The following is a 72089-nucleotide window of genomic DNA, read 5'->3' on the forward strand; positions in this document are numbered from 1 at the left end:
TGGAGATTATCATGCTAAGTGAAGTAGGTCAGACAGGGAAAGGCAAATATCATATACCACTTATATGTGGAATCTAAAAAAAATGATACCAACAACATTATTTACAAAACAGAAACAGACTCACAGACTTAAGAGATCAGGAGGGCTGAGGCTCGGGCTTCGGTCGGATCACAGGGAGAGGACTGGGGCTGGCGGCGTGAACACAGCCTGAAGGGGTTAGCGCACCACAGCTGGCTGGGAGGGAGACAGGGAAAAAGTCTGCAGCTGCCGAAGAGGCAAGAGACTTTTTCTTGCCTCTTTGTTTCGCGGCGCGCAAGGAGAGGGGATTCAGAGCGCCGCCTAAACGAACTCCAGAGAAGGGCGCGAGCCGCGGTGATCAGCGCGGACTCCAGAGACGGGCGTGAGACACTGGGGCTGCTGCTGCCACCTCCAAAAAACCTGTGTGCGAGCAAAGGTCACTCTCCACACCGCCCCTCCCGGTACCCGGTGCAGCCCGCCACTGCCAGGGTCCCGTGATCCAGGGACATCTTCCCCAGGAGAACGCACTGTGCACCTCAGGCTGGTGCAACGTCACGCCGGCCTCGGCCGCCGCAGGCTCGCCCCGCCTCCTCAGTACCCCTCCCTCCCCGCGGCCTGGGTGAGCCAGAGACCCTGAAGCAGCTGCTCCTTTAACCCCGTCCTGTCTGGGCAGGGAATAGACGCCCTAAGGCGACCTACACGCAGAGGCGGGTCCAAATCCAAAGCTGAACCCCAGGAGCTGTGCGAACAGGGAAGAGAAGGGGAAATCTCTCCCAGCAACCTCAGAAGCAGCGGATTAAAACTCCACAAACAACTTGATGTGCCTGCATCTGTTGAATACCTGAATAGACAACGAATCATCCCAAATTCAGGAGGTGGACTTTGGGAGCAGTATATATTAATTTTTCCCCTTTTCCTTTTTTTTGTGAGTGTATATGTATATGCTTATGGGTGAGATTTTGTCTGTATAGCTTTGCTTTATAATAGCTTTATTTTACTTCACTATATTATAGCCTCTTTCTTTCTTTCTTTCTATTTTTTCTCCCTTTTACTCTGAGCCGTGTGGACGAAAGGCTCTTGGTACTCCAGCCAGGCATCAGGGCCGTGCCTCTGAGGTGGGAGAGCCAACTTCAGGACACTGGTCCACAAGAGACCTCCCAGCTCCACGTAACACCAAACGGCAAATATCTCTCAGAGATCTCCATCTCAACATAAAGACCCAGCTTCACTCAATGACCAGCAAGCAACAGTGCTGGACACCCTATGCCAAACAACTAGCAAGACAGGAACACAGCCCCATCCATTAGCAGAGAGGCTGCCTAAAATCATAATAAGGCCACAGACACCCCAAAATACACCACCAGACGTGGACGTGCCCACCAGAAAGACAAGATCCAGCCTCATCCACCAGAGCTCAGGCACTAGTTCCCTCCATCAGGAAGCCTACACAACCCACTGAACCAACCTTAGCCACTGGGGAGAGATACCAAAAACAACGGGAACTACAAACCTGCAGCCTGTGAAAAGGAGACCCCAAACACAGTAAGATAAGCAAAATGAGACAACAGAAAACCACACAGCAGATGAAGGAGCAGGGTCAAAACACACCAGGCTTAACAAATGAAGAGGAAATAGGTAGTCTACCTGAAAAAGAATTCAGAATAAGGATAGTAAGGATGATCCAAAATCTTGGAAATAGAATAGACAAAATGTAAGAAACATTTAACAAGGACGTAGAAGAACTAAAGAGGAACCAAGCAATGATGAAAAACACAATAAATGAAATTAAAAATACTCTAGATGGGATCAATAGCAGAATAACTGAGGCAGAAGAAAGGATAAGTGACCTGGAAGATAAAATGGTGGAAATAACTACTGCAGAGCAGGATAAAGAAAAAAGAATGAAAAGAACTGAGGACAGTCTCAGAGACCTCTGGGACAACATTAAATGCACCAACATTCGAATTATAGGGGTCCCAGAAGAAGAAGAGAAAAAGAAAGGGACTGAGAAAATATTTGAAGAGATTATAGTTGAAAACTTCCCTAATATGGGAAAGGAAATAGTTAATCAAGTCCTGGAAGCACAGAGAGTCCCATACAGGATAAACCCAAGGAGAAACACGCCAAGACACATATTAATCAAACTATCAAAAATTAAATATAAGGAAAACATATTAAAGGCAGCAAGGGAAAAACAACAAATAACACACAAGGGGATCCCCATAAGGTTAACAGCTGATCTTTCAGCAGAAACTCTGCAAGCCAGAAGGGAGTGGCAGGAGATACTTAAAGTGGTGAAGGAGAAAAACCTACAACCAAGATTACTCTACCCAGCAAGGATCTCATTCAGATTTGATGGAGAAATTAAAACCTTTACAGACAAGCAAAAGCTGAGAGAGTTCAGCACCACCAAACCAACTTTACAACAAATGCTAAAGGAACTTCTCTAGGCAAGAAACACAAGAGAAGGAAAACACCTACAATAACAAACCCAAAACATTTAAGAAAATGGGAATAGGAACATACATATCGATAATTACCTTGAATGTAAATGGTTTAAATGCTCCCACCAAAAGACACAGGCTGGCTGAATGGATACAAAAACAAGACCCATATATATGCTGTCTACAAGAGACCCACTTCAGACCTAGAGACACATACAGACTGAAAGTGAGGGGATGGAAAAAGATATTCCATGCAAATGGAAATCAAAAGAAAGCTGGAGTAGCAATTCTCATATCAGACAAAATAGACTTTAAAATAAAGACTATTACAAGAGACAAAGAAGGACACTATATAATGATCAAGGGATCGATCCAAGAGGAAGGTATAACAATTGTAAATATTTATGCACCCAACATAGGAGCACCTCAATACATAAGGCAAATACTAACAGCCATAAAAGGGGAAATCGACAGCAACACAATCATAGTAGGGGACTTTAACACCCCACTTTCACCAATGGACAGATCATCCAAAATGAAAATAAATAAGGAAACACAAGCTTTAAATGATACATTAAACAAGATGGACTTAATTGATATTTATAGGACATTCCACCCAAAAACAAGAGAATACACATTTTTCTCAAGTGCTCATGGAACATTCTCCAGGATAGATCATATCTTGGGTCACAAATCAAGCCTTGGTAAATTTAAGAAAATTGAAATCGTATCAAGTATCTTTTCCGACCACAATGCTATGAGACTAGATATCAATTACAGGAAAAGATCTGTAAAAAATACAAACACATGGAGGCTACACAATACATTACTTAATAACGAAGTGATTATTGAAGAAATCAAAGGGGAAATCAAAAAATACCTAGAAACAAATGACAATGTAGATACGACGACCCAAACCCTATGGGACGCAGCAAAAGCAGTGCTACGAGGGAAGTTTATAGCAATACAAGCCTACCTCAAGAAACAGGAAACATCTCGAATAAACAACCTAACCTTGCACCTAAAGCAATTAGAGAAAGAAGAACAAAGAAACCCCAAAGCCAGCAGAAGGAAAGAAATTATAAAGATCAGGTCAGAAATAAATGAAAAAGAAATGAAGGAAACAATGGCAATAATCAATGAAACTAAAACCTGGTTCTTTGAGAAGATAAACAAAATTGATAAACCATTAGCCAGAATCATCAAGGAAAAAAGGGAGAAGATTCAAATCAACAGAATTAGGAAAAGTAACAACTGACACTGCAGAAATACAAAAGATCATGAGAGATTACTACAAGCAACTCTATGCCAATAAAATGGACAACCTGGAAGAAATGGACAGATTCTTAGAAATGCACAACCTGCCGAGACTGAACCAGGAAGAAAGAGAAAATATGAACAGACCAATCACAAGCACTGAAATTGAAACTGTGATTAAAAACCTTCCAACAAACAAAAGCCCAGGACCAGATGGCTTCACAGGTGAATTCTATCAAACATTTAGAGAAGAGCTAACACCTATCCTTCTCAAACTCTTCCAAAATATTGCAGAGGGAGGAACACTCCCAAACTCATTCTACGAGGCCACCATCACCCTGATACCAAAACCAGACAAAGATGTCACAAAGAAAGAAAACTACAGGCCAAAATCACTGATGAACATAGATGCAAAAATCCTCAACAAAATACTAGCAAATAGAATCCAACAGCACATTAAAAGGATCATACACCATGATCAAGTGGGGTTTATCCCAGGAATGCAAGGATTCTTCAATATACGCAAATCAATCAATGTGATACACCATATTAACAAATTGAAGGAGAAAAACCATATGATCATCTCAACAGATGCAGAGAAAGCTTTCGACAAAATTCAACACCCATTTATGATAAAAGCCCTGCAGAAAGTAGGCATAGAGGGAACTTTCCTCAACATAATAAAGGCCATATATGACAAACCCACAGCCAACATTGTCCTCAATGGTGAAAAACTGAAACCATTTCCACTAAGATCAGGAACAAGACAAGGTTGCCCACTCTCACCACTATTATTCAACATAGTTTTGGAAGTGTTAGCCACAGCAATCAGAGAAGACAAAGAAATAAAAGGAATCCAAATCGGAAAAGAAGAAGTAAAGCTGTCACTGTTTGCAGATGACATGATACTATACATAGAGAATCCTAAAGATGCTACCAGAAAACACCTAGAGCTAATCAATGAATTTGGTAAAGTAGCAGGATACAAAATTAATACACAGAAATCTCTTGCATTTCTATACACTAATGATGAAAAATCTGAAAGTGAAATTAAGAAAACACTCCCATTTACCATTGCAACAAAAAGAATAAAATATCTAGGAATAAACCTACCTAAGGAGACAAAAGGCCTGTATGCAGAAAATTATAAGACACTGATGAAAGAAATTAAAGATGATACAAATAGATGGAGAGATATACCATGTTCCTGGATTGGAAGAATCAACATTGTGAAAATGACTCTACTACCCAAAACAATCTACAGATTCAATGCAATCCCTATCAAACTACCACTGGCATTTTTCACAGAACTAGAACAAAAAATTTCACAATTTGTATGGAAACACAAAAGACCCCAAATAGCCAAAGCAATCTTGAGAACGAAAAATGGAGCTGGGGGAATCAGGCTCCCTGACTTCAGACTATATTACAAAGCTTCAGTAATTAAGACAGTTTGGTACTGGCACAAAAACAGAAATATAGATCAATGGAACAGGATAGAAAGCCCAGAGTTAAACCCACACACATATGGTCACCTTATCTTTGATAAAGGAGGCAAGCATATACAGTGGAGAAAAGACAGCCTCTTCAATAAGTGGTGCTGGGAAAATTGGACAGGTACATGTAAAAGTATGAAATTAGAACACTCCCTGACACCATGCACAAAAATAAACTCAAAATGGATTAAAGACCTAAGTGTAAGGGCAGACACTATCAAACTCTTAGAGGAAAACATAGGCAGAACACTCTATGACATACATCACAGCAAGATTCTTTTTGACCCAGCTCCTAGAGAAATGGAAATAAGAACACAAATAAACAAATGGGACCTAATGAAACTTAAAAGCTTTTGCACAGCAAAGGAAACCATAAACAAGACCAAAAGACAACCCTCAGAATGGGAGAAAATATTTGCAAATGAAGCAACTGACAAAGGATTAATCTCCAAGATTTACAAGCAGCTCATGCAGCTCAATAACAAAAAAACGAACAACCCAACCCAAAAATGGGCAGAAGACCTAAATAGACATTTCTCCAAAGAAGATATACAGATGGCCTACAGACTCATGAAAGAATGCTCAACATCATTAATCATTAGAGAAAGGCAAATCAAAACTACAATGAGATATCATCTCACACCGGTCAGAATGGCCATCATCAAAAAATCTAGAAACAATAAATGCTGGAGAGGGTGTGGAGGAAAGGGAACACTCTTGCACTGTTGGTGGGAATGTAAATTGATACAGCCACTATGAAGAACAGTATGGAGGTTCCTTAAAAAACTACAAATAGAACTACCATACGACCCAGCAATCCCAATACTGGGCATATACCCTGAGAAAACCATAGGTCAAATAGAGTCATGTACCAAAATGTTCATTGCAGCTCTATTTACAATAGCCAGGACATGGAAGCAACCTAAATGTCCATCGACAGTTGAATGGATAAAGAAGATGTGGCACATATATACAATGGAATATTACTCAGCCATAAAAAGAAATGAAATGGAGGTATTTGTAATGAGGTGGATGGAGTTAGAGTGTGTCATACAGAGTGAAGTAAGTCAGAAAGAGAAAAACAAATACAGTATGCTAACACATATATACGGAATCTAAGGAAAAAAAAAAAAAGGCCATGAAGAACCTAGTGGCAAGACGGGAATAAAGACACAGACCTACTAGAGAATGGACTTGAAGATATGGGGAGGGGGAGGGGTGAGATGTGACAGGGTAAGAGAGTGTCATGGACATATATACACTACCAAATGTAAAATAGTTAGCTAGTGGGAAGCAGCCGCATAGCACAGGGAGATCAGCTCGGTGCTTTGTGACCACCTAGAGGGGTGGGATGGGGAGGGTGGGAGGGAGGGAGATGCAAGAGGGAAGAGAAATGGGAACATATTGTATGTGTATAACTGATTCACTTTGTTATAAAGCAGAAGCTAACACACCATTGTAAGGCAATTATACTTCAATAAAGATGTTTAAAAAAAAAAAAAAAAGAGATCAAACTTATGGTTACCAGGGGGAAGAGTTGGGGGAAGGGACAGATTGCGAGTATGGGATTGACATGTACACACTGCCATATTTAAAGTAGATAACCAACAAGGACCTACTGTATAGCACAGGGAACTCTGCTTAATGTTCTGTAATAACCTAAATGGGAAAAGTATTTGAAAAAGTGTAGATACATATATATGTAAAAAATAAATAAAAATTTAAAAACAAAATATTGTTAACTGTAGCTTTTCCTTACAAAGACAAAATTAGCATCTTCTCTTACCCCTTGGTCTCTCTCTTCCCTTTCAGCCCTTATACTCTTCAATGACATGGTCTTGAGCTCCCATGACAGCACATTAAATTTGTCTAGATTTTTCAGTTCTGAGTTGTTTAAATATATATATATATTTAGATATATACTTGTTTTTTTCTTTGATCTGGTAATTTTTTTAAAACACTAAACTTTACTAAGTTATTTGTTCAGCTTTCACAAATCTCTAGTATTATCTGTGGAATTTGTTTCCATTACTGAGCTAGTTATTTCAATAATTGTTTTTCGGGGGAGGACTGTCTTTTTGTTTAAACCTGAGCCATTGAATGCTCTGACTTTTTTTAGCCTTTAACATTTGAATGGATGTTTAGCTGGATATAAAATTCTCACTTCAAATTCTTTTCCTTTGTTGTTTTGGTCAATTCATTTTGAAACTTATTCCTTTGTAAGTGATCTCTTTTTCTCTAGAATTTTAGAATGTTTTGTCTTCTGATACTCACTCTAATATTTCTAAGTGTGCATTTTTCGTTACTCGTCCTGTTTGGTGTATTTGGCACTCTTTGAAACTGAGATCTTTCATCTTTCTTCAGTTCCAAGGTTATCTTCATTATTTCTTCAAATATCTCCTCCCTTGATTTATTTTCCTCTCCTAAGGGTCCTAATATCTAGATGTTGGCACTTATATTTCCATCTCGTTTTTGGTTGATGTATAATTTCATTCAATAAAATGCACAGATGTTAATTGTTCAATTCAATGTGTTTTGACCAATTAAATTACTTTGTAACCATAACCCCAAAATAAGATTTAAAAAGTTTTCTAACTCTCTAGCAAGTTCCCTCGGACCCCTTTCAGGTCTACTTTTCCTCCCAAATTGCAATCATTACTCTGATTTCTTTTACAATAGATTAGATTGGTCTCTTTTAGAGTTTGATATACATGGAATAATACAGCAGATACTCTCCTATATCTAGCTTCTTTCACTTAGCATGATATTTTTGAGATTCATCCATGTTTGTTGCCTGAGCAGTTCTGTCTTTTTTTGCCAAGTGGTTTTCCATTGTATTGTTATACCACCATTGTTTGTTCATTCATCTGTTAGTGAATATTTAAACTGTTTCCAGTTTGGGTCTATTATAAATAAAGTTCCTGTGAACACTTATATATGAAAAAAATACCCTGAGCTATCTTGAGAAGGTAAGAAAAAAACTGGAGGCATTTTTTTTTTATTTTAAACTATATTACAAATCTATAATAATCAAAACAGTATATTACTTGCATGAAAACAGGCACATAGACCAAATGGAACAGAATAGAGAAACCAGAAATAAATCCACCCTTATATGGTCAATTGATTTATAGCAAAGTAGCCTATTATAATCTATGGGGAAAGGACAGTCTCTTCAATAAATTATATTAGAAAATTTGGATATGAAAAGAATGAAACTGGACCACTAACCTACAGCATACACAAAACTTAACTCATAATGGAATTAGGACTTGAACATAAGACCTGAAAACATAATATCCTAAAAGAAAACATAGGCAATAAGCTCCTTCACATAAGTTTGGCAATGATTATTTTTGATCTGACTACAAAAGCAAGGGCAATGAAACTAAAAATATTCTTATGGTACTTTGGCCATGTGATGTGATTTTTGGACATGTGTCAATCATTTTAGTGATCTAACATAATGGATTTTTAATGAAAGTGTCTAGTTTAATCCCAGAGAAAAGCTTAAAGATTGTTCTCTATTTTTCCAAGTAGCAGATGAACAGTTTTATCTGCACGTGAACCTTAATTTACTAAGGATAAATGTTATATCTCTGTGCAAGTACAGCCTGAAAGACCTGCCTCTGAACAATAGTTCTTTTGATGCTTTCAAAAGGTTCATAAGTTTCTGTGTGTTTATTCACATACATATGTAGAGGATTGTGTGTCTGTGTGTATAAATAATTGTTTTCACCATGTTTCCAATTTATATGTGTGTATGTCATATCAACTAAGTAAATCTTCAATATTTTCTGTTTTTGATAAGAGCATGCATACAATTATTACACTCTATAATTGCTAGAAACAATATTTTCTGGGAGATATATTAGACCCAGAAGTAATCTGATTATATATAAAATATTTTATTTTATAAGTTTAGGAGAAGTATAAATTTTTTCAATCCTTAAGGCAATATATATTTTTACTTTGACAGATTTTTTATATAGATTTCATAGATTATTTTCTAAATATACCCAACCTTACCTCAGCATTTTCAAGTCCCAGTAGAGATTTGGAATGTGATTTAAATATTTAATGAATGTTTTAGCAGTATTTTAGTATTTTACTCTCCAACAGATCAACTTTTTGTATTACCTTTTGCTATTTGTTAATCCTGACTGCCTATTCTCCAATGTTGTTTATTTCCATAATTTATTATTTATATTCTTAGTGGACAGTCATTCCAAAAGTGCTCGATGAGTGCCTTCTATGTGCCAGGCTTGGTGATAAGGAACATGAACATTGGAGTCAGATCAACCTGTGTTTGAATTCTGACTCTACCACTTTCTAGGAGAGTGTCTGTAGGGAAATTCCTTATTGACTCTAAGCTTCAATTTCATCATCTGTAGAATGTGAATAATAATGGTACTTACCCTTCACGTTGTAAGGGATTTAACACATACTAATCCCCTTCTGCTTCTTCACATCTTTGCTGGAATATTGTTTAGAATATCATCCTAAAAGTGGACAAATGTAGTATAGTCCAAGATTTTGTGTTTGAGCTAAATCTTAGCTATGACCATAGTTTAGCAATCCTATTTTACATGCCTCATCTTCTCATTGGCTTATGTTTCACAATGACAATAATATCGTTTCCCCCTTAAATCCCATTTCCTTGCCCTGTCCTTCAAGCTGATGACCTCAAATCTTTCTTTATTAAGTATATAGAAAATTTATTTTCATCTACCCCATCTTCATCTAAAAAAATTATTTGTGTTTATCATTTTTTACATCCTTCCTTTTGTACCTCTCTTTAATCTGTGTACTTTATCCTTTCTCAAGCCCAAATAGACCATCGTCCTACATTTATTCCCTGACTCTTCATCTAGATCAATATTTCCTTTCCCCTTAACTCCTTCTTTACATTCTGCTTTATATAAGCACATATTTTCCTATTTCAAAGAATCTATGTTTGATTTTTGCCACTCTTGTTAATTACTGTTCTACTATTTGTCATATTTTAACTGCCATGCATCTTTGATTGAGCTATCTGTACACAACACCTTTCTTTCATTGCTATTGACTACATTTTAATCAACCTACTTTCCTTTTCCTGTTTTTCACATAAGTGGCCCTCCCTCTAGCCAAAGCTAAAGGTTAGGTCTTTCATAGTTTTTCTTTATTGTTTTCTTAATTTAATGTTTGAATAATGGACATATTCCAAAATTCAAAACATTACAAAAATAAATATGTAGAGAGTTCTGGTTCCCCACCGCTGTTCACATCCACCATGTTTTATCACCCTCGCATCAAACATAGGACATTATTTTCTTTCAGCTTTTTTGAGGTATAATTAACTATTAAAAATTGTATATATTTAAAGTGTATAGTATGATAATTTGATATACATTATGAAATATTAACCACAATCAACCTAATTAACATATTAATCACCTCATATAGTCACCTTTCATGTGTATGTATTCATGTAATAACATTTAAGATCTATTCTCTAGCAGATTTCAAGTGTACAATACAATATTAACTATTGTCACATTGTTGGACATTAGATATCCAGAACTTATTCATCTTGCAAAACTGAAACTTTGTACAGCATGAACAACATCACCCCACTTCTCCCTCCTTTGGTGAACATTATTCTACTCTCTGTTTCAATGAGTTTGACTAATTTAGATACCACATATAAGTGAGATCATGTAGTATTTGTATTTCTGTGTTTGGCTTATTTCACTTAGCAAAATGTTCTCCAGATTTACCCATGCTGTTGCAAACGGCAGAATTTCCTTCTTTCTAAAGCTGAATAATATTCCCTTGTATATATTCATCCATTCACTGACATTTAGATTGGTTTCCTACGTTGGATATTTTGAAAATGCTGAAATTAACATGGGAGTGCAGGTGCAAGAATATCTTCAAGATTCTGATATCATGTCCTTTGGTCATATACACAGATTGCTGGATTATAAGGTAGTTCTATTTTTAATGTTTTGAGGAACTTTCTTTTTCTTGCCTAATTGTTCTGACTAGTACTTCTAGTACTATGTGGAATAGGAGTGGTAAGAGTGGGCACCTTCACCTTAGAAGCAAAATGTTTAACCTTTCACCACTAAGTATGATGTTATCTGGGGCTTGTCTTACATGGCATTTGTTATGTTGGGGTATGTTCCTTCTTTACCCAAATTTTTGAGAGCTTGTGTCATAAACACATCTTGAATTTTGTCAAATGCTTTTTCTGCATCTATTGAGATGCTCATATGGTTTTTTTCCTGTCGTTTTTTAAAAAATGATGTATCACATTGATTGATTTGTGTGGTCGAACCATCCTTACATCTCACTTAATTATGACACAAAAATCTTTTAATATGCTTTTGAATTTGGATTACTAGTATTTTATTGAGAACTTTTGCATCTATGTTCATCAGCAATATTGGCCTGTAGTTTTCTTTTCTTCTATTTTCTTTGTCTGGTTTTCATATCAAGGTGATGATGGCCTCATAAAATTAGTTTGGAAGTGTTCTTTCTTCTGTTGTTTGAAGCAGTTTGAGAAGTATCAGTATTCATTCTTCTTTGAATGTTTGGTGTAACTCAGCTGTGAAGCCATCTGGTCCTGGACTTTTCTTCATCAGGAGGCTTTTAGTTGCTGATTGAATCTCCTTATTTGTTTATTAGTCTGTTCAGGATTTCTATTTCTTCTTGATTCAATTTTGGCAGATTGTATGTTTCTAGGAATTTATCAGTTTCTTCTCAGTTATCCAACTTGTTGGTATTTAATTGTTCATGATAAACCATTATGATCCTTTTTATTTCTGAGGTATCCATTATTATATCTCCTCTTTCATTTCTGATTTTATTTATTTGAGTCATCTCTCTTTTACTCTTAGTTAACTTAGCTAAGGGATTCTATATTTTGTTTATCTTTACAAAAAGCCAACTCTTAGTTTTGTTATTTTTTTTCTATCCTTTTAATCTCTATTTGATTTATCTTTGCTCTAATCTTTATTATTTCCTTCCTTCTGCTAATTCTGCATTCAGTTTATTCTTTTTTAGGTTCTTAAGGTGTAAAATTACTTTGTTTATTTGAGATCTTTCTTCTTTCTCAATGTAGGCATTCATTGCTACAAACATTCCTCTCAGTACTTCTTTTGCTGCATCCCATAAATTTCAGTATGTTGTGTTTTTGTTTTCATTTGTCTCAAAATAGTACTTAAATTCACTTTTGATTTCCTCTTTGATGCAATGGTTGTTCACGAGTGTGTTGATTTACTTCTATGTATCTGTGCATTTTCCAGTATTTTGCTGTTATTGATTTCTGGTTTATTCCAATATGGTCAGAAAAGATACTTGGAATTATTTTGGTGTTGTTAAATTTGCTAAGACTGTTCTGTGGCCTAACATTTGATCTATCCTGAAGAATGTTCGGTGTGTGCTTGAGAAGAATGAGTATTTTGCTGTTGGTTGTAAGTTCTGTCTCTTAGGTATATTTGGTCTATAGTGTTATTCAAGCCAGCTAGGTTTTAAAAATTGATTTTCTGTCTGGATATTCTATCTATTATTGTAAGTGGGATATTTGAGGTCCCTTACCCTTACTGTATTGTTGTGAAATTCTACCTTCAAATCTGTCAATATTTGCTTTATATATTTAGATGTTCTGACATAAGGTACATATATATTTATAACTGTTACATCTTCTTGTTGAATTGACCCTTTTATCTTTATATAATGAATTTCTTTGTCTCTAGAGACAGTTTTAGACTTCAAGTCTGTTTTTTTCCCCTATATCCATATCTGCTTTCTTCTGATTACCCTCTGCATGAAATATCTATTTCCATCCCTTAACTTTCAGCCTATCTGTGTTTTTAAAGCTAAAGTGAGTCTCTTGTAGACAGCATACTGCTGGAACTTGCTTTTTTAAATCCATTCAGTCACTCTGTGCCTTCTGATTAGTGAGTTTAGTTCATTTATATTTAAGAAAATTATGTAAAGACTTACTATTGCCATTTTGTTAATTATTTTCTGTCTATTTTGTCCCTCTCTTCCTCTCTTGCTGTTTTCCTTTGTTCTTTGATGATTTTATTTGGTGATTTGCTTTGAATCTTTTCTCTTTACCTTCCTGGTATCTATTGTAGTTTTTTTCCTTTAAGGTTAGCACAAGGCTTGCATATTTATCTTTATAGTTGTAACTTCTATTTTAAGTTGATAATAGTTTAACTTCAATCCCATACTGAAATAGTACACTTCTATTCCACCCCACAGACTTTGTGTTCTTATAGTCAGAGTTTGCTTATATTTGTATTTTGTATCCATTAACAAATTTTTTAACTTTTATATTAGGGTAAAAAGTAATTTACACATCATCATTACAGTCTTAATTTAATCTGTGTATGTCTATATATTTAGCTTCACCAATGAGATTCACACTTTCAAATGCTTTCATGTTACTCTTTAGCATGTTTTTCTTTCCACTTGAAGAACTCTCTAAAGCATTTCTTGTAAGGTAGGTCTAGTGGTGCAAAACTCCCTCAGTTTTTGTTTGTCTAGGAATGATTTTTAATCTCTTCTACATTTTAACAGGTAATATTGCTGAGTATAGAATTCTTGGTTAGCAGTATTTTTCTTTCAGTACTTTGAATATATCATCTCATTATCTCATGACCTGCAAATTTCCTGCTGAGAAATCTACTGATAGTCTTATGAGTGCTCCCTTATATGTGAAGAGTCGATTTTCTCTCACTGCTTTCAAAATTCTCTCTTTGTCTTTGACTTGTGGCAATTTGATTATAATATGTCTCATTATAATCTTTCGGTTGATTCAGTTTGGGGACCTTTTAGCTTTATGAATTTCTGTGGCATACTTTTGCAGGGGTTATGCTAATCTTCTCTATATAGTTCCAATTTCAATACTGAAAATATATGTGCTGCTGAAGTGAGAACATATTTTTACCAGTATTATTTTATACATTCTTCTGTTTTTCTTTATGCAAGTACAAATGCATTTGAATGTTCTTATTTTCCTCCCATTTTGCACAAAAGGTAACATACTATACATTGCTCTGTAGTTTGCTTTTTTTCCACTTGATATATCCTGGAGGTCTTTGCAGTGCATGACATTCCTATCAGTTATTAATAACTATACTATCAATATATTCCATTCTGTGAATGAAACATGAGTAATTTCACTAGTCCACCATCGTTGTCCACTGAGTTGTTTTCAGACTTTGTCTATTACAAACAATCTTGCAATCAATAACTTTGCACATATATTGTTTGATGTGTGTGTGTGTGTGTGTGTGTGTGTTGTGCAGGATTGTTTCCAGAAGTGGTAATGCTGAGTCAAAGGACATATACATTTGAAATTTTGCTTTTCCTGTAAGTTATAATTCTTCACCATAAAGTGGAAAGAGTGTGATATAATCTAAAAGGAAGTGGTATTTCAGTGTAGTTTCAATTTGCTATTCTCTTATTATGTGTGAGATTGAGCATCTTTTCATGTTTTAAGGATAATTTCTATTTCTTATTCTCTGAATTGTCTGTCCATGTTTTTTTCCCCTATTCCATATTAAGCTATTTTTCTTTTTTTCTGACTTCTATGAGAATTTTTTATGTTGGAAATATTAGATCCCTTTCTGTCACATGAATTGTGTACCTTCAATTTGTCATTTGTCCTTGACCTTGCATAGGGTAATTTTTTTTTAGTATCTTTATTGGAGTATAATTGCTTTACAATGGTGTGTTAGTTTCTGCTTTATAACAAAGTGAATCAGCTATTCATATACATATATCCCTATCTCCTCCCTCTTGCATCTTGCATCGCGTATTTTTTAATGAAGGTTTAAAATTTTTTCATGTAGTCAATTTTATCATTTTTTGTAATATGTAATGGTATATGGTTTGAGGTAGGGATATAGCTTTATTTGTTTTCCAGATCACTACCAGTTGCCCCAAACCATGTATTACAAAGTTTGTTTTTACTCACATTGTTTCCATGTATAAGCTTATATATGGAATATGTATTTTAATCAAATGGTTAGTCTATCTCTTTTAGTATCACACTGATTTAATTATCCAACATTTATACTATGTTTTGTAATCTGATTGGGCTGTATTTTGTGTTATTTTATGAAATGCTCATTCATGTGAGGCCACAAGAAAAGACAGAGGAGAGGCTCAGGAAAACATCTATTATACTCACAGATTATAGAAAGAGAAGGCATGGCATGCCATGCATTACCACATGGGAAAAACTCCAGGGTGTCCAGGATGCAGAAGACAGGAACAAAGGGAATGTTTAGGCCACTGCCTCTATTGGTTTTTCTGCAGGAAAGGCAAATCAGGGAAAACTAAGCAGCTTAGGATTGGCTAGTTTGAGTAATTTCAATAGGCTTTTGTCTATAGGGGGCTATGCCTAGCTGTCTGGCACCTGGCACTTAGATGATTAAGGGAGAATAATATCTCCTGGCATGTGTGGGTCAAATAGAGGAGGTATAGCTCTGGACTGGTTAGTTTGTATATCAAAACCAAATTCCAGATGAGCCTTTTGCTAACTCTAAGAATTGGCTCACCCTGGGAGGGGTAGTCTCTCCCCAGCCAAAAAGAAGGTCAAAACATCATAATGAGAATTTTTTTTTAAGTAAAATACAGGCTAATGCTCCTCATAGTTCTTCCTTTTCTTTTTTTTTTTTTTGATTATTTCTTTTAAAAAAAGTAATTTACATGAAGCAAAACATTCAGATTTCAAAGTGTAGAATACAATGAGGTTTGAAAAATATATAAACCTTTGTAATAACTAACCCAATTAAGGTATATAATGATTTTATCACCTCATTAACTTTCCTCATGGTTTTTTACAGTCAATCCCCAGATACTGACAGGCAATCATCATTTCACCTTTTTCACCCTAGATTAGTTTTGCTTTTTCTAGAACTTCTTAGAAACGGACGTATATAGTATGTTCTCTTTTGTATTTGGCTTTTTTGAGTCAAAAAAGCCAAATACAAAAGATATTTTTGAGATTAAGTCATATTTTTGTTACTGTATGTGTTGGTAGTGCATTGTTTTTTACTGCTGAGTAGTATTCCATTTCATGGCCATATCAGAATTTATTTGTCTGTCTACCTAAGGAGATACTGGTTGTTTACAGCTTTTAGGTACTGTGAATAAAACTGTCTTCAACATTATTATACAACTATTTTTGTGGGTTTCTATTTCTATTTTTCTAGGGTGAATTTCTGGGATATTATGTATATAGTAGATATAACACACAATAGATTATGTAAAAATACATAATATGATACAAGTAATAAAAATTATATTTATAATTTTTCTGTTTTCAGAAGTGGTTGTAGCATTTTACACTCACACAAGCAATGTGTGGGTGTTCCATTTGCTCCACATCCTTACCAACATTTCATATATCAGTCTTTTTACCTCTAGCCATTCAAGCTTGTGTAAAGTGATATTTTTTTCTTTTTTTCCTGATGACTGGATGTTGAGCATTTTCTCATTTGCTAATTAGCCATTCATATATTTCCTTTGTGAAGTGTCTATTCAAGTATTTCAAACTGGTTTTCCTTTTTAAAAATCATCAAATTGTAGACGTTCTTTATTTATTCTGGTTAAAATACCTTTGTTGGATTATGTGCATTGCAAATATCCTCTCCCAGTCTGGGTTAGTTTTTTTCATTTAGGCAATGGCATTCATTGATGTGCAGATGTTTTTAATTTTGATGAAATACTATTTACCATTTTTCATTCTATGCTTAGTGCTTTTGCTAAGTTCTCTAAAAAATATTTGCCTGAATTGTGAAAATGTCTTCTAAGTCTTCTCTAGAATGTTGAAACTCTTAGAATTTATGTTTAGGTTGGTGATTCATCTTGGATCAACTTTTCTTTATGGTATGAGGTAGGAGCTGATGTAATTTTTTAATGTAAAGGTACACAGTTATTCCAACAGCTTGAAGAGTCTCTTCTTTCCTCACTGAATTACCTTGGTGCTTCTGTTGAAAATCAATTGACTGATTATTTATAAGCCTACTTTTGGACTTTATTTTGTTACATTGATTATTTATACTGATTCCAATACAATGCAGTCTTTTTCTTAATGGAACTATAGTTAATTTACAATGTTGTGTTAGTTTCAAGTGTACAGCAAAGTGATTCAGTTACATATATATATATATATATATATATATATATATATATATATATATATATATATATATATATATCTTCTGTTTCAGAATCTTTTCCATTATTACAAGATAGTGAATATAGTTCCCTGTGCTATACAGTAGGTCCTTCTTATTTACCTATTTTATATATAGTAGTGTGTATATGTTAATCCCAAACTCCTAATTTATCTCTCCCCCCGTCCCCACCACAATCCCCTTTAGAAACCATGTTTTATTTTTATGTCTGTGACTGTATTTCTGTTTTGTAAATAAGTTCATTTGTGTCATCTTTTTAGATTCCACATATAAGTGATATCATATGCTATTTGTCTTTGTCTGACTTACTTCACTTAATATAATAATCTCTAGGTCCATCCATGTTGCTGCAAATGGCATTATCTCATTATTTTTTATGGTAAAATAAAAGATATACCACATCTTCTTTATCCATTCATCTGTCAATGGACATTTAGTTTGCTTCCATGTCTTAGCTACCGTAAATAGTGCTGCAGTGAACACTGGGGTGTGTGTATCTTTTGAATTAGAGTTTTCTCTGGATACATGCCCAGGAGTGGGGTTGTAGGATCATACAGTAACTCTAGATTTATTTTTTTTAACAAACCTCCAGATTTTCTCCATTGTGGCTGCACCAATTTATATTCTCACCCAGAGAGTAGGAGGGGTTCCTTTTTCCCCGTAATGTCTCCAGCATTTGTTATTTGTAGACTTTTTAATGATGGGCATTCTGACTGGTGTGAGGTGTTAACTCATTATAGTTTTGATTTGCATTTCTCTAATAATTAGCAATATTGAGCATCTTTTCATGTGTCTGTTGGCCATCCATATATCTTCTTTGGAGAAACGTCTACTTAGGTCTTCTGCCTATTTTTTGATTGAGCTGGTTTTTTGATACTGTACTGGTAAATGGTCTGTTTGTATTTTCTATTTCTTCCTGGTTCAGTCTTGGGAGATTTTACATTTCTAAGAATTTGTCCGTTTCTTCTAGTTTGTTCGTTTTCTTGATGTATAGTTGTTTGTAGTAGTCTCTTCTGATCTTTTGTATTTCAGTGGTGGTGGTTATAATGTCTCCTTTTTCATTTCTGAATTTATTAATTTGAGCCCTTTCAATTTTTTTCTCGATGAGTCCAGCTAAAGGTTTATCAATTTTGTTTATCTTTTCAAAGAACCAACTTTTAGTTTCACTGATCTTTTCTCTTTTTTTAGCCTCTATTTCATTTATTTCTGCTCTGATCTTTTTATTTCTTTCCTTCTTCTACCTTTGGGTTTTGTTTCTTCTTCTTTCTCTGGTTGCTTTAGGTGTAAGGTTAGGTTGTCTATTTGAGATTTTTCTTGTTTCCTGAGGTAAGATTGTATTGCTATAAACTTCCCTCTTAGAACTGCTTTTGCTGTGTCCCATTGGTTTTGGATCATTATTTTTCATTTTCATTTGTCTCTAGGTAATTTTTGATCTCCTCTTTGATTTCTTCAGTGAGCCATTTGTTGTTTAGTAACATATTGGTTAGCCCCCTTGTGTTTTTGTTTTTTTGCATTTTTTTTTTATCTTGTAGTTGATTTCTACCCTCATAGTGTTGTGGTCAGATAAGTTGCTTGATATGATTTCAGCTTTCATAAATTTACTGAGGCTTGCTTTGTGGCCCAGCATGTGATCAATCCTGGAAAATATTTCATGTGCACTTGAAAAGAATGTGTATTCTACTGCTTTTGGATGAATGCCATATAAAAATTAAGACCATATGGTCTAATGTGTCATTTAAGGCCCGTGTTTCCTTATTGACTTTCTTTCTCAATGATCTTTTCATTGGTGTAAGTGGGGTATTAAAGTCCCCTACTATTATTGTGTTACTGTCAAATTCTCCTTTTAGTCTGTTAACATTTGCCTTATATATTGAGGTGCTCTTGTGTTGTGTGCATATATATTTACAATTGTTATATCTTCTTGGATTGATCCTTTGATAATTATGTAGTGTCCTTCTTTGTCTCTTGTGACAGTTTTTATTTTAAAGTCTATTTTGTCAGATATAAGTATTGCTACTCCAGCTTTCTTTTGGTTTCCATTTGCATAGAATATCTTTTTCCCTCCCCTCACTTTCAGTCTGTACATGTCTCTAGATCTGAAATGAGTTTCTTGTAGGCAACAAATATATGGGTCTTGTTGTTGTATCCATTCAGCCAGTCTGTGTCTTTTGGTTGTAGCATTTAGTCTGTTTATACTTAAGGTAATTATTGATATGTATGTTTCTATTGCCATTTTATTCATTGTTTTGGATTTGTTTTTATAGGTCTTTTGTTCCCTTTTCTTCTTTTGCTCTCTTCTCTTGAGATTTGATTACTATCTTTAGTGTCATGTTTGGATTCCTTTTTCTTTTTTTGTGTGTGTATATCTATTACAGATGGTTTTTTTTGCAGTAACTGTGAGGTTTTTGTATAGGAGTCTATATATGTGCTTGTTTTAAGTTGCTGATCTCTTAATTTCAAATACATTTTACATACCCTGCATTTGTATTCTCCTTCCCTCATGATTATGGTTTTTGATGTTATATTTTACATCTAATTATTTTGTGTATCCCTTAACTGCTTTTTGTGAATACAAATTATTTTACTGCTTTTGTCTTTAACCTCCCTACCAGCTCTGTGAGTGGATGATTTTCTACCTTTATTGTATTTTTGCCTTTACCAGTGAGATTTTCCATTTTGTAGTTTTCTTGTTTCTAGTTGTGGCCTTTTCTTTTCTCCCTACAGATGTTCCTTTAGCATTTTCTGTAAAGCTAGTTGGGTGGTGCTGAATTCTTTTAGCTTTATCTTGTCTGTAAAGCTTTTGTTTTCTCCATCAAATGTGAATGAGTGTCTTGCTGGGTCGAATATTCTTGGTTGTAGGTTTTTCTCTTTCATCACTTTAAGTATATTGTGCCACTCCATTCTGGACTATGGACAAATCAGCTGATAGCCTTATGGGGATTCCCTTGTATGCTATTTTTTTCCTTTGTTGCTTTTAAAATTCTCTCTTTATCTTTACTTTTGTCATTTTGATTGCATTGTGTCATGGTGCATTCCTCTGTGGGTTAATCCTGTATGGGACTTTCTGCACTTTCTGGAATTGGGTGACTGTTTCCTTCACCAGGGTAAGGGAGTTTTCAGCTATTATCTCTTCAAATATTTTCTCAGGCCCTTTCTCTGTCTCTTCTCCTTATGGGACCTCTATAATGCAAGTATTAGCATGTTTGATGTTTTCCCAGAGGTCTCTTAAACTTCCCTTGTTTCTTTTTATTCTTTTTTTTTTTCTTTTTTCTGTTTGGTCACAGTGATTTCCAGCAATCTGTGATTTCTGTTTTCCAGTCGCTGATCTATTCTTCTGCCTCATTTAGTCTACTATTGATTCCTTCCAGTGTATTTTTCATTTCAGTTATTGTATTCTTTAATTCTGTTTGTTTGTTCTTTATATTTTCTAATTCTCTGTTAAAAAACTTATAATTTCTCATCTGTACATTCATTCTGTTCCCAAGTTCTTTGATCATCTTTACAATCATTACTCTGAACTCTTTCTCGGGTAGGTTGCTATCTCCACATCACTTAATTCTTCTTGGGTTTTATTTTGCTCTTTCATGAAACATATTCCAAAGGACCATAAAAATAAGGAATACCTACAGAAAAGTCCCACAATTCCTAACATTAACTTCTAAGAGTTATCCTCCACACATTTTGAATATTCTACTCTCTGATTACAAGGTTAGAGAATATTTTTGTTTTAGTTTTGTTTGATTTTTGCTGATAAGAAAAGCGATATAGTTCCTCTCCGTTTACATCTTACATTGTGAATAAATTTGGTTAGTAGAGGTATGTGCCAAAGCATATATTACTCCAAAGCTTGAAGGATGGTTCAGCTACATAAAAAGACCAAAATGAGAGGCCAATCTCTTAAAATAATTAATCAAACTACATATTGATTCTAAATAGTAAACTGCAGCAAATAAGCAAAGAAAAACTTCCTGCTCAAACAATTATCATTCACTAAACCAAAGGAATATAAACCACTACTTGGAAATAATAACAGAAATATAAAGCAAAATCCTCAGTTAACCCTTGTGGAATAGGATGGAAAGGTAGGAAGAATTAGTATTTACTGAAAGAATTTCCCCCACAATATGGTAAAATGAGAAGAGTAAACCAAAACATAAAGGAAAAATTAGAAATGTTCAGGATCCTGTTTTTATTTTATGCACATTAGCACATGGTTTCCCTGAAGTTTCCAGTGTAGAGTTCACTTAAGATTTAATCTTGCGGGCTTCCCTGGTGGCGCAGTGGTTGAGAATCTGCCTGCCAATGCAGGGGACACGGGTTCGAGCCCTGGTCTGGGAAGATCCCACATGCCGCGGAGCAACTGGGCCCGTGAGCCACAACTACTGAGCCTGAGCGTCTGGAGCCTCTGCTCCGCAACAAGAGAGGCCGCGATAGTGACAGGCCCACGCACCGCGATGAAGAGTGGCCCCCACTCGCCGCAACTTGAGAAAGCCCTCACACAGAAACGAAGACCCAACACAGCCAAAAATAAACATAATAAATAAATAATAAATAAAAATTAAAAAAAAAAAGATTTAATCTTGCTTTTTACTAGCCATAGTTCAGCACTTAAGCATACATTATATATAAATAAAAGAACAGATATTCATAAAAGTTCATTAGGGGAAAATAAATGGAAGATGAAATTAAAGCTGTGCTTACGGATGTGACATTTGAGAACAGAGAGGAAAATTAAATCACAAGAATCAGAATAAGCTACTAGGTATTTTTGCCAATGTTTACTTAGTCTTTGCGATATTTTAAAATGAAAGACTTGTCCCTAAAATGCTTTAATGGTTTAATTTGATAATGGGCAATAATTGAATCTAAATAGTCAAACTATCTTTGGTGAAGCATCTTAAGCATGTATTTATCAGTGACAGAGCCTTGAAAATGTGTTAATGTAACCCATTGTATTTTAGTGAATACAAAATTTTCAATATACGAGTCATCTCATTATTGCATTTATTTGTCAAATACAAGTACACAGTCTTATATTGCTTTAGACTATTTCTACTATCATAAATTCACTACCCTAAATTTTCTCCCCTTCTTCATTGATGTTACATGTTAAAAAACATACTTTAAATTTTAATTAACACAAGGATATTTGTTGAAATAGATTTTGTTTCAAGTAATTAATAGATACAATATCAAAGTAAAATTTTATTTTTGTAAATTAATGTTGCTTTCTAATTAAAGATATTTAATATCACAAAATATGACATTTAGAATATCATTTCATACTTCTAAGATTTATTAATTTCAACTTTGTATTCCACCCTATAAATTTCCAGCAATATATATTCAAAAATGTCCTAGTAATTGGTTATTTCCATAGATTTTCAAATCAATTTTATTTACATAGAAGATTTATTATATATTTTGCATATATTTTTGAAATCATCATATTCTGAAATAAACTCTATAAGCTCTACTATAACAGTGATTTTTGCTGAATTCTAAGCCTGGTTTATTTTCTAATGACAATTATCCTTTTATGAACAAAACCTTTATGCAGACAGCACTAGATATACTTTGTACTAAACGGAAAGGTATCTTTCTGTGGGAGGAGGGAGAACTTTGACCATTGAAACTCAGCTAATTTCCCTATGCTAATATAATACTGACAAAATTCAGGACCTCAGTGTTTATGATGGTAATTGAAAAACATTCAAGCAGTCAAGTTTCAGGGAATTCAATTAATCTACACACTTCAGAGACTAAATCAACTGTGATGAGTTTTTAAAATTGTGTTGTAATAAATGCTCTTTAAAATATTTTAAATTCCACTGTTAAAAAATATTTCTAAGCCCCAGCTGATGGCCCATAGTCATAGTGCTTTGTTGATCTGGTTACATGAAGATTTGCTTTATAAATATTAGAGAGTAAAGTAAATAGTTATTGCCAATCCAGGTCTATAAAATAGTCATTCACTAAGATGAAAAACAACAAAATACTCCAATGTCTGATTATGTAATATGGAAAACCTGCAAAGAAAAAACAAAGGTGAAAGAGCCCAAACTTCAGTCCAGTGTCAAAGTAGAGTAAGAAAACAGTATTTTTGCAGGATTTTCTTTCAAAGAAAAGTGAAAGGCAGTGGAAGTAGCTGACTCTGATAGGAAGAATGGTGATCTAGGCAAAAATGTTTTATCCTTCTATGTTATCCAAATTCTTAAAAAGAATTGTGTCTGTGCATTGTGTTAAAATTGATAAAGCTTTTGAAATTACCCTTATGTATTCGAAACTTCTTTTGAGAACTCCAAATGAAAACCAAATGCCAATATTTAGTATTAAGTAATTAAGGTATGCCTTTAATGTCGAAAGTAATGCAATTCAATTCTTTTGACTTTTACTAATGATATATGACTGCAAAAATTTGTATAAAATACTCTTTTATTGTATGTCCACTTGAAACATGGTCTTCCTGCTTCTTAAAATGTAATTTCTAGTTCTCTCCCTCTCAGTCATTTCACAGAAGAGTGGCTAAGGGCTGAATATTACTTACCACAGGAGGCAAGCAAACTCCTATCTATTTACAACTAGTAACCAGACTAATACCTTGTCACCACATTGATCATGCTTCCTATTATCTTGAATGTGATAAATGACCAGTTAAGCATTGGTAAAACTTCAGTTAAATCTGTAGCAATCCAAGAGGGTGGGCAAGTGGAGGAAATAAAAGTCATAGGAGTGGTGTTGGAAGAAAGGAGCATTTTTTAAAAACCTGTACTTGAATGTTTATAGCAGATTTATTTTTAATCACCAACAACAGTAAACAACTGGATGTCCTTCAATAGGTGAGTGATTAAATAAATTGTGTACATTCATATTATGGGTGTACCACAATAAAAAGGAACAATCTATTGATATACACAACAACTTGGAGGAATCTCCAAAAAATTATGCTAAATTAAAAAAAGCCAATCCCAAATGGTTACATGTTGCATATTTCATTTATGGATGGGGGGTCTGGAGGCATTAGGGTATAGTTATAAAAAAGCAGCATGAGGAATCTTTGTGGTGATTGAACTGTTCTATATATTGACTGTGGTGGTGATCACACCAACCTCCACATATAATAAAATTGCATAGAACTATAATACATGTATATGGGTACACATACAAATAAATATGTGTAAAACTGGTGAAAGCTGAACAAAATCAGTGGATCATATCAATGTCAAAATCCTGGTTGTGATATTGTATTATAGTTTTACAAGATGTTACCATTGGGGGAAACATAGGATCTCTCTGGATTATTTCTTCCAACTGCATGTGAATCTACATTTCAAAATAAAAAGGTTTTAAAAATCTATGGGAAAGGAAAACAGAGTGCATGATTCAGGTTTTTAAAATTATACTATTCTGTGTTAGCTTTCATTTCTAATCAAAGTGTGGACATATCAAAAATTAAACGATTTCACTTTTATTTTAAACCAGGGTGGGATTGAACTATAGATAATAGTTATGAAACAATACCAATTTGAATTTAAAAAAAAATATTAATTTGAAATGGTCTCACCTCTTCAAACTATTGGTTGTAGGTCAATGATCACTGTTCCTGTTGCTTTTGTTGTTAATGAGTGTTCAATAAAATTTAGCTAGGTGCCAGGTATGTATTATTATTATCTTATTCTTATAAGGACACTATGAGACTAATTACTCTTGTCCATATTATATAGATGAGGAAATTGAGGCTATGAAAGGCTGAAGAATTTGTTCAAAGTTATCAGGTAATTAAATGTTAGATTTAAGATTCTAACCTTGGTCTGTGTGATCCAACTCAGGTCTCTTAAGTACAGTCATCCCTCAGTATATACAGGGGATTTGTTCTAGGAGCCAGGGGATACCAAAATCCCCAGATATTCAACCCCTTTATATAAAATGGCATAGTATTTGCACATAACATATGCACATCTTCCTGTACACTCTAAATTATCTCTATATTACTATATTGTTAAATTATTAAAATTCCTAATACAATGTAAATGCTATGTAAATAGTTGCCAATGCATGGCAAATTCAAGTTTTGCTGTTTGGAATATTCTGGAATTTTTTTTTTTGAATTTTTTCTATCCATGGTTGATTGAATCTGCTGATGCAGAGCCCACAGGTACAGAGGGCTGACTGTACTATGCTTTAATGACAATGCTATATTTTACCCATTGGAAAACTTTCTAAGGAAAACCACAGTTCTTTTCTATAGGTATAAAACTGTAGTGATGCTGGGGAGGGGGAAGCCTTGTTAGCATCTTGTCAGATGCTCACAAGTTTTGTGATCTATCTTATAAATAATTATACAGATATGGAGTGGGTTAATGACAGTAAAGTTTGAATTGGGAAATGTGTTAGTATCAAGTTAGTAACTATGACACTATATAAAACCATAGCTTTAAGATAATCAGATGAAAACATAATGAATAACAATATCAGTTACCAAATTAAGTACAGGTGATTTGTCAAACAACTATTACATGAAAGCTAGACACCATTTTTTCTTATTACAGTTAGTAGAATCACAGAAAAATTCAATCTCCCACCAGCTGAGTTTTGTTATGCTGTAGTATTAACCCTTGAGCCTTTGAAAAATTAATGCATAATTGAATTATTGTTTATATTCACAAGTTTGAAAATGAGATGTTTCCTTTAAAGGCATATAGATCAGTTTCAAATAATTTTAATTAAGTTTGGATTTTATTTCTTTTGCTTACTGACCAGAGTGTATTACATAGCATGAAACTAATTTATTATGACTCAGTAAAATTACAAAATGCAATAATGATCTGAGCCAATCTATAACAGATATACTTTACTCCACTTGAACAGAAAATGTTGTCCAACATACCATATAAATCTACATCCACTTCAAAAATATTTCTGATTATATTATCCCAATTGTCCTTTTTTGTTGTTCTTTTCATTTTTCACCATAGAAAATTAAAATGATTTGGTTGATCTTTGTCCAAGTTTCTGAAATGTATTGTAATAAAGAAATAAAACATTATTTGACATGCTTTAAAATAGCGTCATACAATTAGAGATAAAAGTGTCTCAGCTGGGTTCTATCAGTATCAATAAAAAGAGAAAAAATAATTCATGAATGAAATATAGAAGACCATGTAGTTATTCTTAATATTAAATTTGTAATTACATGCCACTATAATGACAGCTACATTTGCTATATACCTCTGGGGAAGGGGGAACTTCACTAATTTAGAAAGTATAACTAGAGAATGACATTGGAATTATATAATGAAAACATTCTTCACTCGTTTTATTTTCACACTGGACACAATTACAAAAGTAAAACCAAGTAGGTAATAACAATGAAACTAAATTAAAAACTCACCAAATAACAGGAAACTAAGAAATAGGGAAAGATCAGAAACCAAGAAAGTGTACAACAATATTAATTAGTAACACACACTTGACATTACCATCAAGTACCTTCTACTACCTAAGAAAGTCCTTTATACTTTTATCAGAGATCACTAAATGTACTAAAATAAGACCTTCGAAGTATGGTTAGATTTTTTATACGTAAGTCTTTTTCCCATTTTAAAGTTTTCTAAATTTTGGAATCCCTACAATCCCTCCATTGGTTGCAGTAAATATTTCTTCACTCAAGTAATAAGGTCTACCTTTCTTTTCTTTTGTTAAGATCATTTTGTGGCAGTTGTCCTTGTCACCAACATCTCTTCAATCAATTAGATCTGCTGCTCAATCTGCTTCAGTTGTTAATATGACCCTAAGCAAGAGATCAGTCATTTTTCAGTTTGTGATTTTCATCAAATAAACTTGGCTTTCAAATATTAAAAATAAAATTTTTCATTGAAAATTTGAATCCAGGGTATGTGTATTAAGATTGTACAAAGGATAAAGCCTAAATTTTACTAAAGCATAGATATTTTAACTCTCACAATAGATTATTTTTAGGTATTGAGAAATGAAAGTGTTGAAAAGAAATTGGAATATTTAAATTTTTAAAGACTTTTTTTTGGAAGCATTACATACTTCATGCACCACAAAATCTTATATTTTAGAATGATTTTTTTCAACATCACATCATCTCAACAACTGGTTTCATTCAGAGTGCTGAATGGAAAAGTATATTGTCTTTCCCCAAAATGGTGGTTGAGATTTACTATAGTGAAAAAAAAGTCTCATAATCACTTCCAGTTTCAAAGGAGTTTTAGCAAATGTTGAAAGATCCTTTAAAGTAATGATGTTTCAAAGGCCAAAATATATATGCAAATGCAATAAAACAAAAATTGCAACCTAAATTTCAAAGTTATTTCGTTGGGCCTCTTAAGTGCTTATGTGCTAATTGCACCTAAACTTGGCCACTTGTATTTAGTAGATGTAGTGTCTAATCTGAACAGTTAAGTAATGGTGCTAAGTAAAAGAGAGAATGTCTGAAAATCTAGCCTGTAATTTTCCATTAATCATGTCCAATGTCAACCTCTTCTGAGAATGCTCAAAATAAACAGCCTCAAGTTCCCAGTTTAAAAATTGGCATTTTGATACATTCTAGCAGAGGGAACTGGGTGAAATATTCTTGGTTTCTCACAAAGTCAAATTCTTGATAAATCAATGGCCCCATGGACTGTGATCATTTACAGGTTATTCTGGTCCAGGAAGATGGTGGGAAGCTGAATCATAGGTAGGGTGATGTCACTGGGTAATAGAGACTGAGAGAAGCACGACAGAAAGTGATGATTATGCTTTGACTTCCTAAAGCAATTGATTGTGAGGAGGATTGTTTGCCCCAGACAGAGCTTTTCTATTATAGGAAAGAGATTTTGGAGGCCCTGATGTGTGGTAGCAGCCTTTCCCCCAAACTTCGGAGCACTTTGGGGCGCACAGGGCAGTCATAAACTTGGCTGGAAGAAAGCTAGTCTCCTGGCAGAGCTCTGCAAATTGCCAGGACAGGCGGGTTTGCTCTGGAGGCCAGCACCAGGGGGTGGAGGCCAGAAATGCAAGCCAAACAGAATGGTGCCAGCACTCCTTGAAAGGCTGGCAGGTGAGTTTTACCCCCAGGCTTTACAAAGCCCCTCTTACTGTGAATCCCTTCAGGGCATCTGGACTGGGAGAGGGCCATGTAAAGGTGGCAGAAGGTTTAGAAATTCCTTACTCTCCGGTCCTTGAACAGTGCTCTTGGAAGCTCATTGACGAGCTGGAGATTGGCAGTTGGCTCTACCACTAATGTAATTTTTCTAGGCCTCCACTTTTTCATCTGGATAATGTGGAAATGAAATTATCTACCTCATTTCTTATTGTTGCTGTGAGGATTAAGATTATATAAAGCAATAACAAGTAGCAAGCTTCCCAGAAAATGGCAGTGGTTATTGTTAGAGGCTCTGCACCTGGGCGCAGTGTCTGGCCAGAACTCTGCCAAGATCGCCTGAACTGTGGAAAGCAAGCCCTTGTTCTCTTCTATTCCCCAAGTATGGTTTGTTAGGAGCCACTGGGAGTTGAGTGCACCTGCTGAAGTCATGGGGAAAAATATAAGTTTCTTTGGAATGTCAAAAATTTTCCCCAGTTGAAGATCACTGAAGTATCTACGCAGGCAGCGCACACCTAGAGCTTCTGTCTGTCCTAGGCATGCTGAGGCGGGTTTCTGGCAAACACTTGCCCTCTGGCTACCTGTGTGACTCTGCAGATTATCAAGCCAGATGCCCCAGAATCCCTCACCCCAAAGGCTAAAAGTGAAGTATCAACTGACTGTACCGAGCTCTTGCTCAACACCCAGCACTATGGAACTCACAGCGGAGGGTGGAGGGAGGGAATAGGACTCAGGTCTCTTGAGTTGCCTGGGTGGGATAGTTGACAAGATAGCCACAAGTCTCTTCTGCTCCAGCCGGTGGCGAGCCTGCCACCGCGGGATCTTGTCTGCACTTGAACTCAGCTCCCTCCCCGCACAGACAAAAAAGAGGGCGGCTGGCCTGGGTTCCAGGAAGACAGTTTGCGCTGTGGGTCCTAGCCCTGCTGGTGCTCACCAACACGGAAAACTTTATCTCATTCATAAATAATTACCTGCCATGTTCATTACTGCAGAAGAAAAATAGTTGCAAATTCCTTTGTTTTGCTTGGGAAGTGATCAGCTTTGGTTGGTAATTGCCTGCCTGATCAAGAGCCATTTCCTTCATAGTTAACCAAACATCAACTCAGTCGGGCTCGTTTTAAATATCACCGAAAAGTGAATAGCCCCAATTAGGACAGGAAACACATTTTCCGACATGAAACCAGAACCAGAAACAGATTTCTCTGTGTTTCAAAATGCAGAAACAGGTTTGTCCGTGTTTCAAAATTCTTCTTTAGTGGATGTGAAATGACCCCGTTGGAAAATCCTGTTCTGAGTTCTCTTCAAAAATGGCTGGAACCTGTTCCTTACATTGATTTTAGGGTTTAAAACTTGAAATAAAATGAAAGGGAAGTCATGAACGAAAAATAAAATCCCTCTTTTCACTTTCCTTGAGAGAAGGAGAAAATATTCGCTGGAAAAATTACTTCAGAATAACAATTCTTTAGACAATTATAACTTGCACAGGAAATCGTCAAGAAAAACTAGATTTATGCGTGGTTGACTGTGATTTGGAAATATCAGGAACTCAGGAACATATTGCACCCCCATAATTTAGTGTCAAATTTTGATAAACAACGTGTAACACTCCTTGGCATCTGGTTTCCCACGCAAGATCCGCGCACACTTTACCTGGTTTAGGGGTTTCATTACGGAGGTCCCTGGTTCTTCCAGGTAACAGAAGATGACGCAGCGGGGTAGCCAAATGCCTGATTCCTGGGTTTTCCCTCATTCCTTGGAAGGTTTAGCGCTCCCCGCAGCAGAAAAAAAATGCTCGGGCGTTCATCCAGTTAAACCGCACTGACTCGAAATCTGTCTTCTTGGGAAACACTCCACTCCAGGATAAAACAAGCATTTATTTTCTTGTCCCCGTAGGTCGCTTGGTGCTAGTAAAGTCTTCCGTCTTAGGGTCTTAGCCCTTTTCAATTCCCTCTGAGCTGCCCTAGAGAAATAAATCAAGTAAAAATCAAACATTCTGTTCTGCCTCAGGAAAACCATTCGGTCAACTCATTTCTGGGATTCCCTAGAGATTAAAACATATATATATATATATATATATATATATATATATATATTATATATTATATATATATTATATATATATAATATATATATATTATATATATAATATATTTAATATATATATAATATATATACATAATATATATTATATATATTTTATATATTATATATATGTATACTGACTCTTTCCTTTGGGAAGTGTAGGGCTTTGATATGTGCGCGTGAGGTCGACCCGAGGAGGGACCATGGCTCCTGAGAGTTTCTGAGCTGTCCAAGGCACCTATCATCGGGCGCCTGTGTGAAATCGCTGAGACTGAATGGGTCCCTTAGTGGACCACCGGGAAACAGAGCCGACTGCGCGAGCTGGGCGCTGCGGGCAGAGCTGCTGAGCTGCTGTTCATTGGGGTTTGAAAAGGGTTTTCCAGCTCCTGGGGGCGGAGATGGGCCGATTCAGTTTGTATGGTCAATCTGCTTGTGGTTCGGAGGTATTTTTCCCAAGAAGCGTTTGCCTGCAGCTCAGATCAGAGCACAGCCGGGCAAGCTGCCTAGGGAGGCTGAGGAAAGAGGCCGGGAGCCCGAAGCCTTGCTGCCCTGAAGGCTGAAATCACAGACTGTTATTGTGGCTGGCCTTGAGTCAAAGCAGGTCTTCTGCATGGAGGAAGGTGCAGGACCAGTCCAACACAGGAAGTAGAAGTGCAGCTGTGGCCAGTGGGGGCCAGAACATCGTGTTCTCTTGTACTCTGGCTCCAGGCCACTCTCCTCTGGACTCTGGAGACAGCTGGTACTGGCATCTATGGAGCGAATGAGCCCAGCCTGAGACAGCTTTCAGACCAGAGGAAAGCCTGGCCTCTTGACACAGAGACCAACAACTTGTTGCCTCCTAGGTAAAAGCCCCTGCCTTACTGGTCAGGCTGCGGGTTTTCTTTGGGCGCCTCAGAGGAAAGGATTCATCTCAGCATCTGCATTTCCTGTTAACTATCACTAGGCAAGTACATAAAGTTAGGGAGGTCCAGCAAAGTCATAATTGTTGGTTTCATTTTCTTCAACTGGGGGCTATGTAACAAGAATCCTGAAACCTTTACTTCTCAGGGGACCTGAAGTGGAATGTTAATCTTCTTAAAATGAATAAAGGTTAGACTTGGCCTGTCTTTTGAGGGTATGCAATGACACCCAAATGACCCAGTAATAGTCCTTCTCCTAGGCAAGTTCGCTTTGGGAAGGCCCCCAGACCCAGGAGAATTCATGTAGGGCAGATTAGAGAGCAAGGGAGCAAAAGGAAGAGGCTTGCATGCCTTGCTGGAAGGTGAGACTGTGGCCTGTGATGAGGGCAGATCTGAGAGAAGTATACTGAGTGGTAAGTGTCTAGCACTAAGAGGTGGCAGGAGGGCTCTGAACTGTGATACTTTCTCCCCAGGCTCTTCCCCAAGGAGCTCCAGATCATTGAGCCAGCTGACTTTTTGAGTTCATCTTGCACTCACTTGACTTTAATCCCTCACCCTCTGGAGGAGGCCTGAGACCCCAAAATGTGTGGCATTGACCACCCCCAGGGGAGAGGGGAAGGAGCAGCAGTGTGTGCCAAAAGACACTTTCTTTTATTCATTCCTGCTTTTTCTCACCAGAGCTTTAGTTAAGACACTGTGTTGTAAACCTACACACACACACACACACACACACACACACACACATAAACACACAACTCACATACCTGCTTTCAAGCTAGAGAATGTGACTACAGAAGGCATCTGAGTGAAAAGGATGTTAAGGAGGTTGCTGTAAGGTGGTACAGTTGCTTCTGTACAACACCCTCCTACTTATGGAGGCATTCTGGGGTTATTGATAGGGGAAGAATATAAGGGACAAAGACAGAAAGGGAGAGGGGAAAAGACGACTAAACAGAAAAAGGAGAGAGAAAAAGAGGAAGAGAAAAAGAGTTATAAAGACACAAACTGATTCACAGAGACTGAGAGAGACGGAAACATACACAAAGAAAAATTCAAGTGGCACAAGAAAGAGACACAGAGAGACACAAGGAAACTGAGACCCATTGAGTCTTCTATCAGTAGATGCCTCCATAACAGTTGTTTGACCTAGGCTGGCTTATTGTTTCAGGAGAAATTGATAAAATGCACTGAGACCTCTTTCAAACCAAGATGCTCAACTCAAGCCAGCTCTGGTGCCTTGGAAAGCCCAGACATTCTATCGTGGCAACAGTTTATCAAGACATCATCTAGAGGAAAAGTGAATGGAGAATCTGTGTTGGATAAACTCACTCTCACCTAAAAAAAAAACATTCAAAACTGACTTTTAAATTTTTTCAATGGCAAAATGAAATGAGGGGGAATGGAGGGTGGAACATCTGTAAAAAAAAAAAAGAAATCACTCTTGAAAATACTTCATATCACTCTCTACACGTATGTCCTCAGACATTCTTACTTGAAAATACAAACACACACAAAAACACATACATATAAAAAATGCTTATTGTGAAAATTTTCTTCCAGCCTTAAAAGCTTATTAAAACATTAAGAGACATTCTAGCTAATCCTTAGACAAAGGAAAAGAGAAGAGGATGTATGTGTGTGTCAGTGAAAATGACTGTAGAGTTTTAAGCTTGCCAAAATGGAAAGTAATGACTAGGTTTCTTTTTAAGGTAGAGTTTTAAAAATTCATCTCCTTGTAATAAAATAAATCAGACAAGGACCATAATCTGAGAATGGAAAACAATTGTGAAGTGATACCAAGTGCTTTGGTATTTATTAAAATGCTAGTACACTGAACCTCCTAATCCAATTGTTTTCCAAAGAGTTACTAGCATCATTGCCTTGAAAAAGTTCAATAATCACTTTCCATGAGAAATATGCACACACACAATTTAAACGACTCTGTATTCATCATCATAAAACACACAAAAATGTGTATTACAACTTTCTATCAACTTTTTTGGTGCTGTCAGGTGAGTCAAGTTTTAGACTGGAGGTACAAATTCTGAAGTTTGAGAAGTGGCAATTATTTAACTGGCTTCACTGAGATGATTTAGTCGGTCCCCTAACTGAGCAGTGACCAGAGTGAGTTGCCTCCAGGGTGTACATCATGGTCCTGTGGACCCAGTTTATTAAAGGCTGGCATTCATTTGTCAGTAGATGTAGCCATTGACTTTGCCCTTCCTTCACGCTCTCTTTCTCCCCCAGTATTAAAACGTTATGGATTCAGAAAGTGAGATCCTTGTTGTTTTCAGTGGTTCCTCTTTTGTATCTTTCCTTGTATATCTTTATTGCTTTATTATTAAGGCCTGCCATTTTACCCCTTGGAAGTATTGATCAGGGTGTCCTAACTCTAGAAATATTTATTTCATGCAGAAGCAGCCTTTGTCTAGTAATATTAACATAGGAACCCTGGGAAGGAAGATAGTGGGTGAAAGTAGCATAGATTGGCTTTAAGCATAGGCAGGGTAGGTGTTTGCCTACCTTTTGTGTTTTGATGGATTTAGGGAAAATCTTTCAGCCTAATACCAAATATTTCTCACTATCAATCAGTACTTCTGTAGATGTTAGATATTGATTTTTAAAATTATGTCATATAGTTGATCGTCTGAAATACTAGGACATTGCAACAAATATCTTTTGCTTTATTTTTACAGAAACCTGGTGTTTAAAAAACTACCAGGCAAAGCCTTCCCTTGATACACAAGGCAATTTCCTGCTTTTTAGCAATAAACTGAGCCAGAGTTCAAACGCAAGAAAATGCTCACATTGAGACACTACTGCAAGTGATACATTGTGATTAACACTCAAAACTTAAGAAAAAAACTCTTAACTTTTCTGTTTCTGAGCTGTGTCTTTTAGCTAGGAACATACAATAGATAAAAATATATATATCCTTTGAGTAAGAAAGGATAGGCAAATGCATTAATATCCTCCCCTCTGCTTTAATGACTGCAGAATGAAACAAATACCCATGGAGATGTGTCCAAGATCACACACAGACCTGGCTGTTTTCCAGCTGAAGTGCCTTGTATACTGGCCTTGCTGTGAGCTTCACTCTGCCCCTCTAAGGTAGGGGTGGTGTCTTTCCCAGCCCTGCAGGCTGAGCAGGTTATTGAACCAAACCCTTCAGCAGCATTCAGATTGTATTTAACCATTTGTCATACTATCTGAGATCATCAGATGCTTAAAGTTGCACCTGATTCCTAAAGATCTGTCCATGGACCAGCTGGATGTCAATCCCAGCTGCCTTTAATTGGATATGCAATGCCTACTCTGGCAATTACCAGATCACTATAGAGTAGGGCCACATCTGGGTTTATTATTTATTTTTATTTCATTCATCTTCTCTGCCCAAAATTAGTCAAGAAAAAAATTGTCCTCATATTTCTGAGGGCAAAGCTCCTAGATCCAACATTTTTTAAAAACCCACCAGCCATAAGTTATAAATTGAGTAGAAGAAAATGGGAAAAATAGTTGCATGCCTTTGATATAAAATTCAGTGAGAATGAGGAACATAATGAACCCAAAAGCAATGTTATAATCATTATCATAAGAAGGCCTTCATCATTTGATAGCAGACATCTGATGAACACATGACATGATTAAATTCAAAGGAATAAATTTTCCTTCAGCTAACTTTTTTTCAAGAATCAGCATTTAACTTCCCAATCGTCACCATGAGAACGCAATGAACACAGATAAGAATTTGTCTCCCTATTCTTTTTTCTTCCACTCTACCTAAGAACATGGATTAAAAAGTTTGGCATGCATAATTGAATTGCTAGATGCATTAAACTACTGAAATCTTGAAAGATTATATTGAAGTAAGCTTATTAGAAGTTGAAGGATTCAGTGTGAGAATTACTTTTAATATTAATTCGACCAGTTTTCTTAATTTTCTGGAGTGAGAACACAGCTATATGTTAGAGGCCTGTAATTAATAAATTTTATCTACTACTATAAGAAGGACATACACTTACATTGCATTGGTAAAATAGCAAAAATATCTTTCCAAGGATCAAGTTGATAAAATCAGATCGGAATATGTATTCTAACAGATGTATTTTCCATGGATCTTTGAAACTCAAATGCAATATTTTTGTTTAATTCACTAGCTTAATTTATTAACATGGTTCTCAAATTTAAGGAAGGTGATTACTTTAAAGACTTCTGAACTTTTGAATCTGCTTTAGGATTTAAACAAAAGTTGAGTGTGCCAGTGTTAGCATAAACTTCTGTTTCTAGTGTCTGGCCACAAAGGATTTATAATTGTATAGTTAACATAAAGATTAACACATTCTTGAAATTAACCTCCATCATCTCTTTAATGTTGAAAACAGCTGTGCTTACTATGTTCCAGGCATTATGCTAAATGGTTTGTGTATATTATTTCACTAACCCTCAGATATATACACTTACAGAAACATACCCTGTGATGAAGGTATTAAAAGTAAAAACAAAAGTTTAGAAGAAAGAGACTGAATGTTAAAAAAAAAAAAAAAAAGACTTGTGTAAGGTCTCTCAGATAGAAAGTAGCAAAGTCAGAATTTGAATCAGGTCAGTCTGAATCCAAAGTCTGTCTTCCTAAGTGCTATACTGCTTGAGCCTTATTCCTTTTTGTCAGTTATCATAGTCCTAGTAATTTGCGTAGAAAGTCAAATTTTCTTCCAGGTTTTATGAGTCTGGGATAGTGTGTAGCATGCAATTTCCCAATTCACAGAACCAGTAGTATTGAAGAAGGAGGAGGAAGAAAGAAGAACTAGAAAAAAAAGTTGATTTTCCAAATTTTTATCAAGATGAGTCTATTTGTCAGGATTCTTTTGCTTGCAAGTGATGAAAGCCCAGCTGAAACTCATTTAAGCAAAGATGATTTATTTATGTAAGCAACTTAGCTAGTTCAGGCAAAGTGGAATTCGGGTACTCAAATGATGTTGTGAGGAAACTGCCTCTCTGCATTTCTTGACGTTGGTAGGCTTTTTCCCAAGAAATGGCAAAAATGATCATAAGCAAATTATTTCAGACTCACATTCTACAAGCTTGGAAGTATGCCAAAATATCTTAACCATGGGGAATGAGGATCAAGGGAGAGTAGGAAGAATAACAATTCGAGGAAATGATCTCTATCATGAAGTTGCTTGTACTTTTGCCAAAGTGTGGCACTAGGTATCAACCAGTCTCAAAACATTTTATTTTATTTTATTTATACTTAATATAGGTATATATTTGAAATATTTATATATTTCATTTAATGTGTTTCACTCCTTCTTTTGTAAATTAAAAGTGACAGTTGGAATCCCTTCATATGAGTTTGACATCATCCCTTTGATTAGTAAGTACTGCGGAACACAGGGGATTTTTTTTCCTCCAGTCAGATTTAGTTTCTTTTATACATACGTTTTTCTTCAAGTAACCCATATTTCCTATATAGAAAACTAGAGAGGCCATGAATCTTTGCCCTTGACCTGCCATAAATATCTGAGAAATGTAATGCTTTCAGATACATTAGCTTAAATCTGAACATCTACTTTGTTGCACATACAGTTCATTAGAAGCAATATTTTCAGGGCCAACCTTGTTTTGTGCATGTGTTAATTCACATACCTATTTATAGTGGTTAATAAAATATTAGAATTTTTATTAGAGAATTAAAAATCGCTTTCTATCTCCTTAAAGCAAGTTCGGATTTCATATTCAATAAGAGCTTTTATAAACCATATATCCCTTAAGGCACATCTATATCCTCTGTATCTCCATAGATTTTGAATATATTTAATTTGTATTAACCACAAATTTATTTTTCTTTCAAGAGATAAATTCCCTTCATGTTCCTAGTTATAACATTTTTTGGTAATTCAAAATCAACATTTTACTGTAAGGATTTTCCAATTGTCAACCAAAAAAACTTTATTTTCTTTCTAATGTGGGCATCTGTGGGTCCCAGAGCCTCTCTCTCTGCATGTTCCATGTGGGCTGAAGAATCTCTTATAAAGGTTTATGGGTGTTTCTGGCTGAAATAAAAAGAATGTTCAAAAGAGTCTTTCAGCTGTGGAAAATGAACTTCTATCATAAATGTACATCCCTCATGCCCCCAGTACCTGACAGCCCAGTGCTTTGGCAGCTGAACAGATCACAAAGCTGGTTCTGAGGCTTGCAATCACTTTACTCTCAGATAAAAGTTAACAGGAATTAACTACAGCTTAGTTCAGTACACATGAGAGAGCTGAGCTCTCTGAAAAGGTGAAAATGTCAATAATTCGGATGCAGTTTGCAAGAGAGCCCAGGGGTGCCTGATTTCTTATTGCTGATGAAAAGCGCATGACCAAATCCTAAGCACACAGGCAGGCATCTCACATCTGCATGCATAAACATGCTCCTTGGAAGTGGTAGGCAAGTCTCTTCTTGACATAAAGAAGGTGTCTTTATCCATTTTAAGGAAAAGTAAAACTTAGCCCAGGAAGATATTTCAGGATACACTGGAATCAATTATTTGAGCACAACATTTTGAGGTGTCACATCCTTGGGAGCACAATTCCGATTGGTGCTCTGCTGGTGGCCCTGGAGTTCTTGGGCTGTATTTGCTGATTAAGTCATGTGAGTAAGAAGAGGCTGTGTGGGGGAATATTGGGCTCCAGTAGAGGCAGGGATTGAAGGTCCAGGTTTGCTCTTTATCATTGAAAGTGGTTATCTGGGAGCCTCCTGCCTGCACTGGCTCTTACTTCCCCACCTGGATAGGGAGGTCAGAGTAGCACAGGGTCCACTTAGTCTGAGACCCAGACTGTAGAACAAACAGGCCCAGAAAGTTTGTGCTGCTCTTTGTTTCCCCAGCGTACTCACTTAAGAGCAAAAGACCCCTATACACCTCTCTGGATTTGGTTAAATAATATTTTCACTTTTGTTGGAAAAGTGGCCCCCCCACCGTGGGCAATTACTTCGCATGTCTTTTAGTTTCACAATTTAATGCAAAACAGTAAGTTTGTGTATCCCTCCTCCCCACTAGACTATCCTGAGCCCCTTTCCAGTCAACCTCCAACCCCTTTCTATCCTCCCACTCCCACCGCCCCCTCCCTGTCAGTCTCTGAAGTGTCACGGTGTTTTTTTATGCTTCCAACAGTTTCCAAAACAAACAGTGGAGGCTACGACCAGCCGGGTATTCACTCAGTCCGATGCAACAGTATCTCCCAATCCGAGCGACCTGAGCCGCCATTAGGGGCAGGTCCGCTCCCTAAAAGGGCCGCGCTTGCCAGTCTCTGAGCTCTGCCAGGTCCGGGAATCTGGGACTTGAGGACTGATGTTCCGCACATGTCCACTGGGAGGGAGAAGAGCGAAAAGGGAAAGGGGACTAGACTCCAGAGGACTCTGGCTCCAGTTTAATCTCCTTTCATTCTGTCTATTCAAAGAAAATCTATATGTATATATAAAAATTATATACACACACATTTTCCCCCCTGAATATAGATTTAGAAATTGTTTTCTGAGTTTTCAGTTCTTTCTGATTTTCCCGCTTTCCCTCCTTTGCCTGTCCTCTGCGCCCTCCCACCCTCTCCCTCCCTAACCCAGCTCAGGTTGAAACTTTGCAGAGTACGTTCTCTTCACCCTCTCCAGGGATGGCTCTGAGCTCTCGGGCGCACGCCTTCTCGGTGGAAGCCTTGGTGGGGAGACCCAGCAAAAGAAAACTGCGAGACACAAGAGAGGAGGCGCAACTTGAGCTGCTTGAGAAAGAGGGTGGAGAGGCGGAGGAGGAGAGAAGGAGCAGCGCCGCAGGAAGGAAGAGCGAGCAGCCTGGTGAGTACCCCTACCGCGGCCCAAACCCCAGCGCCGGCTACCATGGCTTGCTGGATCGGAAAGTCTCAGACTGGCGCCGCGTCGCTGCAGGAGGGCGGCTAGCCCTATCAAAGGATGTCTTGGCCCAGCGATGGCCGCGTTCGGGGCGGCGGGGATACCTCAGCCATCTGGCTGTAGGGGGAAGTTTCAGAGCCTCCAAGTTCAGCCCATAGTGTTGTGGTTCATTTGCGGTGAAGGGGAGGGTCCCCACAGATTTATGAAGCGAGACTCTCCAACCTCCCGGAAGCCCTGAGAGCCAGAGGGTGGCTGTTTCTCGGGGTAGGAAGCAGGACATGGACCCAGGTCCCGAGGGGATTCAGCATCAGGGACCAAAAGTCTCCGAGAGAGATGAGGATGGGCAACTTTGAAGAAGGGTCATGCATTTCACAGGGCGCTACCTGGGCCCCTTTCTCTCCGTCAGGGGGCCAGAGTGGGTGTTGTGGGGAATTTGGAGATCAGTCGCCAAGGTTCCCGGGGAAGAGACAAGGCCGGTCTGTTCTGAGACAGGCGTCAGCGAGAAGGGGGCGCGGGAACTGCGAAGCTCTCTCAAACTCTCAGCGTCTCTGTGTCCAGCAGAAAAGCGACCCAAGACAGAGCCCTTAGCAACTACTTTCTCAGGCTGTGGAGGAGGCAGCGGCGGCTGCAACAGCTTCGGGAGTCTGGAAGAAAAAGATGCTATCCAAGTGGAGCTTCAAGGATCCGAGCTGTGGAAGAGATTTCATGACATTGGAACTGAGATGATCATTACCAAGGCGGGCAGGTTCGGCTTTGCCCAAGCTGTTCAAGGGCCGCACACAGTAGGCACTTAATGTTCTGCTCTCATAAGATGGGTGCCTCCAGTTTTATGCTTTGGTACCCTTCTCCCCATATCCCCACCCCAGACAGGTATTGGAAGCCAGTGCCTCTCAATCGACCAGACTAGGCCTTGCCTGGCCCATGTTAGTGGCTCGGCCTTTCTTTCCTGTACACCCTGATTCCAAGAACTCATTCTTGCAGCTCCTGCCTGTGTAGTATATGACAAAAATTAGACCTCCCAAGGCAGGTGCCAGATGCCACCCCCACATCTTAAGCTATGCCCAGGCCTTTCTGTTAATGCCTCACAGTTATCAGTGGACAATATCCCATCTAGCAGGCTCCCAGCCCACTGTCCTGAGCCCAGGTCAATTTGAGGTGGGGCTTTCCCTCTTCCACCTTTTCCTGTGCGGCAACTTCTTCACATCAGCTGGGTAATTTTTGTGTGTGTGAATCTTCCTAATTTCAGTCTTTCCCAAATCTGCCTCACAGAAAGTACCGCTGAAAACTCAGGGGAGGGGCACAGCTGTTTCTTTCCTACTTTTTCTTCTATAGCTTTTTATTATGGTGGTGATAGGAAGTGGGGTGGACAAAGCCTTGTGGTAAGGATATTCTGATCCACTCAAAAATCCTGAGTTTGTTCAATCAAACATGTAACCAACAATCTTTCCTCATGTAGCAAATCTCATTCACTGAACCTGTCTAGAATAAGAAGAGTATTGTTTATTCCTTTACTTTTTGTTTGTCCCCAACCCCACCTGGCTCCAAACGTTTCTAATAGCGCCCAGGTCAGTCGCTATTTTCTCTCCCACAGGAGGATGTTCCCCTCTGTTCGGGTCAAGGTAAAAGGACTGGACCCAGGGAAACAGTACTATGTGGCCATCGATGTGGTGCCGGTGGATTCCAAACGCTATAGGTAACCAGGCCCAAAGGAGGGTACCACAGGCTGGGAATGGGGATTCATATCCATGGAACCTGAGAGTGCTGTTTTGAAAACTCTACCATGGTAGGGGGAATTGCTCTCCTGTGGGCTTTGAGAGTTGAATTTTCTCCCTCAAACTGGAGTTCAGGGAGTTCAGACTGAGAGAAAAGCAGGCTTGTTCTTCTTTCCTCTCACTCCTGGATCACAGGTTCCAGCTGGTGCTTCAGTGTACCCCAAACCTCTTGCCTACCCACTGCTCTAGCCTTGGCTCTGCAAACTGCAGAGGGTTTTGGCTCAGGCATCTGGGAGGGAAGTTGTTTAAAGGAATTTGGGGAGAAATGCCTGGGCTTCTGGGGCCCTACCGGGCTCTGGGATGTGCTACTTTAGCAGCAGGGTCCTTGAGCGATGCCCTGATTTGCCATCCAAAGCTAGTCTAGCAGTTATCTCGCCTAAGTCTATTTTCCTTCCTTCCTTAGCCTCTACCCTGAAGCAGAGGCCAGGTCCTGGAGAATACAAGTAACCTTTCTCTTGATGTAAACTCTCTACTTAAAGCAGGCTAAAAGTGGCCGAACTGATCTAAAGCCAAGAGGCCCTTCTTTGCTGGCAGCCCAGAAGCTCGGGTCGGCCAGCGCTTTAGCTCAGGGGTATGGGGGTTGGGCGGCAGCCGCCAGCACTCGGCCTGTGAGCGTTCGACTGAAGTGGGTGTCTAGCCTTTCTAGGAAACAGCCTGCAACGCACCCAATGCTGGGAGTGAGGGGCAAAAAGAAGGCTGGGCTCAAGAGCCTGCTGGGGCCGTAGCCCAGAAATAGCAGAACAAGCTGCTTATCACGTTTGAGCTGGCTTGGGAATTCGGCGCATAATTTAGCGGTTGAGATTGAAGACAATGCGAAAATCAGCCCCGAGGCCACAGCGGGCAGAGTTCCTTGAGGGTATTCTGATGTAAAACATTGTGGACAAAGGGGCTTCCAAGACTACTGGTCTGGTGGCGGTGGGCTGCACAGACACTTTCCCTCACCCTTCTGCTTCTCCCCTGACGCTTGTAGGACAGGAGGATTTTTCGGGCGTCTCTGCTCGGTAAAACGGGTTAGATGAATTTTTGTTGCGGTTTCTGTGAGGAAATACAAACCAGACTCTGAAATCCCATGACATTATACTTGCCCTGGCACTTCACTACATTTTAATGACGTATGCTTATTTACAGTTTGCTTTCTGTCCCTGAACGCTGTTTGGAAATGAAGTTGTATCTTTTACTAGTTGCCTTTGAGATTAGCAGGCAAACCTTGGCCGAGGCCTTTAGGACCGGATCGTGGTAGCCCCTGCTCCTGGCTTTGGTCTGCTGCGCCTAAAGCCACACTCCGCGCATTTTCAGGTACGTGTATCACAGCTCGCAGTGGATGGTAGCCGGGAATACAGACCACTCATGCATCACTCCCAGGTTCTATGTTCACCCGGACTCGCCTTGTTCGGGAGAGACATGGATGCGTCAGATCATCAGCTTCGATCGTGTGAAACTCACCAACAACGAGATGGACGACAAAGGCCATGTAAGTGTGTGCAATCCTTTGTCCCGAGGAGAGGAGGGGGATGCCAAGGTGTCAGCCGGAGGGTAACCCTGGAGAAGCCAAGGAGGTGTCTCCCAGATGTGCTAGTTGTAGTCTTTAGGAACTGTCCAAGTTCTAGGCCTGTGGCCAAAGTAGCTCTTGTGACTTTTACTTGGCATCTGAGAGTGCTGGGGGTTGGGGATGGTGAGTGAAAGGAGTTTGAGGACAAAAGGAGACTTTTTTTTTTTTTTTTAAAGCAGGAGCCCTTTTTTTTTTTAATCTCCTTTTAAATTTTTATTTATTTATTTATGGCTGAGTTGGGTCTTCGTTTCTGTGTGAGGGCCCTCTCTGGTTGCGGCAAGTGGGGGCCACTCTTCATCGCGGTGCGCGGGCCCGTCACTATCGCGGCCTCTCTTGTTGCGGAGCACAGGCTCCAGACGCGCAGGCTCAGTAGTTGTGGCTCACGGGCCCAGCCGCTCCGCGGCATGTGGGATCCTCCCAAACCAGGGCTCGAACCCGTGTCCCCTGCACTGGCAGGCGGACTCTCAACCACTGCGCCACCAGGGAAACCCCAAAGGAGACTTTTTAAAGCCAGGATGCCTGGTCTGGGACAGTGAAAGGGAATGCTTCCCTGAGCTCTCTGGCACTTCAGCCTCCCTGGCAATCACTGTGGGCTCTGATTGCCTTCCCCTGATGGGCACCTTCTGTGTGACATGGTATGGTGGAAATCTTCTCCGCAACCCGCCCCCATGGAAGGCCTTTTCAAGTCACGTAGATCTTGAACCTTCTTCCCAGGTGCACCTCGACTCTGCCCTGCCTGGCCTGGCCCTGTGCCAGCCACAAAAGGAAGAAGGATGCTCCTGGGCTTAGGAGGTGGGGGATGTCAAATGGTTTCCCATCAGTTACCTAAGCCCAGAGAACTTATGGCAGGCAGTCAGATCCCAATAACACTTGGGAACATCACATGGTCACCCACATTTGAAAGCAGGAAAGGACCCCAACTGGAAATGGAATCACTGCTTCTTGGTGTGCTGAGATGCCCTGTTCTTGAAACCCCTTATGCCTGAAGGCCTCTGTCCAGGGCCAAATGGCAAAGAAAAGTCCTTGTGTGTGGCTAGCCTAGGCTTTCTGGTTTAGCTTCACTTTTATGTGGGAAGGTTGGGGGTGCTGATGAGAGGGAGCCAGTGTGGGGGAGGGTAAGCCAATTACTAGGCAGCATTTGACCATTGATTTCTCCTCCAGATCATTCTGCAGTCCATGCACAAGTACAAGCCCCGTGTGCACGTGATGAAGCAGGACAGCAGGGTCGACATGTCCCGGATTCAGTCCCTGCCTGCTGAAGGGGTTAAAACATTCTCCTTTAAAGAAACTGAGTTCACCACGGTGACAGCTTACCAAAACCAGCAGGTAAAGCCAACTAAGTCCCAGGCAAGCAGGGATGGCTCCAGAGAAACTTTAGGGAAAGAGTGAAGCTGTACTATATGGATTGAATTTTCCACAATTAAAAAGAAATTCATAGCCTTATTGCATTGTCATCAAGGCAAGTTTGATTATGAATTGTGTGGATCTTGTGTTAGAAAGGATAGAAAGGAGAGTAGAACAAAGAGTGTCAGGAGAGAAAGGAGATAAAACATTCCAAATTTGACTTAGCAATATGCTTACGTTTATTTAACATGCCATATTACATGTTGAAAACTTGTGTGGCTGTTGTAATCATTAAAAGCAACAGTGGCAGTGTTTTTACTGAGGGCACTGACTTTATCTTTCTTTCTCTTTTGAATCCATAGATTACCAAACTGAAAATAGACAGGAATCCTTTTGCTAAAGGATTTAGAGATCCCGGAAGAAACAGGTAAACGATATAACAGTCACATCTAATATTTATATAGCCCTTTTCACATGTATAACAGCTAAGGAAACTGTGGCTCAGAGACTGAGTCCCTAAATTTTGTAAGTAATAAATAGGTAGTAAGAAAGAAACCTGGACGTTTTGTCTTCAAAATCTTGCCTCCTCCCACTCCCTCCCCAACCCACTTTTAAGATATTGCTTATTCTAGATTCTTAGGTTTTTATTCAGGGAACAATCACTGGGAATTTTATTCAGAAGTCTATCTATAAAAGAAAAACATTTCAGATATTCACCCCTAAAAACTATAACAAAATAACTCAAAAGCTTACACAAATTATTATTTTCAGGAATTGCATTCTGGACTTGCTAAAGTTTGAATCTCTTTTTCAGAGGTGTATTGGATGGGGTTTTAGAGACCTACCCATGGAGGCCTTCTCTCACTTTGGATTTTAAAACTTTTGGTGCAGACACACAAAGTAAGAAAAGTTTTATTAATTTTTATTTTTAAATGTTAATGAAATAACAACAGCCAGAACCTCTGTACAAATACTACACAAGTGGATAAGTACATGCCAGAAAATGTGTGTTTAAAATCAAGTGGGTGTATATTTATCCTGATGAGGAGGTAAGAAGCAAAAAGGGAGGGTAACTGTCAAGAAGGAAAAGAGCATAAACGTGGTAATGGTGGATTTACTGACTTGTGTCTTCTTGGGTTATCATACATCCTGAGAGCTATAGAAATCACTTGGATTCTTCAGCATCTCACTATCTCATATTCTTTAGGATCTGCCTGTGGTGCACTAGTGGTCTTATTTGCAAACATGTTAGATATTGAAATAAATATTTTATGAGAAACTTTCAGCACATGATAAAAATGACTCCCATTAAATTTCATCATCACTTGACTCTAATTTTCCTTTTGTTGTGACTAGGGAAAATAAATGTTGAAAACAATACTAAGCCATGGCAATTAGTTTAATTGCCGTAAGCATTTAAAATATTTGCAAGGTATTTGTTCTCAGGTAGTACATTACATGACTAAATAATAATTTGACAATGCAGGCTTTCTGGTGGAAGAATGCATACCTTCATTTACTCTGATATTTAAGGATAAATAGAAGATCTTTATTCGTGAGCAATATGGAATCATTTTACCCTTTTGTCTTTACTCCATTAAAGTTGTTTGTCTTTAAACATTAATTGAAGGTTACCATCACATTATAGTTAGCTTGAATTTTACATGATACCATAACAACTAATTGAAATGTGAAGAGATCAAGTCTAATCATTTAGTGAAATATTTCACTCAGTTGACTGTATTAATTTGGTTTAGAGAGTTGCATAGAAAAATATGAACACTTATTTGATAGTATCACTTTAATAGAATCTAGGCAGCATGCTTTTAAAATATCCGAGTCAACACATGGTGCACTAATTTAAAAATAACGCTAACCATGATCATTAATTGATAATTTAAAATACACAGTTTTCTTAATTATTTAAAATGTCGAGAATGCTCTCAAATTGCAAAGAAAAGGGGTACCAGTTTTTTAAAATAACTTTTGGATGTTTAATTATAGAATATATTTGCCACGCTGTAGATAAAGGATTAGGCTATGTCTGTATATAAAAATAGTTAAGAAAAACAGTAGCACCTGAAAAAAAAACCCCACAAAATTTGATCAAGTTCAGTCAATAACCAGATTTTTAAAAATTTAAATACTTACAAATATAAGGTGTAAAGTCTAGATTTTCCTGGACCTTATATCTATCCCTAATTTTAGTAGATGCTAGGCAACCATAAAAGATCACCTGGCAACATTGATATGAACACTTTCATTTTCATCTTGGTATTTTTACCTGCAAAACTGTCTTTTACTCTTGATATAGTACACTGTGGAACTTTCCCCATCTATGATTTTCATATAAGAAAAAACCTAATATATTTAAATGTTATTTTAATTTATAAAGATTACTTTCATATGCACTGATTTTTTAATCAGACTGAAGCTTTCTATAAAATCTCAGAAAAACCAATTTGTTCAATTTAATCAAGTGCTTATTTTAGTAATTTTTTATGGTTAAAAAAACCAGCTTTTACTTGTAAGATATAATTGGCTCTGGATCATATTTAATTGGGCTTCTTTTGTAATTCGCTGAATAAATGTTGTTCAAGTGCCTAGTATAGTTCTAAAGCATAGTGAATGCTCAGTGCATGATACATAATAATAATGCCAAAAGTAATAGTGGTAGTAGTAGAGATACCATATTCAATTTTGGTCAGAGGAATGTTCTTTTCCAAAGAACTTAAAATAACTGTGAACTTGCAAGGACAGCTAATCTAAGAATGAAGTTGGGATAGTTATCGACATGATTACTGATTCAGTAGGAACATTTAGTTCATTGTTCATTGACTGAATTGTCATTCACAGGTGGAAGCAATGGCTCATCTCCAGCGACCTCTAGTGGAGGGGCTCCCTCTCCTTTGAACTCTTTGCTTTCTCCACCTTGCTCCCCTCCAACATTTCACATACCTACAAGCTCCCTTGGAATGCCCTGTCCAGAGGTGTACCTACACAATATCAACCTGCCCCTTTGCTACAAGATTTGCCCAACTAATTTTTGGCGACAGCAGCCTCTTGTCTTGCCTGCTCCTGAAAGGCTAGCAAGCAGCAGCAGTTCTCAGTCTTTAGCCCCACTCATGATGGAAATTCCCATTTTATCTTCCTTGGGGGCCACCAATTCAAAATACGTTTCATCTGAAGACTTCAATGGAAAGTGTCAACAAGCATCTAATTCTTCCAATCAAATGTTGTATGGATTACAGGCACCTGGAAATATTTTATCACCCAACCCCATTGCCCGGGAAGCAATTGGTTGCTCTTTCCATCCTTCCTATGGCTTTTATAGGTACAACTTCTCCATGCCATCTAGACTGGTAAATGCTACCAACCATCTCAAAGTGAATGACAACAGTCAAGTTTCTTTAATAGAAGGCAAATGCAATCATGCTCGTTGGTATCCAAAAATTAACCATTGCCTTTAATGGAATAGTCAAGTTCCTAAAACAATTACATGTAAGCATATATTTTCTTTATTTGTAGCCAAAAAAAGTCAAGAGCTAATGGGCTTAAAAAGCTTCATTATCAGAGGGTATTCCTCTGTTCTGCATTTAAAGTGCCTTATGATATGTTCGTAAGAAGGCTGATTACAGTAGCCTTAGGCCTCAAAATAAGATACTCAATAAATATTGTTTGATGAGGTAGATTACCAGAGAAAAGTGACTTCAGGTGACGAAATCTCTAATTATAGTGCAGCCTGTTTATCACATCAACTGCCTCTTGCATATTGACAGTGACCAAAGGAAGGTGGATTTAATTCCTGTGAAGGTAGTGAAACAATTACAGTTTTTATCTATGAATATTGGCTTCATTGTAATTATCTATCTAGTAACTGTAGAAAAAATTTCATTGTTCATTTGCTTTATACTTTTATACTCTACTGTTGAAGGAACTACTAATCTCAATTTTAAGGTACAAATAAAGACATAAACATTCTAATATTAATATTTGCAGCATGAGGACCATTTAATCCTGAAGGAACACAAAGATTAAATGAGAAGCAAAATATTCTAAATAAATTTGATCTTTTATTCTCTTTTATTTTTTGGGTAATTCTCAGATGATGCTTGTTTACTTAGTCCTTAACAAACCCAGTATTTTATATACACAGTTTACAAAAACAAATTGTTGTAGCTCTCCAAAAAGACTGAGAAGTTATGATTTGAAGGGAGAGAATATATTTGAATCCATAAATATGAAAACATCATTACAATGGTACAATTTAATTTCAGTCCTCTGCGTCAATCATGGTAAATTGGACAAAAGTAGTGTAACATAAATGAGACTTTATTTTAGGCTATGAAGTTGAAAAGTTTCCTTTCACCTGGTCCTAAATTTTCTGAAAAGACTTGTTAAGTATAACCTATATATAACCTCTGTATCCTTAAGATGAACTGAATTTTAATTTTTCATGCTACTAGCTCTACAATTTATTAAGCCAGGGCCCTTCATATCACAATGGTATGACTTAACAAACTAAACACACTGATAAACTGCTTTTTAAAAGTTTTCCAACACATATTAGGGAGAGCATGTCATTATTATTTATTTGCTCAAAATGTTTTTTCCTCTCAAATGTACCTTATAAATATACCTTCTTATATATGTATTAAAATGATATGCCCCTTCACTTCTGGGCTTAGGCATAGAACGGCACATAGTTACATTCAAACTGAGTATTCTAGTCAAGATGAAATATTATTTATGGCCCAGACTAATTAGGTACCTGCTATAAAAATCTTTGAGGCAGAAAGCCTGTACTACCCAAATTTATCAAATCAAGGATTAAAGTAGAAAGTACACTTTATTTCTGTCTACTCCAAAACAGGAAAGCTGTAGGCTAACTTTTACCACTAAAATAAATTATGACTTTTTAAAGCAGAAACTCCCACATCAGATTATAGTGAAACTTATTCTGATGGCAGATACTTAGCAACTAACAACATAAAGTGTTTGATTGCAAAATCCAGAAAATCTCTGGGTTACTTTTTAATGATTATTTAAGGGACGGCATTAATTTTGTAGCTGCTCAAGTACATATACCCCATACTTTATATTTCAGATAATTTTTCTATATGTAACCCATATAAAATTGATAATACAGAACTATATGTGTAAAGGTGATTTATATTAAGGGGCAAAAACTTAAAGGCTAGAATCTAGACATCTATTTTAAGCTGTTTTTAAATAATGTTCATAAATTGTCATTTCATACTTTTAATTGAAAAAGAAGAAGTAACCAAGGGAAAATCTTTATAGAAAATTAGACTTGGAAGAGACCTTAAGAAGTTCAATAAGCAGTCCCCTATTTTCTGAGCAAGTTACTCATCTGCAGGAAACAGATGAGTAACTTGCTAACAGCTCTAATTCATGCACAATTTGTATTTAGTGCCCTTACTATTTTATATTAAATAAATTATTACTACCCAATAGGATGGTGCAAAACTTGAGTAACTTGGTAAATTGAGGCTATGATTATGGAATAAAAAACAAAATGCTATGGAATTATATTAATTTCAATTGTGTCAACTAAATATTAGGTTTGCTTTAAAAACCTACAAAAATCTAAAGCCACTCTAGTTAGATAAGGTATGAAATAGTTAGCAAATGAAAGTGGCCAAATGATACTTAGTAGACTCCCAAGTCTAATAATTAAAACTGGTATTTCCATTTGGTTTGACCATATATATATACATCCACCCTTTCATCCCATTCAAAAGAAATCATTTTAATTCAGTTATCTAGATTTATAAAATCTGATTCTTAACCTGACCTAGTTATATGACTTACCCCAAATAAATCTAGAGAAAATAAACTTTTCATCAACTCTGTAAAATTTGTACATTGAGTCTGGAAATAAGTGAATGTTGCCTTATCTTTGCACAACCTCCAGTCAAGCTGAGACCTATAGTCAAATTCCCATGTCAGAAAGGTTCTACTTTGTGGAACAGTCAAGATGAAATCAAGGGCTTGAATTCAAGTTTGAGCCTGTTTGCAGAACATATGTCTAAGTGGATAAATCCTCTATTCATTACGTTTTACTCACCAAAATATAACTTTAGGTAACAAACTTAGAACATCAAAACTGTTATTTGTTTCATTAAACAGAGGGGTTATGCCCTCTGGACATTACATTTCAAATTCTAATACATAATTCTAGATTACATAATATTAGAGTCTTCAAACATTAATATCATTGCTCCTATTCACTGTATTACAAAAATAAAGAGTTATATTTTCTTCAAGCTATGAAGGTAGATATTCATGATATTTCACTGCTATTAGGCCTGGGTTATACATACAGTCTAGGAGTAGACATGACTTCATTCTTCTTTTGTGAGGTTTAAGTATGTCTATGGCACAAAAAGAAATGAACAATTAGAATCAGCAAGGGATGAATCAGTGAAGCAGTCTTTGAATGATCAGAGTTCTATGTGATGACAACTTGAAAAAGTGCCAACAATGAATAAAGACAAGCATCTTTATTGGACATTATGGAAGATTTCCCTTTCAATATCCTAATCATTTATAGTATGCACATTGGGGAAAATCACGGTGCACATAAATCTGGTAACATGTATCTTTTAACAGTTACTGATGAATGCTAAGCCAAAGCATAATTGAAATAAAAGTTTTGTACAAATATGTAAAATATATTTTACAAAAATATACAAATATTCTAATGACAAATCTAGATGCTTTGAGACAATAGTGCTATATGTCCATGTATATAGTAGGGTAATACACAGTTGTTATCCCTTTATTAAACCTCAATAACAAAAACCTTCCTTATTTGAATATGCAATTTGATAAATTCCAGATGTCACACTATAATTTATATAACCAGTGGGGTTTTAGTTTAGTTTTGTTTAAAAATAATTTATACTATGTTGCTTTTTCTCCCTCCTCTTCTCAAAATAAAGGATGCTATGAAGAACATCTAATCATTGCATACTTATATTATTAATTACATATACTTGTGTGGAAAGGCAGATTTAAATATACTTAGAAATGTCTAATTGCATGTACTGTATTTTGTGAATTGAATTGACAGGGTAGAAGTACAATGTTTATACTTCAATTTAGGGATATGTTGCCTTTGTGCAGAAAAATCTTTATTTAGCCAAAATAACAATAATATCCTGGCATACAGCAACAGTTTACCAGTTGATTTTACTGGAATTTAACATGTTTATTAGAGCAGTTTAAAACAACCAAATGCATAGCTTAGGCATTGGTGGCTGTTGCTTTGATATAGGTGCCTTAGGTTTGGTCTGCAATTAAATGATAATTTGTATTAAAACTGTGCAAATAAACATGGTTTAGATGTAAACATAGAACAAATAAATATACAGAACGTTTTAAACACATCCAGTATTAAAACCATTTACATGTGTAGTGCTGGCCAACTTTTAACATGACGTTTCAATAAAATATTGAGAGGAAAAAGACTGGTATTATTTCCTTTCAAAGTTTCATATGTTTGTGTTTACAAATTTGTACTGCACATTAATATGTAAACATGAATTATAGTGAGCAGGTATTCAGAGAATAGTGATAGGATATTTCTACTTAGTTGAAATGTGCACATGTATATTGGATTTATTTTTCAAAGTACCTAAAAGAGTTACAAAATTTGAAATTAAATATAATAGAAAACCTTGAAATTATAGTACAAGTTGTATCATTGAACTCTTTTATCAAATTATCATATATCTGTTATTGTTAAACATGACAGAATTTTTATTTTGGATTTAAGATCACATACTTATGCACATGACAAAGTATAATGTAATATTTTAGATGTAGAAAATTGTTTAAATAATTCAGAATTTTACTAGAACAAGAAGGGAATAAAATCATGTTTTCTATTGGATAAAATTAACATCATTTTTTTACAATTTATTTATTTATTTATTTATTTTTGGCTGTGTTGGGTCTTTGTTGCTGCGTGCAGGCTTTCTCTAGTTGTGGCGAGTGGGGGCTATTCTGTTGCGGTGCGTGGGCTTCTCATTGCGGTGGCTTCTCTTTTTGTGGAGCACAGGCTCTAGGCATGCGGGCTTTAGTAGTTATGGTGTATGGGTTCAGTAGTTGTGGCTCGCGGGCTCTAGAGCACAGGCTCAGTAGCTGTGGCGCACGAGCTTAGTTGTTCCGCGGCTTGTGGGATCTTCCTAGACCAGGGCTTGAACCCGTGTCCCCTGCATTGGTAGGCGGATCCTTAATCACTGCGCCACCAGGGAAGTCCCAAAATTAATGTCTTTAAATTAAAGATGTTTTGATTAAATACATAATTCAGTCTCCCATTTTTATGTTAGTTTTTGGAAAGTGTTGATGATTTAGTATTTTGCCTTTATTTAAATTTTGCCTAAAATTGAACTTTCATATTTCTTTTGTGACATGAAAATTTTGTGACCTCTTACCAATTATTCTAATGTCTAATCATACTGGATTTTTGCTTTATTGAATTTTGTAAATTTTAGGAAAAACTGTTTCATAGAAACACCAACAAATAATTACCCCTTGAAAGAAGCATACCTAGTAAGACTTAAGTTGAAGTAGCAAAGTTACCCACTACTGCATTTATACAGATATTTATCTGGATTTCTTTATAGGAATTCATGCACAGGCCAAATACTTAGTATTTAAATGCTACATTAATAACTATGTTTTCAAAACTCAGGTTGGATCTTCTTCAAACTGTGATGCCAAGCAGAAGAAAGAACTATTTGGCAAATATACCATCACTTTGTAAACTGTCACCATGATTCTTTCCTGTAGCTGTAACATTCATGATGCTGGAGCAGGGATGGGGTGTCACATTTCAAAAAGGTGCTGTAGGCTCTAGCACCACACATAGGGGATTAAGATAAACTGATCCAGTGTTTACCCTCAGTTGTCGTAGCCACATTCAGCAGTCCCTTGGGTGTGTTGAATTAGGGCAGTTGCCCTGAGCCCTTGGCTAGTTAAGATTCAGAGCTGTTCAGTGGGTGAGGGCTCTAGCTGATACTAACAAAGAGATGAAGCTTCACACACACATATTATACTATATTTTAGTTTAGTTGTTCATATGCATGTTTCTCCTACTTGACTGGGGGGGGGGAAGAATGGCACTTTTTAAATAACATTTATTTATTTTCCAACTTTTTAAAGTTTATATGTATATTATTGCAAATTAAAAAACACAAGAGACAATGCAAAAATATTCATAATCACAAGCAGTGTATGGTTTGAGTTCTAGTCATTGTGTATGTCTACACACAACTGAGCATACATTTTTAAAATGTGGTTGAGGTCATACAGTATTGATAATGCTTCTTAATACACCATGAATATTTACCAAATCAAGTTCCCAAAGCCATGAGTATTTTGATGACCAAGAATATAATAACCCAAATTAACTGGATAGAAATGTAATCCTGCATTTCACAGGACCAAGCAATTTTTATTTAAAGACAAAAGTGGCAACAGGCCTCTGGATAAAGATGTAGGGGGTGTTACAATGAAAATACTGCATTTCCTTAATGCTAAAATAAAAATGAGACATAGTATAATAAAGTATTGCAATAGCATAATGCTTCTAAGATAAGTCATTATCAGATCTACACGACTATCAATAAAATATTAGTGGGAGGGTATGTTTCCATTAAATTGTATTCCATGGTATGGATGTACCACAGTTCTTTTAGCTATTGACCTGTGGAGGGACATATGAGTAGTATCCATTTTTTGGCTATTAAAATTAAGCTATTATGAATTTCTCTAATAATTAGCGATGGTGAGAATCTTTGCATCTGCCTCTTAGCCATCTGTATGTCTACTTTCAAGAAATGTCTATTTAGGTCTTCTGCCCATTTTTTGATTTATTTGTTTGTTTTTTTGATACTGAGCCACATGAGCTGTTTGTAAATTGTGGAGATTAATCCATTGTCGGTTGCATCGTTCACAAATATATTCTCCCATTCTGTGGGTTGTCTTTTGTTTATGATTTTCTTAGCTGTTCAAAAGCTTTTGAGTTTAATTAGGTCCCATTTTTTTATTTTTGTTTTTATTTCCATTACTCTAGGAGACAGATTGAAAAAGATATTGTTGCGATTTCCGTCAAAAACTCTTCTATGTTTACCTCTAAGAGTTTTAAAGTATCTGGACTTACATTTAGGTCTTTAATCCACTTTGAGTTTATTTTTGTGTATGGTGTCAGGGAGTGTTCTAATTTCATACTTTTACATGTACCTGTCCAGTTTTCCCAGCACCACTTATTGAAGAGGCTGTCTTTTCTCCACTGTATATTCATGCCTCCTTTATCAAAGATAAGGTGACCATATGTGCGTGGGTTTATCTCTGGGCTTTCTATCCTGTTCCATTGATCTATATTTCTGTTTTTGTGCCAGTACCATACTGTCTTGATTACTGTAGCTTTGTAGTATAGTCTGAAGTCAGGGAGCCTGATTCCTCCAGCTCCATTTTTCATTCTCAAGATTGCTTTGGCTATTCGGGGTCTTTTGTGTTTCCATACCAATTGTGAAATTTTTTGTTCTAGTTCTGTGAAAAATGCCAGTGGTAGTTTGATAGGGATTGCATTAAATCTGTAGATTGCTTTGGGTAGTAGAGTCATTTTCACAGTGTTGATTCTTCCAATCCAAGAACATGGTATATCTCTCCATCTATTTGTATCATCTTTAATTTCTTTCATCAGTGTCTTATAATTTTCTGCATGCAGGTCTTTTGTCTCCTTAGGTAGGTTTATTCCTAGATATTTTATTCTTTCTGTTGCAATGGTAAATGAGAGTGTTTTCTTAATTTCACTTTCAGATTTTTCATCATTAGTGTATAGGAATGCCAGAGATTTCTGTGTATTAACTTTGTATCCTGCTACTTTACCAAATTCATTGATTAGCTCTAGTAGTTTTCTGGTAGCATCTTTAGGATTCTCTACGAAATTGAGTTATTTGTAGTGAGGTGGATGGACCTGGAGTCTGTCATACAGAGTGAAGTAAGTCAGAAAAAGAAAAAACTAATACCGTATGCTAACACATATATATGGAATCTAAGAAAAAAAAAAAAGGTCATGAAGAACCTAGGGGCAGGACGGGAATAAAGACACAGACCTACTAGAGAATGGACTTGAGGATATGGGGAGGGGGAAGGGTAAGCTGTGACAAAGTGAGAGAGTGGCATGGACATATATACACTACCAAACATAAAATAGATAGCTAGTGGGAAGCAGCCGCATAGCACAGGGAGATCAGCTCGGTGCTTTGTGACCACCTAGAGGGATGGGATAGGGAGGGTGGGAGGGAGGGAGATGCAAGAGGGAAGAGATATGGGAACATATGTATATGTATAACTGATTCACTTTGTTATAAAGCAGAAACGAACACACCATTGTAAAGCAATTATACTCCAATAAAGATGTTTAAAAAAAAAGAGTTTTATAATATCTGGTCTTAACTTTTATGTCTTTAACCCATTTTGAGTTTTTAAAAAATGTATATTGGAGTATAATTGATTTACAGTGTTATGTTAGTTTTAGGTGTACAGCAAAGAAAATCAGTTATATGTAAACATATATTCACTCTTTTTAGATTATTTTCCTATATAGGCCATTACAGAGTATTAAATAGAGTTCCCTGTGCTATACAGTAGGTCCTTATTAGTTATCTATTTTATAATTAGTAGTGTGTATATGTCAATCCCAATCTCCCATTTTATCCCCCCCTCCCCGTTACACCATGGTAACCATAAGTTTGTTTCCTACATCTGTAATTCTATTTCTGTTCTGTAGATAAGTTCATTTGTACCCTTTTTTAAAATTCTAAATATAAGCAATATCATATGATATTTGTCTTTCTCTGACTTACTTCACTCAGTATGACATTCTCTAGGTCCATCCATGTTGCTGCAGATGACATTATTTCATTCTGTTTTATGGCTGAGTAATATTCCATTGTACATAGATACAGCATATTCTTTATCCATTCCTCTGTCGATGGATATCTAGGTTGATTCCATGTCCTGGCTATTGTAAATAATGCTGTAATGAACATTGGGGTCATGTATGTTTTTGAATTATGGTTTCTCTGGATATATGCCCAGGAGTGGGATTGCTGGATCATATGGTACCTCCATTTTTAGTTTCTTAAGGAACCTCCATACCTTCTCCATAGTTTACATTCCCACCAACAGTGTAGGAGGGTTCCCTTTTCTCCACACCCTCTGCAGCATTTATTGTTTGTAGACTTTTTCATGATGGCCATTCTGACTGGTGTCAGGTGATCCCTCATTGTAGATTTGATTTGGATTTTTCTAATAATTAGTGATGTTGAGCATTTTTTCATGTGCTTTTTAGCCATCTATATGTCTTCTTTGGAGAAATGTCTATTTAGATCTTCCACCCATTCATTGATTGGGTGGTTTGTTTCTTTGGTATTGAGCTGCATGAGCTCTTTGTATATTTTGGAGATTAATCCCTTGTTGGTTGCTTTGCTTGCAAATATTTCCTTCAATTCTGAGGATTGTATTTTTGATTTGTTTATGGTTTCCTTTACTGTGCAAAAACTTTTAAGTTTAATTTGGTCTCATTTGTTTATTTTTGTTTTTATTTTCATTACTCTAGGAGGTGGATCAAGAAAGACCTTGTTGCAATTTATGTCAGAGTGTTCTGCCTATGTATTCCTCTAATAGTTTTATAGTATCCGGCCTTAAATTTAGGTCCTTAATCAATTTTGGGTTTATTTATGTATATGGTTTTAGAGAGTGTTCTAATTTCATTCTTTTACATGTATCTCTCAAGTTTTCCCAGCACCACTTATTGAAGAGACTGTCTTTTCTCCATTGTATAGTCTTGCCTCGTTTGTCATAGATTAGGTGGCCATAGGTCTGCAGGTTTATCTCTGGACTTTCTATCCTGTTCCATTGATCTATATTTCTGTTTTTGTGCCAGGACCATACTGTCTTGAATTACTGTAGCTTTGTAGTATAGTCTGAAGTCAGGGAGCCTGACTTCAGCTCCGTTTTTCTTTCTCCAGATTGCTTTGGGTATTTGGGGTCTTTGGGTTTCCATACAAATTGTGAAATTTTTTGTTCTAGTTCTGTGAAAAATACCATTGGTAGTTTGATAGGAATTGCATTGAATCTGTAGATTGCTTTGGGTAGTATAGTCATCTTCACAATGTTGATTCTTCCAATCCAAGAACATGGTATATCTCTCTATCAGTTTGTGTCCTCTTTGATTTTATTAATCAGTGTCCTATAGTTTTCTGCATACACGTCTTTTGCCTCCTTAGGTAGGTTTATTCCTAGGTATTTTATTCTTTTTGTTGCAATGGTAAATGGAAGTGTTTCCTTAATTTGTCTTTCTGATCTTTCATTGTTAGTGTATAGGGATGCAAGAGATTTCTGTGTATTTATTGTCTATCCTGCAATTTACAAAATTCATTGATGGGGTACAATAGTTTTCTGTTGGCATATTTAGGATTTTCTATGTATAGTATAATGTCATTTGCAAACAGTGACAGTTTTACTTATTTTCCAATTTGGATTCCTTCCATTTCTTTTTCTTCTCTGATTGCCATACCTAGAACTTCCAAAACTATGTGGAATAATAGTGGCAAGAATGGACATCCCTGTCTTATTCCTCATCTTAGAGGAAATGCTTTCAGTTTTTCACCATTGAGAATGATGTTTGCTGTGGGTTTGTCATATATGGCCTATATTATGTTGAGGTAGGATCCCTCTATGCCCAATTTCTGGAGAGTTCTTTTTTTATCATAAAGGGGTGTTGAATATTGTCTAATGCTTTTCTGCATCTATTAAGATGATCATATGATTTTTATTCTTTGATTTGTTGAAGTGATGCATCACATTAATTGATTTTCAGATATTGAAAAATCCTTGCATCCCTGGGATAAATCCCAATTGATCATGTGTATGATCCTTTTAATGTGTTGTTGGATTTGGTTTGCTATTATTTTGTTGAGGATTTTTGCGTCTATACTCATCAGTAATATTGGCCTGTAATTTTCTTTTTTAGTGTGATATATTTGTCAGGTTTTGGTATCTGAGTGATGGTGGCCTCGTAGAATGAGCTTGGGACTGTTCCTTCCTCTGCCATTTTTTGAAAGAGTTTCAGAAGGGTAGGTGTTAACTCTTCCCTAAATGTCTGAGAGGATTCACCTGTAAAACCATCTAGTCCTGGACTTTTGTTTCCGGGAAGATTTTTAATCACAGATTCAATTTCAGTGCTTGTGATTTGTCTGTTCATATTTTCTATTTCTTCGTGGTTTCGTCTTGGAAGTGTGTACCTTTGTACGAATTTGTCCATTTCTTCTAGGTTGTCCATTTTATTGTCATATAGTTGCTTGTAGTAATCTCCTATGATCCTTTGTATTTCTGCAGTGTCAGTTGTAACTTCTCCTTTTTCATTTCTAATTTTATTGATTCGAGTCCTCTCCCTTTTTTCTTGATGAGTCTGACTATAGGTTTATCAATTTTGTTTATCTTCTCCAAGAACCAGATTTTAGTTATATAGACCTTTGTTATTGTTTTCTTTGTCTCTATTTCATTTATTTCTCCTCTGATCTTTATGATTTCTTTCCTTCTACTAACTTTGGGTTTTGTTTGTTCTTCTTTTGCTAGTTGCTTTAGGTGTAAGGTTAGGTCGTATCTTTGTGATTTTTCTTGTTTCTTGAGACAAGATTGTATTGCTATAATCTTCCCTCTTATGACTGCTTTTGCTGCATCCCATAGGTTTTGGATCATCGTGTTTTCATTGTCATTTGTCTCTAGATACGTTTTCATTTCCTCTGATTTCTTCAGTGATCCACTGGATATTTAGTAACATATTGATTAGCCTCCATGTGTTTGTGTTTTTCAGGTTTTTTTTCCTGTAACTGATTTCTAATCTAACAGCCTTGTGGTCAGAAAAGATGCTTATATGATTTCTATGTTCTTAAATTTACAAAGGCTTGATTTGTGACCCATGATGTGATTTACCTTGGAGAATGTTCTGTGTGCAGTTGAGAAGAAAATGTATTCTGCTGCTTTCGGGTGGAATGTCCTGTAAATATCAGTTTAGTGTATCTGGTCCAATCTGTTAGTTAAGGCTGTGTTTCCTTATTAATTTTCTGTCTAGATGATGTGTCTATTGGTGTAAGTGGGGTGTTAAAGTCCCCCAATATTATTGTGTTACTGTTGATTTCCCCTGCTATGGCTGTTAGCATTTGCCTTATATATTGAGGTGCTCCTATATTGAGTTCACATATATTTACAATTGTTATATCTTCTTCTTTGATTGATCCCTTGATCGTTATGTAGTGTCCTTCCTTGTCCCTTGTAACAGTCTTTGCTTTTTTGTCTATTTTGGCTCATATGAGTATTCTTACTCCAGCTTTCTTTTGATTTCCGTTTGCATGGAATATCTTTTTCCATCCCCTCACTTTAAGTCTGTATGTGCCCCAGGTCTGAAGTGGATCTCTTGTAGACAGCATATATACAGGTCTTGCTTTTGTATCCATTCAGCCAGTCTATGTCTTTCTTGTAGCTTTTAATCCATTTAAATTTAAGGTAATTATCATTGTGTATGTTTCTTTTGCCATTTTCTTAATTGTTTTGGGGTCTTTTTGTAGGTCTTTTTCCTCCCTTCGTCTTTTTTTCCCTATTCTTGTGGTTTGATGACCATTGTTAGTGTTGTGTTTGGGTTGGTTTTTCTTTTGTGTATGTGTATCTCTTGTAGTTTTTTGGTTTTCATTTCCGATGAGGTTTTGATAAAGCAGTCTGTATATATACAAGTTTGTTTTAAGTTGCTGGTCTCTTAATTTCAAATGCAATTCCCATTTCCTACATTTGTACTCTCTGCTTCTCATGGTTTCTTGTTTTGTTATCATATTTGTGTATGGATGAGTTCCTGTTTTTACTGTAAGTTTACCTTTATCAATGAGCTTTCCCATTTGTGATTTTCTTGTTTCTAGTTGTGGCCTCTTTTCCCCCCCACCCTGCCTAGAGAGGTCCCTTTACCATTTGTTGTAAAGCTGGTTTGGTGGTGTTGAATTCTCTTTGCTTTTGCTTGTGGATAAAGCTTTTTTTTTTCTCCATCGAATCTGAATGAGAGCCTTGATGGGTAGAGTATTCTTGGTTGTAGGTTCTTCCCTTTTGTCACTTTAAATATATCATGCCACTTCCTTCTGGCCTGCAGAGTTTCTGCTGAACAATCAGCTGATAACCTTATGGGGATTCCCTTGTATGTCATTTGTTGCTTTTCCTTTGTTGCTTTTAATATTTTTTCTTTGTATTTAATTTTTGTTCATTTGATTAATATATATCTCAGCATGCTCCTCCTTGGATTTTTCCAGTATGGGACTCTCTGCACTTCCTGGACTTGGTTGACTATTTCCTTTCCCATGTTTGGGAATATTTTTACTATAATCTCTTCAAATATTTTCTCAGGGCCTTTCCCTTTCTGTTCTCCTTCTGGGACCCCTATAACCTGAATGTTGGTGCATTTAATGTTGTCCCAGAGGTCTCTTAGACTATTTTCATTCCTTTTTCTTTATTCCATTCTGTGGCAGTGATCTCCACCATTCTGCCTTCCAGGTCACTTATCTGTTCTTCTGCCTCAGTTATTCTGCTATTGATTCCTTCTAGTTATTTTTCATTTCAGTTATTTTATTGTTGATCTCTGTTTGTTATTTAGTTCTTCTAGATTTTTGTTAAACATTTCTTGTATCTCTTTGATCTGTGCCTCTGTTCTTTTCTTAGATCTTGTATCATCTTTACTATCATTACTCTGAATTCTTTTTCAGGTAGATTGCCTATCTCCTCTTCATTTAGTTGTTCTTGTAGGTTTTTATCTTGATCCTTTGTCTGCAATTTATTTCTTTGTCTTCTCATTTTGTCTAAATTACTGTGTTTGTGGTCTCCTTTTCACAGGCTGCAGGATCGTAGTTCCTCTTGCTTCTGGTGTCTGCCCCCTGGTGGGTGAGGTTGGTCCAGAAGCATTGCCATTATCCCTTTGATAAGGGACTTGACTGGTGTTGTGGTGACCAAAGCTTGCCCTGGATATTAAGTGGGGCCTGCCTTTTGCTCTGTGGTTGTCACTGCCCTGTCAGGCACAGGGTGTGTTCCCTAATTTTTAGAGTAGAGACCCCCAGGTATGTTTCTTAGCTGTTTTTCTGACCTGTGGTGTGAGATTGGCAGGATTGGAGCCCACTGCAAAAGAAGCCACTGAATATTTTTCCTCTGGAGCTGTTCACCTGTGAATGTGCTCTGTTGTGTCCCCTTTTGCTCATTGTGTGGGCTCACAAAGTACACTGTTATTCGCACTTCCCTCGTTCCCACTTTAACTGCGGGTATGCTGGCAATTGACCCCGGTGACTTTCAGGCATTGTTTTCATCAGGCCACTGGCATGGATCCACTGAGGTCAGGTCCCAAGACTAGTCGTGCACCTGAGCCCACTGTGGGGGCTATGGAGGCAGCTCAGACTCTGGCCTGGCCCAACCCCAATGTGTATGCACCCACAAAGCCCACAGCTGCTAAAGCCAGACGCATCCCAGCTGCAGGAGTACTTCTTGTCCTTTTGGATGTTTCAGAGATGCTGAATTTAGGAAGATGTCAGCAGAGGTGTAACTCCATGGTTCATGCAACTGCATGGAGAGATTTCAGCTGTTCTTCCTTAGTCACATGGCCTCCGGGGCTCAACTGTGATTTCAGCCCCAACTTCACGTGTGTTCCTCCCACTGGAGTCTGTTCCTGAGTTTGCTGGAGCACAGGAGCCCATCAGGCAGGAAAGAGCCAAGGCAGTAATCGGGGCAAGCAGGCTGCCCTGGTGGGAGGGTGGTGGGGTAGCAATTGGAAGTTGTGAGCCCGTCACGCAGTGATTAGGGCTGCCCCGGCAGGGGGGGCATAGCCGATGGTGGGGACATGGTATCTGGCTCCAGCAGGTGCCCTCCCTAGTCCCCATGGAGGCAGCAGCTGTTGTGTGAGAAGAGAGGCTGCAAAGCTGGCCCCACACATTGTGCATCACTCAGCAATGGCCCTTCACTTCTGTGGCAGTCCGGGCTTCCTCCATGAGCATTCGCAGGTGTGGAGCTCCTCATTCCCTTCCCTTCGGGCTGTCTCCTCACAGAAAACAGCAGTCCCCTCCCCAGGTCTGCTCACTAAAGCTCACGTTCCAACACCCAGTCCCTGTGCACACTGGAGGACACCCATTTCAGGCTGGGGCATGCAGGGCTGTGGCACGGACCATATGTAGGTCTCACTCTGTCCTGCCTGCCACCGACCACTTGCTGTGCTCTCCTCCGAGCCCCCAAATCTCCCCTTCTGTCCCAGCTGATCTTTCTGCCAGTGAGGGGTCTTTCCCAGATGAGGGAACCTCTCCTCACCTTCAGCTCCCAGCTGGGGCACTGGTCCTGTCCTGATTCCTCTCCTCTTCTTTTTCCCTTCTTCTTTTTTTACTTACCCGGTTATGTGGGGATCTTCCTTGTCCTTTTGGGTGTCCCAGGTCCTCTGCTAGTGTTCAGCAGGTGCTCTGTGAGAATTGTTCCATTTGTAGATGTATTCTTGATGTGTTTGTAGGGAGAGAAGAACTCCACATCCTCCTACTCCTCCGACATCTTGGAAAAACTCCATTTTGAGTTTATTTTTGTTTATGGTGTTAAAGAATGTTCTAATTTCATATTTTTACTGGACATGTAGCTGTCCAGTTTTCCCAGCACTATTTATTGAAGAGACTGTCTTTTCTCCATTGTGTAGTCTTGTCTCCTTTGCCGTAGATTAATTGATTTTAGGCATGTGGGTTTTTTAATTTAATTTAATTTATTTATTTTTGGCTGCATTGGCTCTTCATTGCTGTGTGCAGGCTTTCTCTAGTTGCAGCAAGTGGGGGCTACCCTTCATTGCAGTGTGGGGGCTTCTCATTGCAGTGGCTTCTCTTTGTTCTGGAGCACAGGCTCTAGGCACACGGGCTTCAGTAGTTGTGGCACGCAGGTTCAGTAGTTGTGGCTTGTGGGCTCTAGAGCACAGACTCAGTAGTTGTGACACACGGGCTTAGTTGCTCCCGGCATGTGGGATCTTCCCAGACCAGGGTTCAAACCCTTGTACCCTGCATTGGCAGGTGGATTCTTAACCACTGTGCCACCAGGGAAGCCACATGTATGTGGGTTTATTTCTTGGCTTTCTATCCTGTTCGATTGATCTATATTTCTGTTTTTGTGCCAGCACCATACTGTTTTGATTACTGTAGCTTTGTAGTATAGTCTGAAGTCAGGGAGCCAGATTCCTCCAGCTCCGGTTTTCTTTCTCAAGATTGCTTTGTCTATTCAGGGTCTTTTGTGTCTCCATGCAAATTTTAAGATATTTTTTGTTCTTTTTCTGTGGAAAATACCTTTGGTAATTTGATAGGGGTTGCATTGAAGCTGTACCAGAATGGCCATCATCAAAAAGTCTACAAACAATTCATGCTACAGTGGGTGTGGAGAAAAGGGAACCCTCCTACACTCTTGGTGGGAATGTAAGTTGGTAGAGCCACTATGAAGAACAGTATGGAGCTTCCTTAAGAAACTAAAAATAGAGCTACCATATGATCCAGCAATTCCACTCCTGGGCACATATCCAGAGAAAAACATGGTTCAAAAGTATACATGCACCCAAATGTTCATTGCAGCACTGTTTACAATAGCCAAGACATGGAAGCAACCTAAATGTCCATCAACAGATGAATGGATAAAGAAGATGTAGTACATATATACAATGGATTATTACTCAGCCACTAAAAAGAATGAAATAATGCCATTTGCAGCAACATGGATGGACCTGGAGATTATCATACTAAATGAAGTAAGTCAGACATAGAAAGATAAATATCATATGATATTGCTTATATGTGGATGGATCTTTAAATAAAATGATACAAATGAAGTTAGTTACCAAACAGAAATAGACTCACAGACTTAGAGAACAAATTTATAGTTACCAGGTGTGAAAGTTGAGGGGGAGAGATAGATTGAGAGATTGGGATTGACATTTACACACTGCTATATTTAAAATTGATAACTAACAAGGACCTACTGTATAGCACAGGGAACTCTGCTCAGTAATAACCTAAATGGGAAAAGAATAGATACATGTATATGTATATCTGAATCTCTTCACTGTACACCTGAAAGTAACACAACATTGTTAATCAACTATACTCTAATATAAAATAAAAATTAAAAAATTAAAACTTTTATGAACATTTATACACAGGATTTTATGTGAAAATCAGTTTTCATTTCTCTGGGTAAATGTCCAAGACTGCAATTGCTGGGTTGTATGGTACTGCATGTCTAGTTTTTGAGGAAACTGCCAAATTGTTTTGCAGAATGGCTGTACAATTTTACATTCCCAGAAGCAATGTATTAATGATCCAGTTTTTCCATTTCCTGGTCAGAATTTGGTGATGGTACTGTTTTGTTGTTGTTGTTGTTGTTATTTCAATAAGCTTGTAGTGGTAACTTGTGATTGTAATTTGCATTCCCCTGATGGTTAATGATATTGAACATCTTTTCATATGATTATTAACTATTTGTATGTCCTTTTCCATAAAATGTCTGCTTATGTCTTTTGGCCATTTTTAAATGTATAATTTGTTTTTAAACTGTCCCATTTTAAGAGTATATATATATGCCTGTGTGTATATACTTAAATATGCTTATAGCAATTTGTCAATTTTTTTACTTTTGTGGATTATGATTTTACTGTCTAGTTTAAGAAATGTTTCTTAGTCCTAGATCTCCAAGAATTTCTCCAGTGTTTCTTTTTCTAAAATTTCATGATTTTATGTTTTACATTTAAGTTTGTGATCCATATTGTGCTGAATTTTATGTAGGGTGTAAGGTTTAGGTCGAAGTTCTTTTTTCTTTTTCTTTTTTTTTTTTGGCCTATGGATATTCAATTCTTTCAGCACAATTTACTGAAATTCTTTTGTCATGGATCCATTGAACAGTGACTTGATTTTGCACCTATTTAAAAAATCAGTTGGGCATATTTGCATGGGTCTATTTCTGGATTCTTTATTTTTTTCCATTAATCTGTGTTTCTAGCTCTCTACTAATATCACACTGTCTTGATTATGGTAGCTATATAATAATTAATAATATCAGGTAGAGTAATTCCTCCCACTTTATTCTCCTTTTTCAAACTGATTTTACCTATACTAGTGCCTTTCCACCTTTCCATATAAATTTTAGAATTAGTTGACTATGTCTATGAAAAGAAATTTCATTTAACCTATAGATCAATTTGGAGAGAATGCACATTTTAATAAATCGAATCTTCCAGTCCACAAACATTTTATGTCTAACCATTTATTTAGTTAATTTTTTTTACTTCTTTCATCAGCATTTTGTACTTTCGATATACATCGTGTACATATCTTTTTAGGATTTTATCTATGTATTTCATGTTCTTTGGAGCAATTATAAGTAATATTGTGTTTTTTTGTTTTGGTTGTTGTATATTCATTGTTAGTGCATAGAAATGTGATTGCTTTTTTGTGTGTTGATCTTGTATCCTGCAAACTTGCTGAACTCACTTAGTTCTACAAAATTTTTTTTTTTGGTAGATTCCTTGGGATTTTCTAGGCAGGCCACTGTGTCATGTCATCTGCAAATATGGATAGTTTTTTTTCTTACTTTATGATATTTATGGGTTTTGTTTCCTTTTGTTGAAACACTGGCTAGGATTTCAACTACTATGCTGAAAAACTAAAAATGGAACTACCATATGTTCCAGTAATCCTACTTCTGGGTGTATACCTGAAGAAAATAAAAATAGAGTATCAAAAAGATATCTACACTTCCATGTTTATTGCAGCATTATTCACAACAGTCAAGATACAAAAACAACTTAACCATCTGTCAATGGATGAATGGGTAAAGAAAATGTATATACATATATATGCAATGGAATATTATTTAGCTGTGAGAAAGAAGAAAATCTTGCCATTTGCAACAACATGGATGGGCTTTCAGGGCATTATGCTAAAATTCCAGACAGAGAAAGATAAGTACTGTATGTTATCACTTACACGTGGAAACTAAAAATGCCAAACTCATAGTAATAAAGAGTAGATTGCTGGTACCAGGGGCTGGGGGTGGAAGTTTTGGGAAGATGTTGGTCAAACGATTCAAACTTACATTTAGAAGATGAATAAGTTCTGGAGAGCTAATGCATAGCATTGTAATTATAGTTAACAATACTGTACCATATAATTCAAAGTTGCTAAGAGACTGGATTTTAAATGTTCTTATCACAAAAAAGAAATGATAATTATGTGTTGTGATGGAGCCGTTAGTTAAGGCTACAATGGTAATCATATTGCATTATGTAAATGTATCAAAACAACATGTTGTATACCTTAAAGTTAAACAATACTATATGTCAATTTTACTTCAATTAAAAGAAGAGTGGTGGAAACACAAAAGACCCCGAATAACAAAAGCAATCTTGAGAAAGAAAAACAGAGCTGGAGGAATCAGGCTCCCGGACTTCAGACTACACTACAAAGCTATAGTCATCAAGACAGTATGGTACTGGCACAAAAACACAAATATAGATCAATGGAACAGGATAGAAAGCCCAGAGATAAACCCACGCACATATGGTTACCTTATCTTTGATAAAGGAGGAAAGAATATACAGTGGAGAAAAGAGAGCCTCTTCAATAAGTGGTGCTGGGAAAACTGGAGAACTCCATGTAAAAGAATGAAATTAGAACACTCCCTGACACCATACACAAAAATAAACTCAAAATGGATTAAAGACCTAAATGTAAGGCCAGACACTATCAAACTCTTAGAGGAAAACATAGGCAGAACACTCTATGACATAAATCACAGCAAGATCCTTTTGACCCACCTCCTAAAGAAATGGAAATAAAAACAAAAATAAAAAAATGGGACCTAATGAACCTTAAAAGCTTTTGCACAGCAAAGGAAACCATAAACAAGACCAAAAGACAACCCTCAGAATGGGAGAAAATATTTGTAAATGAAGCAACTGACAAAGGATTAATCTCCAAAATTTACAAGCAGCTCATGCAGCTCAATATCAAAAAAACAAACAACCCAATCCAAAAATGGGCAGAAGACCTAAATAGACATTTCTCCAAAGAAGATATACAGATTGCCAACAAACACATGAAAGAATGCTCAACATCATTAATCATTAGAGAAATGCAAATCAAAACTACAATGCGATATCATCTCACACTGGTCAGAATGGCTCTCATCAAAAAAACTACAACCAATAAGTGCTGGAGAGGGTGTGGAGAAAATGGAACCCTCATACACTGTTGATGGGAATGTAAATTAATACAGCCACTATGGAGAAAATTATGGAGGTTCCTAAAAAACTAAAAATAGAACTACCATACGACCCAGCAATCCCACTACTGGGCATTTACCCTGAGAAAACCATAATTCAAAGAGTCATGTACCACAATGTTCATTGCAGCTCTACTTACAGTAGCCAGGACATGGAAGCAACCTAAGTGTCCATCAACAGATGAATGGACGAAGAAGATGTGGCACACATATACAATGAAATATTACTCAGCCATAAAAAGAAACGAAATTGAGTTATTTGTAGTGAGGTGGATGGACCTAGAGTCTGTCATACAGAGTGAAGTAAGTCAGAAAGAGAAAAACAAACACCATATGCTAACACATATATATGGAATCTAAAAAAAAATGGTCATGAAGAACCTAGGGACAAGATGGGAATAAAGACACAGACCTACTAGAGAATGGACTTGACACAGGGAGGGGGAAGAGTAAGCTGGGACAAAGTGAGAGAGTGGTAATGTATATATGGACATATATACACTACCAAATGTAAAATAGATAGTTAGTGGGAAGGAGTCGCATAGCACAGGGAGATCAGCTCTGTGCTTTGTGACCAGTTAGAAGAGTGGGATAGGGAGGGTGGGAAGGAGGGAGATGCAAGAGGGAAGAAATATGGGGATATATGTATATGTATAACTGATTTACTTTGTTATAAAGCAGAAACTAACACACCATTGTAAAACAATTATACTCCAATAAAAATGTTAAAAAAGAAAAAAAAAAAAAAGAAGAGTGGTGAGAAGGAGCATCCTTGCCTTCTTTGTGATCTTAGAGATTCTCACCAAAATCTATATGGCTTTACAAATGCTATCAAGTTGAAGAAGTTCTCGTCCATGCCATTTTTCTGAGAATTTTTTAAAATTCATAACTAGGGGTTGGATTGTGTGATATGTTTTTTTCTGTCAGTTGATATTACCATATGAGTTTTCTTCTTTAACTTGTTTAAAGGAAGGATTTCATCAGTTGAATTTGGAATATTGAACAAGTCCTGCATACATGGAGTAAATCCCATGTAGTCACAGTTATAATTAATTTTACACATTGATGTGCTTGATTTATAATCCTTTATTGAGGATTTTAAAATCTAAGTTCAGAGGGATATTGGTCTATAGTTTTCCTTTTTGTGTTGTATTTGGTTTTAATATTAGGATAACACTAATCTCAAAATGAGTTAGGAAGTATTAATTTTCTTCTGTTTTTTGGAAGAAATTGTGGATAATTAGTTTTAATTTCTTTTTTTCTTTTTAGCATCTTTATTGGAGTATAATTGCTTTACAATGGTGTGTTTGTTTCTGCTTTATAACAAAGTGAATCAGCTATACATATACATATATCCCCATATCTCTCCCTCTTGCGTCTCCCTGTTTTAATTTCTTTTTACGTGTTTGGTAGAATTCTCCAGGGAAAGCCATTTGGGGACTGGGAATTTCTTTTTCAGGAGATTTTTTTCCAGTAACAGTTTTATTGAGAAGTAATTGACATATAAAATTCACCATTTAAGATATATAATTCCAAAGTTATTATTATATTTACAGAGTTGTGCAACCATCACCACTATATAATTTTAGGATATGTTTATCACCCCAAATAGAAATACCATACCAATTACCAATCAACCCCTCTAACCTTTTCTCTCTCACTCCCCCAACCCATGGCAATCACTAATCATCCTGTTTGTAAGGATTTGCTTATTCTGGTCATATCACATAAATGGAAAAATATAATATGTGGGTTTTGTCATAAGTTTCTTTCAATTAGCATAATATTTTCACTGTTCATTCATGTGGTAGTGTGTCAGTAATTTTTATGGGTGAATAGTATTCCAATGTATGGATATATTACATCTTTTTTTTCTTAACTGAAGTACAGTTGATTTACAATATTGTGTTAGTTACAGGTGTACAGCGAAGTGATTCAGTTATATTTTTCAGACTATATTCCATTATAGGTTATTACAAGATACTAAATATAATTCCCTGTTCTACACAGAAAATCCTTGTTGCTTATCTATTTTATGTACAGTAGTTGGTATCTGTTACACCCATACTCCTTGTCCCTCCTTCCCTCCCTCTCCCCTTTGATAACCATAAGTTTGTTTTCTATGTCTGTGTGTCTGTTTCTGTTTTGTATGTAGATTCATTTGTATTATTTTTTAGATTCCACATATAAGTGATATCATACAGTATTTGTCTTTCTCTGTCTGACTTACATCACTAAGTATAATATTCTCTGGGTCCACCAATGTAACTGTGAATGGGAATATTTCATTCTATATATATATATATATATATATATATATATATATATATATATATATACACACACACACACACATATATGTACATCACACCAAGTGTACATATATATGTACATATATGTATGTACATCACATCTTCTTAAGCCAATCTTTGGTTGTTTCCATGTCTTGGCTATCATTAACAATGCTGCTATGAACATTGGAGTGCATTTATCTTTTCAAATTAGAGTTTTCATCTTTTCTGGATATATGCCCAAGAGTGGGAGTGCTGGATCATGGTAGCTCTATTTTTAGTTTTTTAAGGAACCTCCATACTGTTCTCCATAGTGGCTGTATCAATTTACATTCCCACCAACACAGTAGGAGTGTTCCCTTTCCTCCACACCCTCTCCAGCATTTATTATTTGTAGACCTTTTGATGATGGCCATTCTGACCTGTGTGAGATGATAACTTATTGTAGTTTGATTTGAGTTTCTCTAATAATTAGGAATGTTGAACATCTTTTCATGTGCTTGTTGACCATTCTGTATGTCTTCATTGGAAAACTGTCTATGTCTTCTGCCCATTTTTCAATTGAGGTTTTTTTTTTGATATTGAGTTGTATGAGGCATTTATATATATTTGATATGAACCCCTGGTCAGTTGCATCATTGGCAAATATTTTCTCCCATTTCATAGATTGACTTTTCATTTTATTGATGTTTTCCTTTGCTCTGCAAAAGCTTTTAAGTTTGATTAGGACCAATTTGTTTATTTTTGCTTTTATTTATTTTGCCTTGGGTGACTGATCTAAGAAAATATTACTACAATTTTCTAAGAAAATATTACTACAATTTATGTCAAAGAAAGTTTTGCCTATTATGGTGTCACATCTTATATTTAGGCCTTTAAACCAATTTGTGTTTATTTTTGTATGTGGTGTTAGGGAGTGTTCTAATTTTATTGATTTATATGTAGCTTTCTAACTTTTCCAACACCACTTCTTGAAGAGACTGTCTTTTCTCCAGTGTATATTATTGCTTCCTTTGTCATAGATTAATTGACCATTGGTGTGTGGCTTTATTTCTGGTCTCTCTATTCTGTTCCACTGATCTATATGTCTGTTTTTGGGCCAATACCACACTACTTTAATTACTGTAGCTTTGAAGTATAGTCTATAAGAGTTATTCCTTCCAGCTTTGTTCTTTATCTTCAGGGTTGTTTTGGCAATTCTGGGCCTTTTGTGGTTCCATATAAAGTTTAGGATTATTTCTTCTAGTTCTGTGAAAAAAGTCATGGGTATTTTGTAAGGAATTGCATTACATCTGTAGATCGCTTTGAGTAACATGGCCTTTTTAACAATATTAATTCTTTCAATACAAGATTATATACAAGAGGATATATTTCCATGTCTTTGAAACATCATCAATTTCCTTCATCAATGTTTTATAGTTTTCAGTGTATAGGTCTTTCACCTCCTCAGTTTATTCCTAAGTACTTTTTTGATGTGATTTTAAATGGGATTTTTTTTTTCTTTCTCTTTCTGATAGCTCATATTAGTTTAAGGAAATACAAACTATTTCTGTATATTAATCTTTTATCCTGCTGCCTTGCAGAATTCATTTATTCTTTCTAACAGTTATTTTTTTGTGTGTGGAGATTTTAGGAGTTTCTGTATAGTGTATCATGTCATCTGCAAATAGTGACAGTTTTACCTCTTTCCTTCCAATTTCTATATCTTTTCTTTCTTTTTCTTGTCTGATTGCTGTGGCTAGGACTTCCAATACCATGTTCAATAAAAATGGTGATAGTGGGTATCCTTGTCGTGTTCCTAAATTTAGTGGGAAGGCTTTCAGCTTTTTACCATTGAGTATCATGTAGGCTATGGATTTGTCATAAATGGCTTTTATTATGTTGAGATATATTCCCTCTGTACCCACCTTGGTGAGAGTTTTTATCATGAATCAATGTTAAATTTCATCAAAAGATTTTTCTGTGTCTATTGAGATGATCATGTGGTTTCTGTCTTTTCTTTTGTTAATGTGGTGTATCACATTGATTGATTTGCATATGTTGAAACATCCTTGTTACCCTGGAATGAATCCAACTTGATCATGGTGTGTGATACATTTTATATATTGTTGGAATTGGTTTGCTAATATTTTGTTGAGGATATGTGCATCTATATTCATCAAAGATATTGGCCTGTTATTTAATCTTTTTTAGTGTCTTTGTCTGGTTTTGGTTTCAGGGTGGCCTCATAGAAAGAATTTGGGAGTGTTCCCTCCTCTTCAATTTTTTGGAATGGTTTGGGAAGGATAGGTATAATTTCTTCCTTGTATGTTTGGTAGAATTCCCCAGTGAGGCCGTATG

The 72089-nt window shown here is 36.8% G+C and overlaps 1 protein-coding gene across 1 annotated transcript; it reads left to right on the top strand.

Annotated features, from left to right (window-relative positions):
* Positions 1-32947: 32947 nt before the first annotated feature.
* On the top strand, positions 32948-50688 carry TBX22 (T-box transcription factor 22). Its single transcript, XM_082377285.1, has 9 exons — positions 32948-38145; positions 39157-39336; positions 39952-40135; positions 40982-41083; positions 42459-42633; positions 43873-44037; positions 44418-44482; positions 44870-44955; positions 46912-50688. Exons 2-9 carry the CDS (start codon positions 39159-39161, stop codon positions 47523-47525), a joined length of 1569 nt encoding a protein of 522 aa, XP_082233411.1. The 5' UTR covers positions 32948-38145; positions 39157-39158; the 3' UTR covers positions 47526-50688.
* Positions 50689-72089: the final 21401 nt, after the last annotated feature.

Source organism: Balaenoptera borealis (genome assembly GCF_965194805.1).
Source record: "Balaenoptera borealis genome assembly, chromosome: X".
Taxonomy (NCBI): Eukaryota; Metazoa; Chordata; class Mammalia; order Artiodactyla; family Balaenopteridae; genus Balaenoptera; species Balaenoptera borealis.

What these genes read in the sequence shown, in the direction of transcription:
- TBX22 (XM_082377285.1), top strand. Translation starts at nt 39,159, where the DNA reads ATGGCTCTGAGCTCTCGGGCGCACGCCTTCTCGGTGGAAGCCTTGGTG. An exon ending in GTGGATTCCAAACGCTATAG is followed by an intron (nt 41,084 to 42,458) that starts GTAACCAGGCCC and finishes GCGCATTTTCAG; the next exon opens with GTACGTGTATCACAGCTCGC. An exon ending in TTTTGGTGCAGACACACAAA is followed by an intron (nt 44,956 to 46,911) that starts GTAAGAAAAGTT and finishes TGTCATTCACAG; the next exon opens with GTGGAAGCAATGGCTCATCT.